The sequence below is a fragment of the Sceloporus occidentalis genome, unplaced genomic scaffold, assembly GCF_023333645.1.
Source record: "Sceloporus occidentalis isolate IW3139 unplaced genomic scaffold, rSceOcc1.0.p SCAF_2, whole genome shotgun sequence".
Classification (NCBI taxonomy): Eukaryota; Metazoa; Chordata; class Lepidosauria; order Squamata; family Phrynosomatidae; genus Sceloporus; species Sceloporus occidentalis.
Genome location: NW_028316982.1, coordinates 74,328,455 through 74,400,543, shown reverse-complemented (window position 1 = coordinate 74,400,543; position 72,089 = coordinate 74,328,455). Strand labels below are relative to the sequence as shown.

Here is a 72,089-nt window from a genome sequence, read left to right as displayed (position 1 = left end):
TGCAAATGTGCACAATTTAATCAATGTGCACAATTTAAAATATGCACAAACATAAAAGACCAAACATGCAGTATCTGGATCTACTGGAGTAGATTCTGACATATTTATTTATTTATTTATTTTCCATGCTGTCTTTGTAATTTGAAAATACTTTATATTATTATTACAACTCAAAATATCTCTAAGACCTACATTGTTCAGAACATGTTTTCTGCTGGCTATAGCTGCAATATTGCAGTGTTGTTCCAATGGTGCAAAAGAAACAGCTGTAAAACTGAAATCCATGTAAATGTAGGTTTAGGAATTTAGGCCCAAACTGAGCAAAATGCAGTGTGCAACATAAACCTGATTCAGATCAGGATTCTAGTGGTGGTGGTGAGGCATTAAACCTTTGCTTCTCCACTGTGGTTCTGATTGAATTTGGTTTATGCAATGAATGAAACGATTCCATTTGCACCAAAGATTCTGTCTAATAATAATAGGTGAATAAGTAAATAAGAAATAAAAAAGGAGTAAAATCTGGAGTATAGTGAATAGGGATTTAGCACTTTGCCCCACTGTGATCATAATCTAGACCAGACTGGCACCAGCTAGGCACACTGGAGCTTCCTTTCATGTTCAAAGAAACATATGCAAACTAAGGAATTAGATAATAAAGAAAGAACTAAACAGGGAAGTTAGTTAGGACGTAAGAAGTTAATTATCACTTATTTCATTCTCACATGTGATCTATCTATCTATCTATCTATCTATCTATCTATCTATCTATCTATCTATCTATCTATCTATCTATCCTGGGCAAGATTATGAAACTTTTTCCTCATGCAATTTGCAATAATTTTTCATAGCTGGCAATTTTTTAAAGCGAAAATTTCTTTTATGCAAAAATAATGTTTTTTCACAGGAAACATATTTTGCATACTGTGTAGTGGTGATCATATTAAAATTTTGGGGTTTTCCCACAAAAACACACACTTAAATAGGGGGACAGATAAGAAAAGGATTCTTTCTTTCTTTCTTTCTCTAATTTTAATATCACTGAAGAATAAAATAATCTCACGGCACTTGGCCATTTTTCCAGTGTCAAGACATCCTTTCTTGTAGAGATTGAGAAAATTTGCAAATATTCTTCATATCCCTGCACCTAATACAAAACACACACACACACGGAGAGAGAGAGAGAGAGAGAGAGAGAGAGAGAGAGAGAGAGAGAGAGAGATTTTAAAAAGAAACAAAGAAAGGCCTCAATCTAGATAGAGATTTGAGGGGAATTAGAAGCCTCTATCCAGTTTGCTAGATTATATATTCCACATCAATCCAGATAATGTACTTCACATCAACTATTTTTAAAAATAAAAACCATTCATGCAAATTGTAATTGTGTGAACTATATCTTGTCTAATGTGACCCTCAACCTAACTACAGCTATTGATGGGGAGTGCTTAAGTGACCCTTCACTACCTTAACAAATTTTCATGGGTTCATTAGTTACATCTTGACTAATCCCTGCAATATTAGAATAACCATTTGTCACTTACTGCTATTACATTACGTTTGCACAAGCTGTCATTTGAAAAATGATTTACTTGATGTGTCTATGTAAAATTAGATTGAATCATATAGTCTAAAACCTTGGAGGCTACAAAGCCAAGAGTCTGTTGGTCTGCAGCACTGAGCTGAAATGGAGCCCCTGTGATCACCTGCCATTTGGCAATAATGACACTTTCTGCTGGAGTAAAGTGTTTCTCATATTTCATGTGGCAATAAATATTGAATTTCGGAGTGCAATCAAACCTCAGGTTGCAGGTGAATGTAAAAAGTTTGCTGCCAGTAGCACATGCCAAAGCCCTTTGTACTCTTTTGATGCTGTTCGGTGTGTTTGCAAATGTTGTTGCTCTTTCTCTATCCCAGTGGGGTTTGATCTACTGCAGGATTTTCAAGGTTCAAGACATGTTAATAATGCTCTCCCTGTTTTCAAACAAAACAAAAGGTCCTGAAAACAAAAGTGATAAAGGGAATTTTTCAGCCCCAGTGTTGCCTCAGATACTTTGGAGGCTAGGCATGGGCAGGATAGTGTTAGTCATGAGGCTAGTTGATCCATTGACTTTTGCAGCTATGGTCCTTAGTTCGAGTTGGTTCTGGGGCAATATCTAGAATACCCACACCAGACTGAGGATGTATCTTTAGACCAAGTATTTTCCTTTCATAATCCTCTTCACAGATATGCTGGATGTGGTTGCAGGCTATCACAAAATCACTTTTTCTACTATGTTCAGCAGGCTGACTAACCTATGCACAGTGCAAAAAACCCCACATATATCACCCATCCAGAGGATGTGTCTTTCAATGATCTACACCTGCTTTTCCTGTCTGTTGCCTGGGCACAAAGCATTGATGGAAAAGAATTTACTGGGATTGAAATTCTTAACAAAAGTGCTGTCACACATCACACACCCTGCCTCTGAAATCCATCCATCGGTAGGATCTGCAATATGTTTTGAACAAATGAAGTACACAGAAAAATGTGGAGTTCAGCCATATAACCATTATATTTCAAGAAACTATGAACATCAAGTTAGTTCCCTTGCATGTCATAACACCCTGATTTATGAAGCAATCTGGCAATCTCAAAAGCTCGAATGCAGTTTTTCCCCTTTTGGTTAACCTAATAAAATTATCAAACTAATATGGGTCTTGCATTATTATTATAATCAACACTGTTACTTCTGCTTTTTACATACACCTATGTCTGCATTTAAATATGTAAATAAGCTAAAACACATATAGTTAAAAACACACACACAAACATGGGAGATTATCAGACTGGGGACGGGATGGGGTTGGGAGCAAAGCATCCTTGTCCTGATCAGGTGAAAGCGTTTCAGAGACGTCACACTTATCCTGTCTCTGAAGTGGAATTGTATCAACGCAAACTCCCACTAATACAAAATGCCAGAACAATTCCACTTCAATGACTGGACAATGACAGGATAAGCATAACGTCATCTGAAAGCCTTTCATGTGATCACCATCAATTGCACTTTCCAGATGGGACAATGTCAAGGTAAGCTTGACGTCAGTTGAAAGTCCTTCCTGAGATCACATGGGAAGGATGGGACAAGGACAGGAAAAGGACAGGACATCCCCTCTCTGATAATCTCCATGGTTTAGTCAGTGGAAAGAGGGAGAAATAAAATGTGTATGTTGAAATGCATTCAATACATTTTTTAAAAAAGTAAAATGTGTGTGTGCATGTGTGCGTGCATAAATTTTTTTGCAAGAAGAAAAATAACCAAGTCTCACAACTAAGATGGCTTGATGGCCATCTGTCGGGGATGATTTGATTGAGAGTTCTTGCATGGCAGGGGTTGAACTGGATGGCCCTTGTGGTCTCTTCCAGCTCTATCATTCTATGATTCTAAGGACAATATGAACATTCAAGTGAGATTTGGAGAAATGCAACAAAATTGACATTTTACACCACTTACATACCTTCCTCTAGATGGTGTGCACATATATGATCTTAAAGTTACTTGTTGACTTATGATGACACCATGGATTTCATAGGGTTTTCTTAGGCAAGGAATAATCAGAGGTGGCTTTTCCAGTTCCTTCTTCTGAAATATAGCCAACAACTACCTGGCAATCATTGGCAGCCTCCCACTCAAGTGCTGACCCTGCTTAGCTTTGAAGATCAGATGGAATTTGGTGCTTTTAGGGTATTTCGGCCTCCTCTCTTTATGGTGCTTTGCCCTAACTCCAACCTAATGCTAGCAGAATGGAAATCCTTCAATTGGGCTGGATTACACCTTCTTTCATTTTTTTTTCCTTTTTGTTAGAAGCACTTACCTAACTGGTTATGCAAGATGTTTGTCAACCAGATGGACCTGTTTCCACTACTAGGGCTTTCCAAAAATGCTTGCACAATAAAAATAATGTGTTCAATAATATCCTTGCACTAGTTCTGAAAATGTGAAACCAACTTTGCACTAGAACAGTGGTGTAAGGATATAAACCTGTATCTTTAAAAAAAGACTTTAAATGGACAATTGTTCAAATAGATAAATTATCTGATAAAGTCCTCTAATAAAACAGGATTTTGTACAAATAATAATAATAATAATAATAATAATAATAATAATAATAATAATTCAAAGGTACCGTGTTGGCTGGGCTCCTCTCAACAAGGATTACTATCATCTTCATTCCTTGTGGCTATAGTTACCAGTATATTTCAGTCACAGTGGGCACATGGATCAGGATGGAATTCATGCTTTTCTCTTGAATTTATTAAGTTTTTAGTGTCATGGAATACTTAGTAGAAATGGCAAAATGTGACAAGTACTGTGCTCCGATTACTGAAGGAATGAATTGGTCTCCCATATTTTTTCCAGAATGGGTTCCCATGCACCATGAAAATATATATGAGAACAGATTATGATGTTTGTTCTTAGATAGAAAACAGCCATGTAACATGGAGTAACACCATCAGAATCGATAGTGCTCCTTTGAATTTACTCCTGCACCTGCTGGGAGACAATGTTCTCATGTTTTTGCTCTATAAGACTGTACAGATGGGCTAATTGAAGCTTTACTCAGTCTACTTAATTGGACGAAATGCCCTCAAAGCTGTCAATAAGTGGTGTGTTCACAGTGAGGTAATTAATAACGCCATTTCCTTCTGGTAGACATATTATTACCTATTATTTCTTGAACCACGACATTGATGTCTTTATTCCGAGAGGTAATTGCAGGTTTCTGGAAAGGGTTATGGCTTACCCACCAATTCACTAAAAATGACATCATCCTTGAAAATTAAAACTGCCCAAATCTGTTATTTTTGAATTAATAATAAGGCTAGCTTTTGAATAGCAAATATGTCCTCTACTGAAAGAAGCTTTTGTGTATATACATGTTTACTTTACACAGAGGATAACTACAGCTTTTGATGGAAGACCATTTTGGACCTTAGACAGTAGTTTTGAATTGGTTTAGTAGAAGGTTTCTACACTGCTGCCTTACTGACCTTTCCTGTGACTGCTGTGCTACGATGCAGTGCCTGTGCTAGGAAAATTCTTTGGATTGTTTTCTCCAAGATTACACAATTCAGAAAAAGCAAAATGAAATGCACAAAACTGGAAAACATTGTGTTGTGGTATTTCCTTTTCTTTCTCCTTTTCTGTAATCATGGTTATGAGAATAATCCCCTAAAGAGGACACAAGGGCTAACATCTTACAATAGTAGTGCAATTTTGTGCTCTAAAGTTCCAAACTCGAAGCTGATTTTGTCATTTTACAGTGCAATCATGTAAACATCTACTCATCTACTCTACCCCATTAAGTTTGATAGAACTGATTTCCAAGTAAAAGAGTATAGTATTGCAGCCTCAGAATACTCCAGATGGCCTTGGCATTCCACACGGCACTAGAGGCTACATGTGCAAATCTTGCTAGACACACAAATTGTGTCTTGGATGTGCAAAGAGAGCAAGTTAAAGAAAATACCTTTCTCCAGATTATGTATGAACAGCCTGCAACTTTATTATTATTCTGACATTCTCAACTGCCATTATTGGAAGTATCTATCTAGCCCTTGTGGCATCATGAATTTGTCTGGAAGAGCAGGTTTAGAATTGGGAGAAGGAGGATTGGAGATAAGAGGAAGAAATGTCAACAGTTCAAGATATGCAGATGACATCATACCACTAGCAGAAAGCATCATAGACTTGGAAGAATTACCAAAGAACATCAAAGAAGAAAGTGAAAAGGCAGTCCTACTCCTAAAAATAAAGAAAAAATAATAATGACCATGGACATTTTACATAAATTTAATCTAGATAATGAGGAAATCAAAATAGTTAAAGTTTTCCCATACTATGGGTCAAACATTGATCAGAATGGAAATTGCAGTCAAGAAATCAGAAGAAGACTAGGAATGGAAACGGCAGCTAGACAAAATCCTAAAGTGCAAAGATATACAGCTGAACTCTAAAGTCAGAATTGTCCATGCTATCCACTTCCCATCACTATGTATGGATGTGAGCGCTGGACAGTGAAGGAAGCCGATAGGGGAAAATAATAAACTCATGGTTCAAGCAGAAATCTGAGTATCCAGAACACAAATGACAGGTTTCCATAAAAGGGAGCAATGGCAACTAAAATAGTGTCAGTGTGCTATAAGTGTGCATAGTGAGTACACCCATAGAAAACTGTTGAGTGCTCAGTCCTTCTGCCTCTGTTAATATATACTTATACTTAAAAACCTTAATACAGTTAGACAACATTAGCTGAACCATATTCAGTTATAGGAAGTAATACTGCTTATTCTGCACTGGCCAGTCACTACCTAGAGAATTGGGCCACTATCTATGTTTTGGAAGGTTTTTCAACAGAGAGAAGCATCCCTGGGGAAGTATGACTAAGGGTGTATTCACACTGCAGAAATAAGGCAGTTTGACACCATTTTAACTTCCAGGGCTCAATGCTATTGAATTCTAGGTTTTGTAGTTAGTCTTCCCTGTCAGAGAGCTCTGGTGCCCCCACCAAACTAAAAACCCCAGAATTCCATAGCATTGGGCCATGGAAGTTAAAGTGGTACCATACTGCTTTATTTTGCATTGTTGTACAGCCTGGATTGGTGAGGCATCAGGAAACCAAATGGGTAGGTATGAAAGCTGGATCTGTTTAGAAAAAAAAAAACAAAATGAAAAATATAGAAGAGACCTTCAAACAGCTTCATGGCTCGCCTGAAAAGATTGGAGCAGACTTGTTCTCTGTCGCTTTAGATGGCAGGACTAAACCAATGTGTGCAAATTTCAGGAAAGCTGATTCTGGCTGAACATTAGAAGAAACATCTGAAGAGCTTTTGGACAGCAGGAGCATCAAAAATGATAGGTTCAGACTCATTGGAAGAAATTAAGCAAAAACTGAACAGGTAATATCTTAGAGCTGCTATAGCACTGAAGCATTGGAGCATATAGGATCATACATTGCAGATCCTGCACTAAAAACATAACAACTTCCAAGGTATATCCCAGCTCTATGTTTCTTTCATCAGTTCAATGCAGTTTTATTGCCAAGCATTCCTAAATACTACAAAGCGTATTTTCAGTATAGTATTTTCACATTTTAATATGATTCGATACAGATCTGGATGCAGTATGTGTTACCTAAATTCTAGCTAGCAGTGCTTTTGGACCCAAATATCAACTTAGGCTCAGGCACAAAATACTGGCAATTAGGATGAGATGCTAGATCAGTTCTCATGCAGCTATGCAAAAGTTTGTGGTGTGCCTAATTTGTTTGTTAAAGTGAGTGCCACTTTTTTTTTTTTTTTTTGCTGACATGTCTGTGTAGATGTGATGGGCAAATTATGAAACACTGTATTTTAGGAACCCCTGTTGTGCACAGAGGAACACTAGCTTGACCTGGCAGCATCTTCAAAGAGGTAATGGAATACTATAGCCCTTGAGGTAGAAAGAGCAATAGAGGATTTAGATCCATGATGTCTTTTCCTAAATCATAAAAATGTTTCTTCCATTACAGTGGAAGGTGCAGTACAGAGGTCCTCAAGAAGGCGAGTGAGTCAAGGCCAAAAGAAAGTACTTCAAGCTTTGATTATGTTAGAAAACAACACAACCATAGACAAATCTGTACCACATGCCACATCGCCAAAATGTAAGTCAACATATTACTAGGCAGCAATGCATAGCTGTAAAGGAAGGAAGAGGCATTGTCACATACAAGAGTGAATAATTTCAAGTTTCTTCCAGTGTATAGAGACTGCAAATGTTTCCCCCCAGTTTTTCTCTTATTTTTCTATTTTTGTGTACTTTTTGGGCTAATTAAAAAAAATATTGGGAGAAAGGGGGGTTATAAATTCAATAAATAAGTAAATGTGTGCAAAAACATTTGGTAAAGAAAATATTGGCTGGAATCCTGTGTCAGCTTATATTTAACTAAAAACTACTAAAACTACAAATCCCAGGATTCCACAGGATGTGGCCATGACAGTTAAAGTGGTGCCAAACTGCTTTATTTCTGCAGTGTCAATACACCATTGGTGCAATGGCTCCAGACTTGACAGAAGCATCATTCAACCATGATCAAGCAGCTTAGACCAGTAGATTAGGTTGGGGAGGGTAAATTATAATTGTGGTAATAGTGAAAATCATGACTAAGTTGTTATCATGAAAATATAACATAATTATAGTTTTTAGTTAAATATAAATATTCTTTGAATCCCTAGTCCTAGATGCCATGCTTAAAATGTACTGTTTTGGTGTCCATCCTTGATGGTGTTGGAAATATAGCCTTACAGATGTGGCCTTACAGTTTTTCTTGCAAGTTAATGTTTTAAAGCAGTGGCTCCCAAACTTTGGTCTTCATCAGTCAGCTTGACCAACAGTCAGGAATTTTGGAAGCTGAAGTCCCCAAAAAATCTGAAGAACCAAAGTTTGGGAACCACTGCTTTAAAGAAAAGCCGAGCAATTAGATTTTTACAGAATAGTAATCAGGGGCAAAGCCTGAGGTCAGTAGCAAAAAGCTGAGAAACCTAAGGCGGCTTCCTTTTCTTGTCAACCACTGTGGTCTTCTCTGTCATGATCAAAAAATGAAAGCACCTGTGTGATTTTTTATTCCCTACCCAAGCAAAATTTCTTTGAAACTCTGAAAATGAATCAGAGTTTATTCATTATGCTGTTACTCTTTGCACTGAATTACCCAAAAATATATAAGCAATGGGGTGATAAGCATATGATCAAGTCAGTTACATGGGTCATTTGGTGCTGAACAACACAGTGTTTCCTCCATATATAGTTGTATGCAAACCAAAACTATAGGAAATTCCTTTGTTCTAAAGGCTTCTAAATATTAAGATAGTGATGGTATGTAGTCAAAGTCTTTCCATGCCTTAGAATCATACAATCATAGAGTTGGAAGAGACCACAAGGACCATCCAATCCAACTCACTGCCATACACGAACTCAAAGCATTCCCGACAGATGGCCATCCAGCCTCTGCTTAAAGATCTCCAAGGAAGGCGACTCCACCACTCTCTGAGGGAGTGTGTTCCACTATCAAACTGCTCTCACTGTCAGGAAATTCCTCCTAATGTTGAAGCAGAATCTCTGTTCCTGAACCTTGCATCCATTGTTCCATGTCCTATTCTCTGGAGCAGCAGAAAACAAGCTTGCTCCATCCTCAATATGACATCTCTTCAAATATTTAAACAAGGCTACCATATCACCTCTTAACCTTCTCTTCTCCAGGCTAAATATACCCACCTCCCTAAGTCTCTCCTCATAGGGCATGCTTTCCAGACCATTCACCATTTTGGTCACCTTCTCTGGACAGACTCCAGCTTCTCAACATCCTTTCTGAATTGTGGTGCCCAGAACTGGACACAGTATTCTAGGGGAGGCCTGACCTAGGCAGAATAGAGTGGCACTATTACTTCCTTTGATCTAGGTACTATATTTCTATTGATGCAGCGTAGGATCACATTGGCCTTTTCAGCTGCTGCATCATGTTCAACTTGTGGTCTACTAGGACTCCTAGATCTCTTTCATACTTAGTTTCGTTCAACCAGGTGTCCCCCCATGCTCTAGCTATGCATTTCATGTTTTTGCCCTAAGTGCAGTACCTTACATTTCTCTGTGTTGAAATTAATTTTGTTAGCTCTGGCCCAGCTTTCTGATCTATTAAGGCCATTTTGAATTTTGATCCTGTCCTCTGGGATATTAGCTATTCCTCCTAATTTGATCTGCATATTTGATAAGCATGCCCCCTATTCTTTCATCCAAGTCATTGGCGCAGTATAGACCACCATTAAGCGGCATACCAGACAGCCCCTTTCTCCCATGGCTCTGGCTGTCAGGGTGTTCAAGGGCATGAAGCCCTTTTCCATGCCAGGGAGAAGCGGCATTTTGCCGCTTTTCCGTGACCCGGAAAAACTCCAGATTGGGGGCGCAGGGCTGTTGGTGAGGTTGCCCTGGCCCCAATCCGGAGCGAAAAGGTGCGGGTGCAGGTGCACCATTGATAAAGATGTTGAATAGCATTGGGCCCAGGACAGAACCCTGTGGCACCTGTGCCTTCCTTCCCCCAATCTAAAACTATAGCTTTGGCCACCATTTCACATACTGTGGTAGATTAATGTGGTAAAATTCTGGACTGTACAACTAATGATTGCATAAGAGGGAAGATTTTCCATCTAGAGCTTGGTTTTTAAACAGTAGTGCATTTTGTGTGTGTTTAAAAACATTGACTGGAATTCACAATAGCAATTATGAATGTGTAACCCAGAACCAGCATTCATAACTGTAGGGATCGTAAAAGTCCCCCATTCCTGACTTACTAGGCAGCTGCTGCAACAAACAACAGAGATTTGTTTTCATGTTGATCAAGATGTAGCAGACTGATGTTCTCACCCTGTTCCCATGAGTGATCTCTAGTACAAGGAGGAATTCCCAAAAGAATCTTGATTCAAGCTGGTGTAGGGAGTGGAAATGTCAGTCTGCTGTGTCCCAGTTGATAGGAGACCAGACTTCTGCTCATAGAAACTGCTGTATATTAAGTCAGGAAGGGGAGACTTTTACAATCCCTACATATTCTCTACATTATTGAATATGTAAGGATCATGAATACAAATCAGTTATGAATTCACAGTTGCTAAGGTAGTTTTGGAAGGTAGTTATCCTTGTTGTTGGTACTGTTGATGTTGTGGGCTTTCAAGTTGTTCTGACTTATGGTGATCCAAAGGTGACCCTATTATGAGGTTTTCTTGGCAAGAGGTTGTTACAGACCTGATCTAGAATACTGGCCATTAACTCTTATAATTTTAGCCAATGGGGAGGCGGGGGTGAATTTTTTATATTTCACAGGAGAGACTGAAATAAGAAAAGATTTATCTTTCTAGCCCTAGTATTCAAACTGAACCTCACAGAGACGGACAACAGATAGAATAGGAGAGGTATTCATGAATGCATGGATTCAGCATAGCTGAGCCTGCACATTTTGAGAGAGCATGTGTTGGGTTTCTGAGGCTAAAAACCCTAATTATTACAACCTGCTAACTCTCCCACTTGCAGCAAGAGATTTGATTTTAAGGCTCAAAACTTCCTCTTTCCTGTTTTGAAATTTGATCTTTCTACCTTGTCTTTGTTTGATCACCGTCAACTTCCATGAAATTTCCAGAATGTTTCTGACAGATAAGGTAAGGAGCTATGCTGGTTTGATCAAAGTAAAACACTTCTCAAGAGAAAATTAAAATATTACCTTATAAAAGCTACCAGATCAAAGCTAAACTCCTTGCAAAACCTCAGGCCATTTGTAGGTTAGCTAAATAGACACATTTTCCTTAAAAATATGCCTTTTAAAATTTGATTTATTTTACTTGGATGCATTTTTATTATTAGATACAATCTTACATTAATATTCTTATCTACCTCAAAAAATGTCTGTGGAAAAGGTGGGATATAAATTTAGTAATGAATGAATGAATGAGTAGATTGGTAGCGTTTCAGAGGCAGACTTTAGTATTAAATCTATTGTTTAGGGCTTTAGTCTATTACTTAATTTTAAAATATAGCAATAACAAATGGCTTCATAGGATCTTCCCTGTCAGTATATGTTTAAAATCATCACCCGAATGAATGCAAATATTAAAACATATCCAATGTTATTCTTTAATTTACTTTCATCATGAGCTGGATAAGAAAGTAACCAAAAGGTCAAGGGGAGGGAGTCCGTGGAAGCAGAACCACCACTTCTTAAGACATTCCAGCTTTATGCTGGCCAGGATAGAAGTTTTGGTGGTGGTGGATGTTTTTCTTTTTCTTTTACAATTTTCTCCGTTCTTTTCTTTTATTTTAAAAATTAATTTAATGTCTCCTACCATTGTTTCCAAGGAGAGCTAGTGTGGTAAAATAGTTTGAGTGTTGGAGAACAGGCATGAAAACCCACTGGGTGACCTTGGGCAAGTCACACACTCTCAGCCTCAGAGGAAGACAAAGGCAAACTCCTCTGAATAAATCTTGCCAAGAAACCCCCATGATTTGGGTCGCCATAAGTCAGAAACAACTTTGAAGGCACACAACAACAGCTACAACTACAACAATGACAACCATTGGTTCCAATGAAATGGAGAATACCTATATCAGACAGCTCCCTCCCCCCCCCGGGGTGGTTGTCCACCATGAAATGCAAAGCTTCTGATGCAATCCTGAAACATTTCTGCTGGAGTAGTTTTCCACTGCCTTTAAGCCTTAAGGGAACAACCTCTTTCTCTGTAGAACAGGAGTTCACAATATCCTATTGTCCTTACAATATCATCTATAGTCTATAGGAGTACACCCTTGTGAACAAAATGGCTGGAGAATTTGTGGTTGAAAAATCACCTCCTTTTGAGACTGAGAACTCATTTTGAGGACACACTCCAACTGTTGTGCTGTTGATATCATCCACTTCTATCTCTACCATGGGTATCCTGAATCTTTGGCCAGAGACAGTAACAGATGGAATGGGAATTAACAATTTGTGGTTTAATCCAGACAAGATGGAGGTACTATTGGGCAATAGAAATGAATGTCTGGGACTGAAAATACAGTGCCTTCTGGTTGGTATGGCATGTCTTCTGAAGAGTTAAATTGACAGTCTGGGGATGCTTCTAGGCTCATTGCTTCTCAGTGAGGGTCAGATAGTTGCTAAGACCAGGTGAGTCATTCCCCAGCTTGGACTGGTACACCAGTTGTGTCCCTTTCTGGAGAATGCCAATGTAACCACAGGGATCTCTACTTTTCTGCAACATTGTGAGGCTTCTCAGGATGTGTTCTCAGAAATTTCAGTTAGTGCAAAATGTTGTGATCATTATACACACACACACACACACACACACACACACATATATATATAGGCTCACAGTTTGTTGATCATATTGCAGTGTTCTTATATCAGTTTTATTGGCTATCCTTTTATATCTGGGCACAATCCAAGCTACACTATAAAGCCCTAATCAGCTTGGGGACAGAATATTGGAAAGACCATTTCCCCCTATTTGAATCTTCCTGTAATTTGAGATCTTTTAGGGATCAGATGGCCTACACCCTGAGTAGGGAAGAATGAGGTGGGCCACAAACCACAAGTGGACTGATCTCATGATCTTTTACAAAATATTTTAAATATATTGGCTCTACAATATATTGTGTTGTTTAACACTTTAATTGCTTTTTTAATGTTTTGAAATTGTTTTAACATTTTACATTTAGGTAACCTTAGGGCCTCTGTTTAGGCCAGGAGATGAATCATATATTTAGAAATAAAATACATACATAAATAAATGCCTATGAGTCTCAGTAGTTGATTGCCCTGCATGAACACACTCTGATTTTGTGCTTCCAGCACAAAATAAGTAACTTCTTTCCCCAACTACAACTCCCATGAATCAGTTTTCAGAGCATAAATGTTCTTTGAAATTAAGGAAAACCTCTCCTCTCCTTATATTAGGCGGTTGTCATCTCCTTTAGTTTTTCCAGTGACTTCATGTGAAGTTTACCATGCAGCATTTAACTTCAACAAGCCAATAACTGCTGAATAAAGTTTGCAAATGGAGACAGGTTTCATCTTTTCTTTTTGGCCTGAACCTGGCTGATAAAAATCAGAAACTTGTCAGTCCTTCAGCTTTTTTTAAGAAATGGGAGGGAGTAGGGGAGAGAGAGACTAAATTTAGTCCTCTTTGCCTCTTGCTGGGTCTGCTGACCCTGAACCAAGTGACTGTAGACTGTGCTAACAAGAGACCCATTGTCCCTTTCATTAACCAAGCTCACTGAGCCAGGTAAATCTTTAAGCAAGATGAATGGGCAGTATTTTTAAAGAAGTAAAATAATTCACTAGAATTTTGGATGCATTTCTCTTTAATTAGATGAGCACAAAGTCAGAGGCCTTGTCAAACACCCAGCATTAGCTTCGTGATATCAGGTGGGGGAATGAAAGTGAAGGATCATAGATAGACAGGTGAAACTGGCCAAATAAGGGATGCCTTTCTGTTGCAGTCTTTCCTCCAGATGAAAAAGTCATTACCACAGTGATACCCTTAATTATACTGTCATTAGGATACTACTGCAGTGTGTGCAGCCCTGGCTCTTTTAGACAACATGATAGAACATAACACACAGGAATAAGTGGTGTTTTAACCCTTTGCTGGTAAGAAAAAAACAGTGAGCGGCTGTCCATTTTAAATTTGCATGATGTGAGATGTTCCTAAAACATTTTGCAGAATTTTTCTATTGCTGTTTTTTTTAATAGCTTGGTTGAATACAGCAAGTATTTTAAGGCAACAGAACTAGCATTTAATGCATCTGTAACATACCATTACACTGGGTCTCCTCACCTCTTGTTGTCTGTGTATCTATGGAATGCTCATGTACTGCACTTACAAGAAGTATATGGCTAAAAACTGCATTGCTCCATCCTTTCTATGAAGTATCTATGGATTGCTCATGTACAACACTTACAAGTATATGGCTAAACTATTAAATAACATGGCTCCATTCTTCCTGTGAAGTGGGAAGTATTTAGAAACTTCAGCTGGTTCAAATAGCTGCAGTAAGATTCAATGGGACTGGTTGTAAGAAGCAACACGACAGAACATAACTCCTTTGTAGCAACTGCTCCACTGGCTGCCAATCCATTTCCAGGCACAAAGTGATGGTTATGTCCTATAAAGCCCTATATGGCCCAGATCCACCTTATCTAAAGAACTGCATCAGCATAAATAAACCTGCCTTTTTCTTGAGATCTTCAAGGGCAGCCCTTCTCTCTGTTCCATCACCCTCACAGATAGCTCTGGTGCGAACACTGCAGAGGGTCTTCTTAGTGGTTTCTCCAGACTTTGGAGCTCCATTTGGAAAGGGTTTAGATTGGCCCCCTCTTTGCTGTTTTAGCTAAGGAGGTAGAAGACTTTTTTTTGTTTGTTTCAGCATGCTACTTTGAAGACTAGTTACTCAAGCAGAATGGGTCTTGCACAATGTCCTGTATTATCTATTTGCCTATGTTTTTGACTCATTTTAATTTTATTGCTAGTTTAATTGCACTTTTTCTTTTGTATAAGGTAAAGTTTTAGCTATGTTTGTTATAAATCTTGTAAGCTGCCTTGTGTTCCAGTCTTTGAAAATAAGTGGGATGTAAACAAATAATAATAATAATAATAATAATGATAGATAATTAGATGTGACTAACAATATATAAATCTGTACATGAAATGGGAAAATCGGATATGCACAACCTTACAAGTGTTCTGATTTGGGATACTAAATGCAATAAAAATGTATGTAAATATTGAATACAGTCGCACATACCCCTTACGTGGGGGATCTGTTTTGCCCCATGTAAGTGGAATTGAGCATATGCTCAAATCCCATTAAGAACAATGGGTTGCGCTCCTGCGGCATGCCATGTGCGCATGCCACAGGCAAGCACCCCATTGTTTCTATCGGGCTTGCCTTCCGTGTGAGCTCAAGTCCATGGAAGGCAAGCCCACGGAGGGGGCGGGCCAACTGTATTGACATTGAATCAATACTAATTGTAGAGAGTTGACGGGAAATCATTTGACTTGTTCATTAAATGTATAACCATATTATGAGCTTCACATGCCACCCAGACCTTTTGCTGCCCAAGGGGAAAAGGACAAGACCCAGCTCATGTGCAGAAATTGACTGAGACAGGAGGCCCCAAGCTAAGCAAGTCTTAAAGGTGGACTAGGTAAGACTTGCTCACCTACCATGTGATGTCTCAGGAGGATAATTTACTATGCCCCTTCAACTGAATTGACTCTACTGTAATGTTCCCCGTATACTCAGGTCCCCTGGTGAACATTTATTCACGTCAGCCAGGACTAGATTGGAAACTGTCATCCAGAGACAGGCATTCTGCAACCAAACCCAAATGTCTCATACATACAGTAGTGTAGTAAAATGGTGTCCCTTATATAAAATGTCAAAGTCAATATTTGCTTTTGGGAATTTGTGTGTGTGTGTGTATTCAAGATATTGGTCAATGAATTTATGGATGCCAAATTTATAGATACAGAGGGCTGATGAAACTTCCTAAAATGATAAAACAACAACACCCTCCAGCTGATGATGGAGGACTGATGGTCAAACAGATCAAGACTACATTTGCACTGCAGTTTGATACCCTTTTAACCTCCATGGTTCAATGCTATGGAATTCTGGGATTTGTTGCTTTTATTATATATTTATCCTTCTGTGTCAGAGAACTTTGGTGCCAAAACAAACTACAAATCCCCAGAACTCCATAGCTTTTTGCTGTGGCAGTTAAAGCAGGGTCAAACTGCATCATTTCTGCAGTGCAGATGCAGGCATAGTCTGGCTATTTAAAGAATCAGTTGATTCCTTGATTTGAGGATCAATGATCTGAAGAAAGCTGGACCATCAATATTCTCAGAAGCTTGGTCCTTTTCTATATCAAAGGTGAAGATTGGTTCTAATGCTCTTTGCCATGCTTGATTAAAACTGAATACATGGTTCAGTAATGATTATGTCAATGATGACAATGATAATATAGTGCAGCAATATTTATAAAGTACCTAACCCACTCACTCTGCACCAAAACTACATTCTGCACAAATGACAAGCCCTGCACAATGGGCTTTCTAATCTAATCTTGTTTTTCATTACTAAAAATAATATATACAGGGCACCATTGTTTGGTAACTTTGACCTATTTCAGATAATATGGAATAAAGCGGGGAATACTAACATTTACCTTGGGTAAAACCTGAGAGGTAAAAAGGTATTGCTACTCACCAACCTCTTCCCCCCAAATCTTGGAGCTCTTTTGCAATACAAGTTAATTAACTGGATTTAGATATTTGCAAGATGATATATTTAATGGGATTACGGCTCATATAATGTTCTCTGTGACTGATTTGGAATCTAAGCTCAAGGAACAGAATACTGGATTTCCAGCTCTTTGAGAGTTAATGTTGTGTTGAAGAAAAGTACAATTTGAAGCTCATTGTTCATGAATAGCTAAGTTATTCAAGTGAAATAGAGCTGGGCCTGTACAAGGGCGAAGCCAGGCAGATGCATGAACACAAGGGTACAGAGTCTAACATTCCTGCGGGAGCTCAAAGTACAGATATAACCACACCTGAACTTCTGGCAAGTTCAAGGCAGTTGTGTGTGTCATTAAAATATAATAAGCCATTATTCAGAGTCTGTCTCACAAGTACAATCAGTTCAGGGCTGTGGTTTACAAGTTAACAGATAAATATTCACTTGTTTAATGTGTTTCTACTATGAATCTGAACCCTTGCATAATCAAACCATAGTATTCCCCATTTCTAATATGGCTGTGAAAGCTGAACAGGAAAAAAAAAACTGACAGGAAGAAAATCAACTCATTTGAGATGTGGTATTGGAGATGATGATGCTTGGTAAAGTTGAGGGCAATAGGAATAGAGGTAGACTACATACAGATGGATAAATTCAGTCAGAGAAACCATGGCCATGAATCTACAAGAGCTGAGTAGATCAGCTGAAGACATGGTGACTAGGAAATCTCTCGTTCTTAGGGTTGCCATAGGTCAAAGGTGACATGAAGGCAGCAGGCCCCGCAGATCTGGAACAGCCTTCCGGAGGAGCTCCATCTCATGACCTCTTTGGAAACATTTAAAAAGAGATTAGAAACCATACTCTTTTGCCAAGCATTCCCCCCCGAGGAGTGATGACTACATGACCAATATGCCTGCCGACAATGATATTCTGTCTTACCCCTGGATGTTGGATGCTGTTGGATTGTTGTATTTTACTGATGTTGTATAGATGTACTATTTTGTGTTTTTATAGTGTATTGTATTGCATTGTATGTATTGATTTTAGTAGTCTGTAACCCCACTTCGATCCTTTGGGAGAGGCGGGGAAACACAAATAAATTTTATTATTATTATATTATTATAGCCATGTATTTTCTCTAATAGCCTAGCTTTCTCCTACTAAACTGCTTTTCTTCTTTCTTTCTTTCTTTCTTTCTTTCTTTCTTTCTTTTTTTTTAAAAAAAACTTGGTGCTATTCATGTATGTGTTATTGACCTAGCCTGATTTGAGTTTTATTCTGGGAAAAAGTGGAATATTACATTTGTTTTTAATAAATACCAGAAAAGAGAGAGAGAATACAAAAATTATTTTTTGGAGAAACAGTAGCCTTGCATTTTGATAGAGCTGCTGAGATTTGATATTACTTCTCTTTAAATGTTTTAAATGTGCTTTCTTTTTTTAAAGAGACATACAAACAGCCCCTTTCATTGAACTGTGAACAATCAATACAATCACAGGATATCTCTGTGTAAATACTTTTTCCTGGGATAGTGAACCCAATCATGACAATTCCTGAGAATGAGTTAAATGTACAGTCCAAACCAACACAATGGATCTGTGTGACAAAATTCAATCTGGAGGAATTTTTGAAGCTTTGAAAGCTAGTTTAAAATGTAATGTAACTAATGCTTTAATCTTGACTCCCAACAACTAGTTGTTCTTACTTTTTTGCACTTTAAAAAAATTACATTAAAAAGAGATCACAGTTACCTACAGAAAAATTAAAACACAAAATCAGGAGAAATAACCAAATTTAGTAATAAGTTTCTATAACAGTGGACTAAATGTCCAAATACACATCCATTTGTAAAGTCAATCTATTTGTTATTCTTTCAAATCTTACAAACATTGTCAGATCCATTGGGTTGCAGGTAGAGAAAATTTATCTTTCCAGTAAGGAAGTATTAATCTTTTAGCAGAACATGAAAAATCCACTGTTAAAATTGCAAAAAGTACCTCTTGCATCATGTGTTATTAAATGTAACCAAATTAGTTTCTTTTATTTATTTTTGAAAAACATAAACATAAGTTGCTGGCCTTCGGTACAAAACATACTCTTAATCCGTTTCCAGCTGTAATGTTGTTGCTTGAACAATCACTCCAGAGTATGAGGCAGCAGCATGAGCCGATGTTTGAACCATGTGGTATCCTTATTCCACCATTCAGTAGGCCATACCTCCATAACTAAAAGTTATTTGCTGTTTTTATCAAGTTACTTCCAAGCTCTGATAGATACCAAATTTTCATCATAAGGCCCTTTATAGGCACGAAACAAAATATTTCAGACAGGTTCAGTTTCATGATCTCAAAACAAAGAATTAGTACAGGTTAAAATAGTGTGGCTGGGTGTAGGTCTTCGATTTGCTTGGCAACCTATGGTGACACCATGAATTTCATAGGGGTATTTTAAGTGATAAGGAATACTCAGAAGTGCCTTGCCATGGCTTTCCTCTCTATATAGTCTAAATACCCGGTATTACTTGGTGATACTGCATCCAAGTAATAACAGATCTTACCCTACCTAGCTTCCAAGATCAAATGAGATCTTGTGCCATCATGATATTTAGACTTAGAATAAAGTGACTGCATGTAAAATATGAGAGCCAGCATGGTGTAGTGGTTTGTGTGTTGGAATAGGACCAGGGTTTGAATCCATTCTCAGCCATGGAAACCTGTTTGGTGACCTTGGGCAAGTCATACACTCTTAGGCTCAGAGGACAGTAGGGGCAAACAATTTCCTAATAAAACTTGCTGAGAAATCCATAAAGTGGAAATGTTTTGAAGCATACAACAACTCCAATATAAAATAGAGAGAAACTGCACCACTTAGCTATATAGCTAAATTGTAGCTTACTTGGACAACATGGGCAAAGTCAGCACAAGATCAGGTTTCGGTTCTTGTTTTCCACCAAAGTACATGAGCATACACAATTTTTATTCTTTTGGCCATGTTATTTGTGTAGTGATTCTCACAGTAAAAGTTCCATTGGAAAGTATTGTGTTTCAAGAGACAAGGAATGATAGGAAAAATCTGTCATAGTATTAGAGTGCTCATGGTTCATTCACACAACTAAGCCATCTGGGTGCAAATTTTGAATGAATGAGCTCTAACCAGATTATCTGACATCACCCCACTCTCTCTTGTCTTCAGTCCACACTACACAATTCCACATTATTTGTAAACTGGAAGTTTCACATTGTAGGAACCATGGAGATGTGTTTTGTTTTTTGCCAGACAGGAGCGTCAAACTATATGTTGACACAGGGAATTCTAGCCACATTTGTAATTAACACATGCAAATCTCTGAGAGAAGTTCTACAAACAAAACAGGGCAACAGATTTAATAAGTAAAAAGGCACAGTGCAGTGGCTTGAATTTCAAGAGTGAAGAACCAGGGAGGAGAAAATACAAGAATTCCATTCATTTTTGTTACATTGCCTATTGGAATAGAGTATTTACTTATGGTAACATTCACCATGAGATCCAGAGTGGTGCAGTTCTTTGAATGTTAAACTAGGGGTGAATCTACACTGTAGAAATGATGTAAAGACACCATTTAAGTGCTATAGCTCCATCCTATGGAATCCTGGGATTTGTAGTTTTGCAAGGTCTTTAGTTTTCTCTGCCAAACAGTTTCCAAGGGCAGCGCCATGTAGAGTGTGTTACAGTAGTCCAAACGGGATGTTTCCGGAGTGCCCGTGCAGGTGATATCCTTACAGTGTGCCTATGTAAAGAGGAGTAGCTGGACATGTCACTGCTGATCTCCATGTTTTCTGAGCACGTGGAGATAGCAATATTGGAGGGGTGGAATGCATGCCTTGCAAGGTGGTTTGGGTGTGTGTGTTTCTGGTTGTCCCATGGTTGGAACAGATTTACATCCTACACAATGACTGAAAAAGTGAGTTGCGGTGCTGCAAACTCAAACTTATGTCATTTTACCTTACTAATGGGATGCTGGCCATCGTCGTATGAAGGAGAGAGCAGGAAGAAGAAAATGGCTACAGGTTAGAGTGATGCAGCAAAACAGAGGATGTGGGAAAACCCTAACTAATATGAATTCACCATAAACACATGCTGTGACTAAACTTGTCTAGATTAACTGCAAACTAGTAATTAGTGAGCACAGCCATACAAAGATTGTATATTTTAATAATGACTTCAAATGCCAGCCACATGCTATGTACATGTTTTCCTATATTCCACAAGTGCACACAGAAAGAGAAACACTATTTTGCTATTTAAATACCCTGCTTTGTTTTGTTTTTCTTTTGGTTCTGGCTGGCGTAACACATTGAGTCAAAAAATGTTCCATGACACTTTGGGTGTAAATGCGGCAAAGCATTTGTCAACTGACTGGCTCTGTTTAAAAGAAAACTGAAATTTCTTCCACTGGAAGGTTTTGTGGACTCTCTGAAATATACCACAATATAAGAAGTGTATATTATATTTTGGCTAATTTTATTTTACTTGTATTCCATCTTGTGCATTCTGACTTTGGTTGGATGGAGGCCCACTTGGCTTCTACAAGCAACGGTCGCCCGCCTCGCCGGGCAGACCGTTTTGCTGCTAGACGCGGCTGGACTACAAGCCCCAGAGTGCTCTGGGACTTGCCCGGCTCCCTATTGGTGTGCGGGGGCGGAAGGGGCGGCCCTTCCTCTCCGCGACGCTCTGGGAGACGGTTTCGTTGGTGCGGGGCTTCCGGTCCTCCAAGGCTGCCCATTGGTGGGCTGGGCCTTGGAGGCGGGGCCCCGCACAGCACGCAGGGAGGGAGGGGCCTAGGCCTATATAAGGCCGTGTTGCTGGCCCCTTCCCTCAGTTGGTTGCTTGGCTTCGAGCAGAGCAGAGCCAAGCTGTGGAAGGGAGCAAGTCTTGGTGCTTTGCACCAGGCCTAGCTTGGGCCTATATACAACTGTTTTTGGCCTGATTGCTCTCTTCTGAGAGAACCACGGCAGGCCTAGCTTGGGCCTATATACAACTGTTTTGGCCCATTTTGTTTTGGTGGGAAAACCGCCATTTTGTTTATAATTTTGGCGGGAACCGCCATTTTCTATAGAGGGTGTTTAAAAAAGATTGCTTTCTGCCCCCCCCCCCTTTTTTTTTCCTCCCATTGGATTCTGGGCCATTTGCTTTCTGTGCCTTTGGCTTGTTTTTAGCTAATTCCAAGTGATTAATTAGCCCCGGCTGGGGTTCTTTATTGCTGGTTCCTGTCAGATAAGCATGATGCTTTGCCTTTTTGCTTTGAGGGAACAGTTTTTTACTATGCCACCTAAACGGCTGAGAAAGTCTGGTGGAAAGAATTTGAGGGCACTACAGGAACTTTCTGGTGCTCCTGGTGCCAGTCGGGCACTCAGTCAGTGAACCATGTCTGCGAGCTCCAGCAGTGGGACAGATGTTGGACAGCATGGTGATGATGGTCAATGTGATTCGGCTGAGGCACAACCTGTGATGTCTGTGGGTTTGTCAGCAGAGGCCATTTCCACCTTGTCTAGAAGCATTGCTGAGTTACTTCAACAAGCTGCTGGTGCTGGACATTTTAACAGCACTTCGACACCAGTTGTTCCTGCACCTCAGGCTTCTAGACGTCTGGGTTCTAGAGCAGCTCCATCGGCATCTTCGGCCAGTCAGACTACCGGTTCGGCGGTTCCAGGGTCTCGACACCATGACCATCATGTTTCCAGCTCTTCAAGTTCATCTAGCTTCAGCTCGTCGTCTACGTCGTCCGATGATGAGGATGCGACAGGAATGTCCTCAGCTGAGCGGTGCAAAGAAAAGAAAAGAAAGCGCAAGGCCAAGAAGAGACGTCGCAGAGCTTGGCGTGCTGGTGTTATACAGTCTTCTTCAGAAGGTGGTGATCATCTTGTTGTGCCGATGGGGAGGGATGGTTTTTGGGTCGAGCACGCCTTGGTACCTGGTTTGCCAAGGTGGGCCATCAAGAGGAGAGCTTGGCACCCAGGCTTGCAGGGTGTTTGGGTTGATCCGTTTGCGGTGGATTTTCCGGTTTGTTCCCCGGGGGAGCGCCCCCCTGGTGCTCACTTATCCAAGAAGGTGCATAAGAACATCTTGCGGGGTTGTTATGTACATGTTCTTACTCTTTTGCATCCAAAAGGAAAAGATGCTGTGGTGGTTACGTCTACAAGCAAGGGCCCACAGAAAGGAACATTTAAAAAAGACTCAAAGTTTCTTACTTGCTGGGACTACTATAATGCTGGACGATGTACTCGTTTGCAATGTAAATTCGATCATTGTTGTGCAAATTGTAGAAGGTCTCATCCTAGGTCATTGTGTTCTCGCCCAGTTCAAGCTTCTCAGCCCTTTCGAGGGGGGCGCCCTGCTGCAGCAACCACCGGCAAAAGTGACAGTGCTGGGGGTTCAGTTGCCGGCCACGCAGGGAGCCAAAAATGAGCAGGTTGCTTTTCCCCAGGTTTCCAATTTGGCTTTTACGCCTGTTAAACCTAGTGCCCTCATTCCTTTGTTGGCAGCATACCCTAACAAGCAAGCTGCTACTTATTTGGCCGAGGGTTTTTCGTTTGGCTTTAGGATCCCGGTTGCTGCCCCTTTGTCACACCAGTTCCCCAAGAATTTGTTGTCAGCTAGGTCCATGCCTGAGGTGCTCAGAACAAAAATTATTAAGGAAATCCAGGCTGGGCGTGTTGCAGGCCCGTTTTCAGACCCCCCTTTTGTTAATCTCCATTTTTCACCTCTTGGTGTAGTGCCTAAGAAAGCACCGGGTGAATTCAGAATTAGTCATCATCTTTCTCACCCTCCTGGTTCTTCTGTGAATTATGCTATCCCTGATGAGCTTTGCTCAGTAAACTATGCATCTTTCGACCATGCAGTTCGTTTGGTTAGGGCCTGCGGCACAGGTGCACTTATGGCCAAGTGCGATATTCAATCAGCATTTAGGCTTCTCCCGGTTCATCCGGATGAATTTCACTTAATGGGTTTTCAGTTTGAAGGTCAATTTTATTTTGACAAGGCTATGCTTATGGGTTGCTCAATTAGTTGTTCAGCCTTTGAGACCTTCAGTACCCCTTTTTGCAGTGAGAGTTAAAGCGCGGGGCGTCATCCCCTTTGGTAACTCACTATTTGGATGATTTCATGTTGGTTGGCCCTGCAAACTCCTTTAAGTGTTCGGATTTATTGAATTCCTTTTCTCCATTGGCTGTTGAAATTGGGGTTCCGCTAGCTGCTGACAAGACCAAAGGTCGCACAACATCTATGTCCTTTTTGGGTTTCCAGCTAGACTCTTTAAAAGGTTTTTTCATCCTTGCCCCAGGCTAAAATTGTGACCCTGTGTGAGCTGCTGGATCAGGCCTTGCAATCTTCCAAGCTTACTCTAAAGCAGGTTCAGTCACTATTAGGTCATCTCAATTTTGCTTGCAAGGTTGTGGCTCCTGGCAGGGCCTTTTGTGCCAGGCTAGCTAGGTCCTTGGCAGGCCCCAGGCAATTACATCATCATATTCGGATTACCAAGGACATTAAGGATGACCTTCGGATTTGACTCCAATTTTGAAAGGCTTTAATGGTTTTGCCATTTGGCTGAGGACCTGGTGCCTTAATGTTTCCTTACAGGTTCATTCAGATACAGCTGGCAGCATCGGCTTTGGTGTTTATTTCAGGGGACACTGGTGTGCAGAGCATTGGCCTGTTTCCTGGCAAGGGTCAGACATACTCAGGGACATGACTTTCTTGGAGCTATTCCCCATTGTTGTGGCTGTTCATATTTGGTGCACCGAATTGTCTAACAAAAAAGTTTGTTTTGGTGCGATAATCAAGCAGTTATGTCAATTATTAATAAGCAGACATATAAATCTATGAGGGTTATGGGTTTATTAAGGAAATTTGTTTTGTGTTGTTTGATAAACAATATTTCCTTTGTGGCACGTCATGTCCCAGGTTTGGATAACAGTATCGCTGATGCAATTTCTCGATTTCAGGTTCAGCGGTTTCGGCAGTTAGCCCCAGAGGCAGACATTCAGCCTACCCAATGTCCTGTTTCCATGTGGGAGGCTGGCTGTCGGAAATAATGGACGGTGTGCTGGGATCCATTGCTCCATCTACCCTTAAGACTTACAAACATACTTTGAGAAAGCTTTTGGATTATTTTAATGACTCTGGAATTCAGCATGTTTGGCCGTTGACCACTGAAGTGGTGTTGCGTTTTTTGGTGTGGCTACGCCACAAAAACATTGCCCCCAAGACTATGTCCATTCATTTGGCAGGCATTTCCTTTTTCTCAAAAGCTGGGGGATTTGTGGATCTTTGTACCTCCTTTTTGGTTAAAAGGGCTGTTGAAGGTTGGAAGCGTGCCTATGCTTCCAAAAAGGACACTAGACGCCCTATTTGTTTTCAACTGCTATGTAAGATTTGTGCAATTTTACCTGTTGTATGTTCTTCAAGTTATGAAGTTAAATTGTTTTGGGCTGCATTTTCAGTGGCCTTTTTTGGTGCATTTCGGTTGGGGGAAGTTGTTGCTGGGTCCAAGAGCGATTTGTCTGGTAGGGCTCTGTGTGCTTCTGACATTTCGTTTTTGAAGTACAGTGGTACCCCGGGTTACGAAATTAATTCGTTCCGCCGCCGCTTTCGTAACCCGGAAACTTTTGCTAGCCGAATAGCCCATAGGCGCTAATAGCGAAAGCCGCGATTTGGTGCGAAATAGCGCCGAAAAGCACCAAAAGTTTTTTCGTAACCCGAAAAAACTTTCGTAACGCGGAACAGTTTTTTAAAATATTTTTTTTTCGTAACCCGGAAATTTCGTAAGGCGGCGCATTCGTATCCCGGGGTACCACTGTATGGTGTTTCCTTAACCTTGCATCGCTCCAAGTGCGACCAGTTGGGGGTTGGTCAGACAGTGGTGCTGCGTCGCTTTCGGGGCTCACCTGTCCTGTTAAGGCTCTTCAAGCTTTTTGGGATGTTAGGCCTATGGCGGCCAATTTTCTTTTTGCACACGTTGATGGTTCCCCCCTTACTAGATATCAATTTGTTTCTGTGCTTAGAATGACCATTGCACGCTTGGGTCTCCCTGCAAAGGAGTTTGGAGGTCATTCTTTCCGCATTGGTGCGGCCACCGCTGCTTCCAGGGCAGGTTTGCCAGCGCAGGACATTAAAAACGTTGGGCATTAGAGATCTAAGGCCTTTGCTGGTTATGTTCGCCCACATTTGGATCAACGTGGGGGACATTAAATCGCTCTTGGCAGGGTTGGCGGTAGGCCTTCTGCATAGGCCTTTTGTGGCGGCAGCATAGGCCAGGATCTGCACGTTGTGGTACCAGGGCTATGGAGCTCTGGTTTGGGAGTCAATAGGTACCCGGGGGTGAATAGGGCAGGCGTTTGGCCATTGCGGGGGCCAGAACGCAGGAGCGCCTCCCGGTGACTAGGGGCTTTGTGAATTGGTGAACGCAAGACAAGGTTTGCGGTCAAGTTGTGTTCCTTAGCCCCTAGGTCATCCCAAGCACCGGGTGGGTGCCCGGTTTGGATAATCAGACTACATCGGGTGGTTTGATTGCACAGATCCTGACCTTATGCTTTGTGCCAACCCTACCAATTGTTTGCAAATAAAGTTGTGGCCTTACTTCCAACATGTTGTACTGTGGTTATTTGACAGCAACATCTGAAGCAAATAAACACTCCCTTGAACATTTTTATGTTTCAAAATACACTGAAATTCTCATTGGGTCAGAAAATATCCCACAGTTCACACAATACAAAGGGCATTTCAGACCTAACACATTAGGATTAATAATAATAAGCCGTCAGTTATCTTTATTAAAATTTACACACTTAGGCGGCACAACTGTTTTATTAAGATGCTGTCTATCAGTAATTAGAAGCAGAAATATCCAAATCATGCATGTACATTAATCATACTAAATATATAAATATTTTGATAATAGTAGTGAGCCAACATGGTGCAGTGATTTGAGTGTTGGACTACAACGCTAGAGATCTGGGTTCATTTCTCTGTTTGGCCATGCAAACCTACTGGGTGACGTTTGGTGAGTCACACACTGTCTGCCTCAGAAAAACCCATGATGGGTTCAACTTAGGGTTGGAAACAACTTGAAGGCACATAGCAACAACAACAACAAACCTGGTGAGTCTTTTTCCACACAGTTGGGCATAAATGGATGGGGGAAATCACTCATAACGTGCCACTGGCACATGTAGGCCAGGTAGAGGAAATGGTCCTCCAAGATTCTGGGTGGAAGTGGGAAGACACCTTCCAAATGTGGTTGTGCAAGTTGCTTGTAAGGGAAATCATGTGTCTGATAACACCCAGTTCAGTTTTCAGGCTTTTTTTTGTCTTTGTCAGACAATTTTGCCTAAATTAGAGGCGCGCGTGCACACACACATGCACACACACAGAGCAAAGCCTTTTCAGAGCCAGTTTTGTAGGAAATATATTTTTCAAATAATGAGTCTCAAAAGTCAGCTCCTTGTCCAGGTGAGCATGCACACGTTGACTCATTCAATGAGTCTGAAAAGCTCACATTCAGGATGCATTAATCTGAAAACAAGTGTACTTTTGTGTCTGGGGAGTATTATTTTCATTGCCATCAATTTAGTACATAGATAGACTGCGATTCTAGACTTGCTATCAGGTTGCCCTGAAGACTGGGACCCCTCACCAGGCCACTCTATTTAATTTAGACTAATCTACAGCTAAGTGAAACTTTGTAACCTCTCTGATTTCCTCCTATCATCTTGAACACTCTTATTTCCCCTTCCCCTAAATGACCTACTCTGAGGGATTTTTTGAAGGGCAGACATAGGGAAGAGAAGAGTGACTGCCAGGTAATATTAGGAGATATTTGGATCTACTGACAGCAATTTAGCTGAAGACAAAAATATTTAACTAGTTCATCCCTATTTATTCTAATAGCAGCAATCTGACTTTTCTTTATGCTTATACATTCTGCTCAGGGGTGGTGAGTTAGTTCTTACATGTCATGAGGATGGGCTAAGAAACTGTTAACAAACTATAAAATCAAGGACAAAGTAGACAGGTTTCTTTGCATGCATCTACACTATAGAAATAATGCAGTTTGATAATACGTTACTTGCAATGACTAGGCTACATCCTTCAGAAACTAGAAATTTGTATTTTATGAGGCACCAACACTCTTTGGCAGTGAAGGCCAAAGATGTTGTAAAACTACAAACCCCAGTATGCCATAGGATGGAGCTACAACACTTAAAATGGTATCAAACTGCATTGGTTCTACAGTGTAGATGTACCCTGTGATTGAAATCCTGCACACACAGAATCATAGAATCATAGAGTTGGAAGAGACCACAAGGGCCATTGAGTCCCCCTCCATGCAGGAAATCACAATCAAAACATCCTGAGTCTTGTTCCTGTTCAATGGATGCAAGCTCCAAGAAAAGAGATTCTACTTCAACATTAGGAGGAACTTCCTGACAATAAGGGCTGTTCGACAGTGGAACAAACTCCCTCGGAGTGTAGTGGAGTCTCCTTCCTTGGAGGTCTTTAAACAGAGGCTGGATGGCCATTTGTCAGGGATGCTTTGATTGTGATTTCTTGCACTTGCTTGGAAGTAAGAATTTAATAAATTACACCAATATCTCATAAATCTTTTTTACCTTACCATATATAGTTTGTCTAGTTAACTCAAAAGTGGCAAAACCAGAAAAACTCATTCAGAATGAAGGCACAGAAACTACCTTCATTTGGCATCCTTAACAACAGTGATATCAGTTCGGGAAGGTGAAAGTCCTATTACATTTTCAAGTAATGGCACCAAATCAACAATAGCTCACTTAGAAAATGGTTGCAAGCAGGTGTGAAAAATAAAAGCTTGAAAAATGGGTCCTGTTTTCCCCCCATTATTTTTTGTTCCACAGAAAGCTTGTTCTCTCTTTCTCATTGTGCCTGCCCCCAAAATGTTTGCCAGTAAAAATTTGGCAGTCCACAACTTCAGATTTTATCCTATCCTATTTGTTTTCTCATTTATAGCTGACAAGATGAAACGGCTTTGTAAAACCACTGTTTGAACTGGTAGTGACTAACATGATGAAGGAAAGAGCTTCCCCATCTTCCAGACCACCAAAGCCCAAGCTGTTGGTGAGAAGAATAGGTAAGTATGTGAGTGACACATGAACAGTGCAAGAGGTCATTTGGCATTTTTATTAAAACCGGCTATGCAATAGCCCTAAGCTCAGATACTCAATAACTATTACAGGTGTGAGAGAACCTGTGTTGATAACACTGATTTTAACACCACTTACCAGTTCACTTCAGTGCACTTATGGTACTTCACCAGTTTCTCGGCACCTTGTTGGCGTATGGCTTTGATGTTGTCAGTTCCAGTTTAGGATTCATTCTTTCAGCACATTCAAAAGAACAGGCTACTTTGATACTTTCCCCATTCATCTGAACAGGCCTTGCATAAGAGCAGATCTATCAAGGATTCAGTCCTCGGAAGTGATGAAGACATTTAAGAACTGAGATGTGGCTTTAAATATGCTTGGCAAGGAAGTGTTGCTCCTTTGTGTGTGTTTCCTTGCGGCTACAAATGCTATCTTGTTGCACTATACCAGATGCCTATGACTGTGTGAAATAAGATGGTGACAGATCTTTTCGGAAGACCTGTTACCCTTCAACAGATTGATGTCTGAGTCAGACTGTGAGCCAGTGTTGGCAGCTGAGCATGTGCAATAAAGCTTAAACTACTATTATCTCTGCACCACAATTAGTATTATGTTAGCAAATATTGTACATTTGCTATCGTTAGTCTTCTAATGCGCTGGAGGGGTGGGATGCGGAGGGAGAGGGTGAATATGTGATTTTTCAAATATCCTTCACTCTAAGCTTAATTTTATGGTATGACTGAATGAAAATTAAATTTTACCTAAGCACAGTAGGTAATGTAGGCAACCCGAACCAAAGGATTAGTTTAAAAGTATTTTAAAATATTATATGAAAGTTTTAATTACATGGGGAAAACATCATAAAACTGTCCAGTAATTACAGCATATTGATTCCATCCCCTCCCTTGAAATGCTAAGACCATTTCAACACAGGCAGAATCAATAAACATAATTAAAATATGAGCTCATCAAAACAGCAATTAAATGTACTTAACAGCTTTTGTGGCTTTTTCTCCATATGGTTACTGTGGGAGTGTGAATCTGGCTTGCTAGATAAATGTAACAAAATGAAGTGAAAGCCTAGGAAAAGATTACCGTGGTATCATAAGCAAAGGCAATAAAGTTTAGCTCTATAATAAGTTCCAACAAATCAAAAGTTGACAAAACAAGCAATGTATACAATTGTAAGAAAGAAAATGCTGTTGTATATTTCTATGGGATTAGCGCTATAATGGGCCTTAAAGAAGGCAAATCAAATCTCTCTCCCATCATACAAGGTCCTGGGGCATCACAACATATAGGCTGCTTTCTTCTCTTTTTAATCATGTCTGTGTTTAGGAATTACATTACACAAACCTGATATTTGCTAAGGCTGTAATCCTAAACACACCTGCTAGGGAAGAAATCTCTGTTAAACACAGTGGGGCTTACATTTATGCAAAGGTACAGAAAATTGCATTATTGATACATTATGGGTAACTTGCAGAGCAGCAAATGTGGTGCAGTGCTGGACTAGAATGCTAGGAGTCCAGAGTTCAAATTCTGTCTCAGCCTTGGAAACCTAGCAGGTGATCTTGGGCAAATCATACTCTGTCAGCCTCAATGGAAGGAAGTGGTATACCCCCTCTTTCCAAGAAAGTCCCGTGATAGTTTAGCCTTAGGATTGCCAAAAGTTGGAAATGACATGAAGGGATACAACAAGAATAACAACTTATAAATAATGATAGGATTAAATTGTTGATATGTTATCAATACCACCATTGTACTATGAGACTATTCAAGTCTTAAGATCTTCAAGGGAAGCCCTTTTCAACCTCATTATCTTCTCAGGCTCATTGAGGCCTTTTTGATGACTCTTTGTAGACATTGCAACTCCTTCCCTAAGGAAGCTGGGATGTCTCCCTCATTCCTTTTCTTCTGCTGGCAAATAAAAAGTTTACTATTTTATTTGACTTTTAGGAATTTAATGGTGTTCTGTGCTGTTTTGTTGATAAATTGTCTTTCAATGAATTTTAAATGGTTTTAACTATAGATTAAATGTGTCTCTCTGTGTGTAGCTAATGTTTTTCTATGTTTTTAATCTGCTACTTTTAATAATTTGTAAACTGCCTGGGAAAAGGCAGGATATGGCCATAATATGACAACATACTCAGAAAGCCTATGTCTGGGTGACCTGTGTTCCTGCTGCTCATTCTCTTGTCCATGTATCTACTGTTGATTCAGATCCCCTGCTCTGACTTCATATGGTGCTTTCTGTCTTTAAACCAGATGTGAAATGGAGCAGATTTCAATTAGAGCAGGGCTAGACTCCTGCCATTCTTCATACTTTTTGGACTCCAGTTCCCAGCAGACAAGGTAATGGTGTGTGAGAGAGTGGGGATAGTAGTTTATCAACATCTTGTGGGTCACATATTCCTGGTGATGTATCAAAGGATGCTTTCAATCAGAACACTGCAACATAGAGCAGATGCCCACTCTACTCAAGCTCCACTTGTTTTTTGTACAGTTTGAGTAATAGGTGGTTAGTACCTGCCCGTGCTTGTGTCTTTGTGTACTCTTGAGTATTCACCATTACCAAAATGACAGTTCTGAGGACCTCAGTCTGCCTCTTGACATGGAAATTCAGCAGCATTAGAAAACAGGACAAGGAAATACTATCAGTAACAGTACCCTATTCAAGGTTCCAAAGCAAGATGTGAGAAAGAGAACGTGATAGACTTGCTCCCGCCAATTGTCACACTGGCTGCAGGAAAAGCAATGGTTCTGAATCTGTCCCTTCTACAAGTGGAGTTCTCTAAATGAACCAGAACCTGGAAAGACTGTGTTTAGACTAGGGTTGCCGAGTTTATCAGACACTAATATGAAACAACTGGTGAGCTCAAGAATGACAATGAGACAAACTATCTATTTTTTGAGGCAAACCTATATAAAGTCTCATGAGAAGAGGGTCTCTTGCAAGAGTTCCATGTTCCTGAAAGATTAGAGCTTTCATGGGAACTCACACAAGAAGCCTTCCTCTCACAAGACTTGAAACAGGTCTCTCTCAATTGCAAGTTGAACTGAGAGCAGGAAGAGAGGGCACCAGTCAGGCTTTCAAGAGATGGACCTGAAGCCATTTTAATTTCCATCAAAGGCTCCAAGGTTGGTCAGCTATGAGCAAGGCTGGCACCTGCATTTAGAAAAGTGGCTTCCCTCCTCCACACCGGCTATTTTAAACCCCCTTTTTATGCCCTAATAAGGTTAAGATGATACAGTAAAAAGAATGTTGTGGAATTTTGAACTTTGAACTACAAAGGTCCCTCAGTGGCCTCCTGCCAGTTCAGTCTACTTCATAGGATTCTTGGGAAGCAATAATGGTACAGTCCTGTATATTTTGAATTCACTAGAAGAGGAGAGGGAAACAAATCTGATAAACACATGTTAGCACCTCCCTAACGAAATTGGAGTGCTTGGAGTGCACTCTTGTTAATCTTAGGGCCTATGAAATAATACAGTGAAAGAGCTAATTATTTATGAAGAGAAACCAACCCAATTTGAATGCAGAAAGCACCTCAGCTTGTAAAGCCAGACTGATCAGCTACACCCATCTTGCAGACTATGGGGCTGTACAGATCACTACTTTGTGCTGGCTTGTACGCACACTAGGGCTCATCTAGGGCTGAGCGTTCACATGCTCAAAACCCTTGTTTCACAGCCTGACCGCCATTATGGTGTGTGCCTGTCCACATGGCGTGCACCATGATGACATCTGTGAGGCTCAGTGCCCAAACAGCCGTTGTCATGGTGCATGGGCACACCTATGGTGCCCTTGCCAGGATGCTAAAAGAACCCATCCAGAAGCAGGTTCTTTTTTCTCCCTCTGGAGACCGCGGCGTGCGGTTGCTGTAGCCTCCTTCTGAGGCAAAAATGGGCAGTGTGGAGCCACCCATCTGTATAGGCCCTATGTTTCAAGAGTATATTTCACACCTGTGGGTATGTAATCTCTCACTTTGCCTGTGAGAGAGGGTTTGAGTTTCTGTCAAATGCTGAAGCCTGCATCTTTCCTAGGGACTAGATCCATCCCAAAGCAAGTCAGTGACTCAGCAGAAGCCCTTGCCCCTTAGGTCATGTGCTCAAGGAGAACACATGGCCAGAAACAGCCCCCCCAAGCCTTCCCCCCCAAAAAAAACCACACAGAGTCAGAGATGGTCTCCCAAACACAGTGCACCTTCTGCTCTCTCCTGAGAGATGAAGCTCCAAAGACTGGCACTCAGAGACTCATGTGACAAAAGTAAAAGAATCAAAGTTAAGGAGAACAAGCTGTCCAGAGATTCCTCACCTGGTACCCCAGGCAAACAGTTCTTAGCCACATTGCGGACATGGCTTTCATTTTCAATAACACTTGTGTTGTACTGTATGATTCCATTCATGATCCCTGTCATTTATGGTGACCTCATAAATTTAATAGCATTTTCTTAGGCAAGGAATGCTCAGAGGTGGTTTTGCCAGTTCGTTTAGCTGACATATAGCCTATAGCACCTCGTATTTGTTGGCAGTCTTCCCATCCAAGTATTAACCAAGACTGAGCCTGCTTAGCTTTCACAAACTAACAGGATCTTGTATCTTTAGGGTATTTAAGCCAGTTTAGCTTTACCTTGTTATAATTCATGTCTGAGCCTCCTGGGGTCCCATTCAAGAGGAAGGTAGAATATTAAACAAATAAATAACAGAACAGTCCCATTTCACTTAATTTCTCCTGTTCATGTCCCTGCTCTTTGGTCAGACTTTTAAACCAGAGCCTAAAAGTGCAGTCTCTTCTATCTTCTCTGCATAAGAGTAGGGGAAACTGAACAGCATCCAAGTTCATTTCTGACTTGGATCCCAAGCACATCACTTTGTCCTGAGCCAAACAGCAGTGCCCAGGTCACTTTTGTCTCCTTCTGTCACAAGTATTCTGAGACCTCAAAAGAGGCCTTGTGTGTTCTGAAGGTAAGCAAAGCCAGAGGCCTTGGACATAGAGGAAAGGAAACCTACAGCATGAGCACTAACGCTACAGGCTCCTCCAGCTGGTCTTGATGCACTAGCTTCTTGGCTCTTTCTAACCATTCCCTCTATTGTTTATTATGATGGTGCTGTCATGATGGAATATACAATATTAAATTCTAAACCTAGCTTGCTACAGTGGCCACATATTTTACCATGTTGTTTTACAGGAGGCAAAATGTCTGGCAATTATATCTGCTTTTTAAAGCAGAAAATTGATTTGAAGAGTGCCAAAATCCAAAACAGACGATGAATGACCAAAATATATCTAGTAATAATAAACTTTTAAATTTTATTTTGATTATTTGAAATTAGGATGCAGATAGAGTTCCACAATTTGAGTAACAACAGCTTTAAAAAAAAGTACTAGAAGCAGGAGGGGGAGAGAAAGAATCATCCACTGTATTTCATAGGAAACAGCCCATTTATTCTTAAATTTTACAGAGACTTGGCAGTTTCTGGATGACTCAGCAATTAGATTGTCTGAAAACCTTTAAACCAAAATGGCAGAAGTAACTATATCATTAATTCAGAAGATGTTTAGCTGGTCTGCTTTTGTAACATCTGAACACTGAAGCTGTGATATTTGGGGGGGGGGGGGGCTTTCCAAGAAAAGACAAAATTCAATAGGAGAGAGAGTGTATATATTCAGTTCAATAGTAGAGAGACTGATAGTGAAGCCTGTGGATCATTGTGCCAACAATGGATTAATGGAAATTGTTAAAAACATGCTGGTGGTTTTTTTGTTGTTTGATTGCCAGAACACCAGAAAGAGTACTTAGCACTGTCTTTAAAAGGTGAAAATGCAACTATGTGAATTTGCATAGCAGATCCCACATTAAAAAATATCACATTTTTCTATGTAATCAGTTAAAGGCATGGCTTTCAGAATGAAGCCATAAGCAATCAGGCTTTGCAATAAGCCTGTAGGAACCAGTTCCAAGCCATCTAATTTTATTTAGATGAACAAATAGGGAACAAATGTTACTACAGTCGGTCCTTCTTATACACGGATTTTTTATACATGGATTCAAACATCCACGGTTTGAAAATGTTAAAAAAAAGTATAAATTTCAAATATCAAACCTTGATTTTCCATTTTTTTAAGGGATACCATTTTGCTATGTTATTATATTTAATGGGACTTGAGCATCCACTGATTTTGTTATCCACGGGGGATCTTGGAACCAAATCCCAGCATATAACAAGGGTCCACTGTATCTCATAAAGCTTAGGCACACATATATGCTTTAATACCACTAGATTCAATGAATCTGCTATAGTAAGAGTGACCTGAAAAATTATTTTAATCCCATATTTTTTCAATTTATTACTCAAGGCAGCTTACAATTAAAACAAAATACATACCAAACTCCTTTCTAACTATTTAGAAATTAGATGTGTATCAAATGCTATTTCCCTCCGTAAATCTCGTATGGGGCAATTCTGTACACAGCTGCTCAGAATTTAGGGGAATTTCCCTCCAGGTAAGTGTACCAGGGTTTGATTCCCTGTCAGACATGAAACCCACTGGGTGACCTTGAGGAAATCATATACTCTCAGCCTTGGGGGGGGGGGGGGCGGTCAGCCTTGGGGAGGAAGTCAATGAATAAATCTTGCCAAGAAAATCTCATGGTAGGTTTGCCTTAGGGTTTCCATAAGTTGGAAATGACAAAAAGTCACACAACACATACACATGTACAGGATAAAGGTTTGTATTTCATAACAGCACTTAACATCCTTACTGTCCTTTTTTGTTTCTTCCTAAAAGCAGAACTGAAACAGAATTCATGAGAAAAATTCAAGCAACAAAAAACTGTGCAAGGAAAACTGCATGAAAGTCAAAACTTGAATTTAGGGATATGAGATTCGTGTGTATTCTCAGCTGTAGGGGTAGAAATCGATGTGGGGTGTATGTGAGTGTTTGTGTATGAACAGCTACTGAATGTCACTGCCTCTGAAACACTGAATAGTTTAGATGAATCATCAGTTCAGTGATAAAGAATAATATTTCACTTATGGTTCACATTACACAATACAAAAATGTAAATGTCCATTTCCAGTTTAGACAGTTGATGCTTAACAAAATGGTTTCTGATGATAGTGCTTTATTTCATTTCAGAAATGCCAGCCTTATGAGAGAGCCAGCATAGTGTAGGAGTTTGAGTATTGCACTCTTCCTCTGGAGACCAGGGTTTGAATTCCTGCTCAGCCATGGAAACCCACTGAGGGCTTTTCAGACCAGACATTAAGGCTGGCCTGGGGTGGAGTCAGGGCATCACGTCCACATGATGCATGCCCTGATTCCACCCCCCAGGGCGCTGTGATGCCACATACTTCTCCACACAGCGCGCACTATCACAGTGTTCCTCTAGTGCTGCATCCATACAATGCAGCACCCAAGGACTGCCATATAGCCACACTGCCTCAGCTATTATGCCCTGGAAAGGCCAGATTGGGGTTGCAGTGTGAAACTGCTGTGGTCCCGATCTGGCTGAAGAAGGGGCGGCTGGAAGCTGCTCCTTTGGGGCTGTTTGTACAATCTCTGAGTGATTTTGGGCAAGTCACATTATCTCATCCTCAGATGAAGGAAAAGTCAACCCACTCTGAACAAATCTTAGCAATAAACTTCTGTGGTAAGATCACTTTGGGGTTGCTATAAATTTGAAATGACTTGAAGGTACACAATATAGATACCTGGGGTTATAAACAATGATGAAAAAATTCTGCTTTGCCCCCAAATTTCCTGGTCTGCAGTGATGTCCTTAAGAGCACACACACTGAGGTGAGATAAGCATAATCAGCCACATATATGTATCACCCTGGCAAACTCACTTCAGTACAAGGGGGACAATCCACATCTCTAGTTCTTCACATTACCTTGGCCACATGGCTGTGTTTTGCACCAATTTTTTAAATATGTATTTCTGCTTTAAGTGTAAGGAGCCAGTTGCCTTTCTTGTCCCACATATCTGCATTCAATGAATGATGATCATCAGGTCATGATCAGGGGACCCAGGTCACTGTCCACCAATCTTCCCACCAAAAACAACTCCCCTTGGTTGCACAGCGATACAGCCTCAGAGGGCCAGCCATGCAAATGATTATCCACACTTTACAGGAAAGTGCGGAGTAAAAGTCAAGCTTTTAAAAATTGGATTAAAGCCCTCAGGCATCAAAAAGAACTGCATTCTAAATGAATAATCAAAAATGTTGAGTGTCTTGCTCACAGCAACTACAAGTATGATTTTTTTCAGCAGTATAGATAATATTTCAGTCTGGTTACATATTTCACCATGGTCATAATTCAGGATCAATATGAAGCAGATTGTTCTACCTTAAATGGACATTATAAAAATAAGAAGGAGACAAAACCTCTCACTTATTTTTTGGGAACAGATTTCAGTTGCAATCCTATATCTAATTATTTAAGAGTAAATCAGTGGGATCTTATTTTTGAATAGACACATAGATGATTGTACTGCTGAGTTCTTTTCAGACAACAAATAGACATTAGCTCAGGGTGAACAAAGAAGACCACTTTCTCTTGGGGATTAACATGGCACACATTGACTGATAGTTACTGTTCCAGCTGTTGCTACAGGTTAAGAAAAAAAATTCTCAAATGGTTCTGTAACCATATGTAAAGCTGATCATCTGAAAAATAAAACTGCAAGGAGCCAGTTAAAGTAGACTGTTTTAAAGATGTAAGAAGGCAAAATGAGACTAGCAGTTAAGGTTCAATTAAGAAATTAATCAACCATCTTGCAGAAGAGCTGCCATATCAGTTTCCATATGTAAACCCATAGCTTACTGTAAGCAATGGGAATTGGTTTAAGACCTAAATATAGGTTGGAGGAGCCAAGAATAAAAGGGATGAATCAACCACTGGATAGAAACAATTGGCTGAAATGCAGCCAAAACCAAACTACTGGCTTAATCAATGACATCCGTACCAAACAGAGACTTCACATTGAAGCTGTAAGAGCCTGACATTGCAGCCGAAGAATGAATCCTTTCAGCAATAAGCCAAAAATGCTAATTAGCCTGAGAGACCTGGCAGTATATGAAAATTATTACTCATAGATAATTTCTTTCATTTCTGCCCCACCAATTGTCTTAAGCATTCAGAGGGTCTGAAGCAAAAGTTTATTTTTGTTCTGTCATTTTCTTCCCTCCCTCTCCCTTCTCTCACCAACCTCAAAAGACTAATTATCAAAGTATTAAACATGTTTCTAAAATACGACTGAACCCATCATCATACGCAAATGTGCTGAAGAATGTACCCCATTATTTGAAATGACAGGATGTATATAAAGCCCATATGTTTTCAAAAGGGTTTCTGTCAGTATTAATCAAAACGTTGGCAAATTTATGAACACACTGAACAGCATGCCTGCCATATGGGTAATCTCTCTCCTTTAATATTGGGAATTTGAATTAATAATAAACATTGTAGAGCAACCTCAAATGAGACAGAACCAATAATGTGAAAGCCAGAAAAAATAAAGTAACTTATGAACTTGATTTTGCAACGTTTGCTCTTAGTCTTCCCTCAGATGATCTCTCCTAGTAATTCTGGATGCTTAGTCGTAACAGTGGGATGGGGCAGACCTGGCTTTACTATCACATGCTATCAAGTGTGGAAACAAGGCTGCCAATATGACTGTTTTGAACATGGCTGACACCAATGTCCAACATCCTTGGACAGCTCTCTTGGCCTCAGGACCCTGGCAGGACTTGCTGCTGTGATCCTCTATTATTTTTCTGGTCTCGCAGATTTGAGATCTATATGGCTTGGGCCCAGAGTACTCTAAAAGCCTGTGGCAGGTTATAGACCGCCAAAAGTTACGTATTGAATACGTATTAGGGTTAGGAAGGGGCGGTGCTTCCGCACCCTCTAACCCTAATACGTATTCAATACGTACAATATGGCGGTGGCTGTTCCACACGGCCGCCGCCATATTGACGTAACGGATGCTCTGCGTCCGCACGTGGCGCACCGGAAGTGACGCCGCGAGTGCGCCCTTTGGCACTTGCGGTGCCTCTTCCGGGGCCTGAGAAGGAGTGCGATTTCCGCGCTCCTTCCTCTGAGCGTCTGGGAGCCCCGCAGTGTGGCAGCTGCGGCTCCCAGACACCGCAAGCAGCGGCGGCGGGACAGCGCTGCTTCTCGGCGGTATGTAAACCGCCCATATTTCTTCATATGAATCTTCTTATCTTAGTCTTCATGGGAGGGCTTTCTCTTGGGCCCACCAACCTCATAGGTTCAACTGGTGAGAACAGGGGAGAAAGCCTTTGCATTGACTTGTCTTTAGGCTATGCAGCTCCCTCCCAAGGGAGGCCTCATCCACTCCCTCTCTGCTTTCTTTTCGATAGCTTTCTGTTTAAACAGCTTTTAAGTGGTTGGACTTTTTTTAATGCCGTACTCTCTATTTTTCCTACACTTTGAATGTTTTTTTAAATTAAAGTTTTGATTGAGTTGCTGTTTATTTATTTATTTTCATTTTTGTATTATATATTGTCATAGCCATATTATTTTTTACCTTATATTTTAAATATACATTGCCTTGGGTTCCATAGTGGCAGAAATCAATCAATCAATCAATCAATCAATTAAAATGATGTGAAATGAAATGGTGTGGGATGAAACTGTTGGTAAAACAGGTACCATATGATGCATTCCTAGCCAGCAGAAATAGGATGCACAGGGTGGAGTTTTTTTTACCTGTTTGTTTTTTGCAACCAGGCCTTGGAAACAGAAGTTTGGAAGCCATTGTCAATCATTTTATATTATTGTCAATATGCAATGGCTAAGGATGGATGAATCTTCTTGTTTTGCTTTCTCCCATACTCACATTTTAAAGATCTCAGGTTATTTCTATTGGTTTTATAAAGAAAATCCCCATAAAATATTAGTAAGCTCTTACCAAAACTGAACCAAATCAAATTCTCAACCGTCTGTGCTGGCCATATGCAATAGATACAGCTATGTTGCTATTGTTCCTCCTTGTCATATAATTATTCGAATGAGGAGCCTATGGTGGGGGGAAAGAAAGCGGCCCTAATTTAACATCACAGATAGAATTAAATATTCAAGGAGTCAAAGTCAGACTTTCTAAAGCTAAGTAATCAAAGACTCTTTCATGTTTGGGTGAATCAGGTAGGTTTACTTTCCTCTGCTTCTGAACTGTTTGATTCTCAAATACTTTCTGAGGTATTTATGAATAAATTTAGGAATTTTGGGAAGTTATTTGGGAGAAAACAAAATCCTTGTTCTTCTAGCAACAAAACTAGCAAATATAATGCATATTTCTGTGCACGTTCTGTGCTTCCCTAAAGGTCAGCCCATAGTGTATACTCATGAACCACAAGTGATTCTTATGGCAGCTTTTCTCCCAACCATGTGTATTCCATCATAGGAATAGGCTGTTGTAAATCCCTAAATGATTTGCCTTAATATCTAGTACCGTGTTTTCAGAACGCATGGGTGGGCCTGTCTCTTTTTGTTAAAACGATTCCACGAAGCTGTGTTATCCTATTTGAAATAGTAACCCTATTCCAGAAAGAAGCAGACTTCAATTGAGATTAGATATTATAATCAGATATGATCAGTGCAAAATGATATTGTGTGAAGTTTAAAAACTTGGAGCTGTGTGTGGAACAATCCACAATAGACCACATGGTTACATCATATCTGAATTAAATTATATGCACTTCATTTATAGTACAATTAACAAGTGGGGAACACTGGGAAGCTATTGATTTGGAACAACATAGGTTTCTCCTATTACTATTCCATAAATATTCATTTGGTTATTTATTTATTTATTAAAATATTTATACCCTGATCGATATCAAGAGATACCAAAGTGGCCTACAAATAGTATTAAAACAGAAAGATAAGCCGTCAGTTACCTCCTCTTCATGAGGAGAATGAGATGATGGCACTGAAGTGGAGGCAGACACACTGAGCTCTTTGAGTGCCACCTTGTTGTTCTCACGAGGAAAACAAGGTGATGGCACTGAGAAGGGAAGGCCTGACCAGGTGTCACCCTTCTTCTGGCATGTCACCTGGTGTGGTCCGTACCCTAATAACGCCACTGTGACTCCTGGACAATTAGGCTTAATAGTACAAATATATATTTTTACATTATCTTTAAATTCTATGGGGATGTTTTTCAGGCTGTGTTTTGGCACAGTGGTTGGTTTGTTGTTCTTCTTTTGCTTTACTCAGATTTCAGGAGTTCGTGGTCTGGGCCATAATCTGCTCCTGGTCTTGTTTTTGCAGAGAGAATGGAGCTTCTCCAACTTCTGCTTCTGCTTAAGTGGTTGATTTGATTTCCTTATTGGCCATCAGGTGATGTCTATGTATACCAGTGGTGGTGAACCTATGGCATGTGTGCCATCTCTGTCACAGGGAACTCTCTCTGCCAGCACATGCGCCTGTTCCTCCTCTTCCCCTGGTGCCTTTAACTGGCTTCCTGAAGCCAGTTAAAGGCAGAGGAGAGTGGGGAGAAGAAAGAGCAGGTCTGCACCTGTTTCTTCCCCCTCCTCTTGTACCTTTAATTAGCTTCCAAAACTAGTTAAAGGCACGGTAGGGTGAGGGAAGGAGTGGGGGCAGGGTTGCCCTTCCCATCTTTTGAGGCAGAGAAAGCATGATTTGTGTGTGTGTTCAAGTAATTTCCGACTTATGGCGACCCAAAAGTGAAAATATCATGGAATTTTCTTGGCAAGTTTCGTCGAGGGGTGGTGGTTGCTATTGCTAGCCTGAGGCTGAGAGAGTGGGCCTTGGGTTTGCGTGTGTGTGTCATGTGTTTGTGCACGCCTTCAAGTTGTTCCTGGCTACCCTAAGGAGAACCTATCATTCGGCAAGCTTCGTCAGAGAAGGGATTTCCATTGCCATCCTATGAGGCTGGGAAAGCGTGACTTGTGTGTATGGTGCCTTCAAGTCCTTTCCAGCTTATGGCATCTCTAAGGTGAAACTATCATGGAGTTTTCTTGGCAAGTTTCATCAGAGGGGTGTTTGCGATTGCTAGCCTGAGGCTGAGAAGGTGTGCCATGTGTGTGTGTTTGTGTGTGCTTCAAGCCGTTCCTGGTGACCCTAAGGTGAAACTATCATGGGGCAAGCATCATCAGAGGGGGATTTCCATTGCCGTCCTGTGAAGCTGAGAGTCCTGCCCCTCAGATGTCCTGCCCCCTGGAAGGCAGAAGTTCTGCCCCAACCTCCAGAAGTCCCCTGGTATGGGAACGCCACTGAGGCCCTGTACAGACCAGCACTTTGTGTTGGCCTGTGGGTGGAGTCAGGGCCCAGCGTGGCTATGGTGTGCTTTGGAGGGCACAGAAAGGTGCCACTTTTTGTGGCTCCTTTTTGCGCCCTCCAGAGGCCAGATCAGGGCCGCAACATGAGGTTGCCGCAGCCTCAATGTGGCCAGAAAAGGGGCAGCCTGTCAGTCCTTAAATAGTTCACCATCACTGATATATACAGTCATCTCTTTGGTTTTGTGATGATCAAACTGTTGGTCTGCCAATAGTAGACGACGAAGAAGGAGAAGGAGGTCCTTTTATCATGTGTAGAGAAAAGGTTTCAACATTTTAACGGCTTGCTGAGCCACAGCTGGTGAATTTTTAGCCCCCCACATGTTGGACTGAAATTCATATTATCTAGTGGTGTGGGGTTATTAGAGGTGTGGGCCATCAATAGCTGTAAGGCCACACATTCCCCATTCCTGAAAAAGGCATGACCTACAGTGTTCACATACACCTATGCATGGTGTCAACCTCAGATCTAGAAGTCAGTTCACAGTTGTAGACTTCTGAAAGCTCCTGTGACCTACCCATTCATTTCAGCTGTGGACATCTATAGTACTGAACCCCATCTCATGGGTGTATTCCATATGGAGAGCGAGGGACACAGTCATGTCCAGTAAGAGCACCTTCATTCTAGTAAGAATTCAAATTTAATCATACATTTTATCCCATATGCCAAACTTGGGTCTATTTCACATCTTGAATAAGTCGTTATTGCCCTGGCGGCACAGTGGTTAAATGTCTGTACTGCAACCACTCACTCAAAAGCATAAGGTTGCGAGTTCAATCCCAGCTAAGGAGGTTCAAGCTTGACTAGGCTTGCATCCTTCCTAGGTCACTAAAATGAGTACCCAGATTGTTGGGGGCAATTAGCTTATACACATTGTAAACCGCTTAGAAACTGTTAGTTCAGTATGAAGTGGCATATAAATGAAGCTGTTTGTTTATTGGGACCTCCACCACACTTTGGATAATACAACATTTTCTGCCTGGGAATGAGTTCTGACTGGCAGTAGTGATAATAAAGTCAAGAAGTTCTGAAAGAAAGGACAGAAACTAAGGCTGTGTGGTGAAAAAATAAGGAAAAGAAAGATACTAGTCAATAATGTCTTGCAGGGTTTGAGGGGAAGGAAAGAGATACTCTTATTTTTCATTATTTCTACAAAATTGCATAGTATGTCCTAGTATTTTATACTGTTGCTGCCCCACAATAGTGTTTTTAATTATCTGAGGGTTTCCAATATTCTGAAGGGGAAACATGGTAAGTCATGGGTTGAGTATCCAACGTCTACTTTGGACAGCCTTTAGAGACAGATTTGAGCCTGAGATTTCCAAAGGTTTACAGTGAACACCTGTGAGTGCAGCCCTCTCCCACAACAATTAATAAATCAGCCAAGCCCTCTCCTTATAAAGACCCACTCTTTGATGTGCATGTCTTCTAAGGCTAATGCTTGTGCCTTTCATCTTGATTCAGCTGTTGTATAATAGATGACCCATCTGAAAAGATAATGCTGGTTGCATGGAACATGGTATGTGAACTTAACGCTGCTGGAATGCCAACCAGACTGGCCACGTTAACAATGAAAGCTAGGCTCCTTCTGGAGAAATATGATGTTGATTTTGACCTTAGAAGGAATCATTCCTGCTTAGTGCAGTGATGATGGCAAATATATGGAATTGATTAAATGAATAAATAACCCTATTGTTTAGTTTTGCATGAAAATATGTGGCACCTAGGTCAGAGCTAATCCTTAATTTTTTCCCCTATGCATAATAGATTCCAAAGTGTAAACATAACCACTAGCATGAACCAAACTAGATGCTCTGTGTCAACAGTCAAAGGTGTGATTGTGAACTTGGAAATAATGTTTGTGAATATCTTCAGACTACATTATGCTAGAGTTTTCAAGTTGATAATAAGAGCTGTTTGTAAGACTGCCAGGCCTGTTATTTTAAAGGATCTGGAATAAATGCACTTATTTCCTTCTTTCAGTGTTCTTTAACTCATCTTTTTTTGGTTAATTTTACAAAATTTCGATTTTGCATTAGGACAAATCTCAAGTAAACAAGATGAACTAATCCTTTGCTTTGCCTGTTTCCCCTATGGCAATTATCCTCATTAGCAAGAGCAAAAGATAGGATACCTGGTAGAGTGAACTGCTGCTAAAGTACCATGTAAACATTTGTCTTGAGGAAAGAGAAATGACAGATTGCCCCAACATATATTTGTACAGTCTGCTCTCCCCATATGCAGGGGATCCATTCTGGACCCACCCACCCCCCGTGTATGGGGAAAAGAGCATATGCTCAAGCCCCATAGAAAATAATGGGGTGCGTGCTCGTGGCAGTGCAGGTACATGCCCCGTTACTTCTGCCGGGGCTTGACTTCCACGTAAGCTCAAAGCTGCAGAAGGCAAACCCTATGGGGAGGGATGACTGTATGATCTATAGTAAAAGTGGTCATGCTCTGAAGGCAGAGGGCCATTTTCATGTCCTTCTGACTCTTGGTGAACTACACTGTCATCATTTTGCCAACCTGGAAGTGACATTTCAGGATCCAGAAGTCATTTCCAGGAGGTTCTTGTGCTGTTATGAGATGAACCTCCTCAAACAGTGTTTTAAAGGGGAAAAGCATCTCAGTGTTATATTTTGGGCTGAAAAAATGGGTGGATGGTCAATCAAAAATGGGAGAATCAGGGTTACTAAGGCCTGGAACAGACCACCACTTTAAGATGGTCTGGCGCCAAAATTAGGGCTCTGGAGTGTGGAGTATCCACACACTCCTGAGCCCTAGCAGGTGGAGGCGGTGGCACCAACATGGCGGTCTCCAGTCCACACGAGGGCCACCATGATGATTCAAGCATGGCGCAGCATCCGTATGTCACAGTGCCACGCTTGCATCATCAACATGCCACAGTGTGCCAATTGCACACTCACGGTGTCCACCGCAGGAACCAAAAAGAACCCGCTTTTAGCGGGTTCTTTTTGGTGCTGCGGTGTCCCTCAGGGGTAAAAATGGGTGATTCCAGCCCGCCCTTTCAGGGTGGTCTGTTGAGCCCCAAAGGTTGATGTGATTCAGGGGCCCATGGGGATGTTTGATTTCCCCCCACCTTTATCTGACAGCAGATGGGACATTTGGACCAAAAAGGGGGATGCTTTCCAATGCTATTTCAGGGCAAGCACTGGGGCATCTTCCCCCTGCTCAGTCCATGAGCCACCACTGTCTAAAGATATATAGTCAAGATATTTACAACTAGTTTAATGGTCATTTCTTCATCCTGGGAGACTCTGATGATTGTAGTTCTGTGGGTAGAGGGGTACATAACAGAATGTACTTCATCAAGCTACAGTTCCACCCCACCCCCCAGAAAGCTATGTCTAGGATGATATACAACTAGAGGTATTTTTGTAGTGGAGACCATACAGTGGAGACTCATTCAGATTTGCATGATGAGACTCATTACTCTGTTCTTATACCTTCTTGCTGTAAAATATAGCCCAGCTTGCTTAATTTGTGTCTATAGATATTCTTTAGTCTGTGATCCTGAAATAACTGAATCAAGATGTAGAATTTATTATTGGCCACAAAACCATTTTTCTAAGAATTTCTTCTTTTCCATTTTTGTTAAAAAGCAACTGTAAGGCTGTGAATGTAACAGTGAAAGTATTACATTCATGTCCAGTGCCAAGTAGTAGCCATTTGAAAGGAATGCTGGATAAGCAGGATTCCTAGCAAAGATAGGAGCTTTGATATACTCCTGAACTAAGTGCCATACTTTTGCTGAAAACGTACAAAATGATTAAGTAATATTGACAGCTTCCTGTAACAACATATGAGTTATGGAAAATCCAGCTTTTCCTATGCAAAACTTGGATTACTTTGGCACCCAAATTCAATCATGTTTTTGTGTAGCACTAGGCACATACAGTATATTGTGCTCATAGTTCTGATACTTCTTTAAGGCTGGAAATATTGATCTCATCAATGCCCAGTCAAATGCCAAATAATTGAAATCCTGTCACCATACCTGAATGGGGGACAGTGGTGGCAGGAGCCAAATTTCATCTCTGCGCCAAGACCACCCATGTGCTGCAGTGCCCTTATATTTGACATGAATAATATCTGGAAATTTCCAAACATCACTTCAGAGTTATTTTTCTGGGTTTGGGGGAGGCATTTCCTGGTTACTTATTGGTTTAGAATGGTGCAAATTTCAAATCTACTAGTCCTGGAGGCCCCAACAATGGCAACTGACATTGTTGGGGCCCCCAGGACTAGTAAACCCTCCATTTAAAAAAATAGGACTAAAGGCTTTGGAGATAGAGACTTGTGGAGATGAAGAAAGGAGTTGGAACATCCTGCAGTCTGCACTTTCCCTACTTCTGACATTCTGGAAGACAGAAAGGCAATTTACACTTTCTGTCTTCCAGAAGGCAATTCCTTTTAATCAATTTTAAAAATCATTTTAATTAATTAAAAATTGGAATAAATATATTTTATAACTTATAGCACCACAACTGTATTTAGTCTTTTATAGTCCCAGATTTATATTTTGCCTTTCTTTTCTTCTGAAACAGACAACAGGGAAAAACTAAGCAAGATTTTAAATGTGTTTCTTTGCATTTTCTCTGCAGAGTTGGTTTTTCTTTTTAAAATCCAAATTGTATCAGCTTTGCATTGGGGAGGAGAGACTGATAATTGAACTGGAGCAGACATGATGAGACAACCAGATGCAGCTTCTTCCTCCATCACAGTTTCAGAAGAGAGATTTTCTCAAGACTGCAGTCTACATACCTATTGTAATCCCATAATGATCTGCCTAGCTCCCTATCCTCCTGCTGCCAACTAATGCAGTGGCCATTTAAATAAAAATCTGAATGCTAAATGTAAGCATGATGTAAGCCTGCATTTAACACATTTAAGATCATGGCTGGCATCCTGTTCAGTATTTATGAGACTGTAAGCCAATTTTAATAATCTCATAACTCTTGTGATTCACATTTATGGTCATTAAAGGCTGAATTTGACTCGAGAAACCTATGTTTTAAATGAAGCAACACCCCAACCAAAGATGTTTTTTGTGGGCTGGATTGCTGGAAAGTTATTATATCTCCTAGTTGTGAGGCACATTGAGACAAGCAGATGCAGCTGGACCCTGAGATGTCTCTCCAGTTGTCCATATGAAACTTCTGCCCCTTATCCCAATACTTCTCCCATCAGACTTCTCAATCACATGGATATCAACAAAGCTGCGGGCTTCCCCTTATCCCCACCTCTGCCAATGTAAGGGTCTTTTGTCTCACACTTGTGGCCGTCAACTGTGGAGACCTACTAGATTCCCTCAAGGTTTCTGCATCCTTACATGTGTCACACTCCTAGAGGACAAAAGCACATGAGACACTAAAACAATACAGTACTTTATTAACAGCAGTTGAACAAAACAAATTAGATTAATAATACATTTAAACAAACATTGCACTCACACCCTTCTCCCCCAAAATTACTAACTCACAACTCTTTAAATCCAACCTGACTGAACCTAACCCTAACCTTAATCCTGACACATTTGTCCCATGCACTACTCAGTAGTCCCCCAACTGTGCCCTTTAAGAGATTTTGGACTTCATCTCCCAGAAGCCTCAGCCATGTTGGTCAATAGTCTGGGATTCTGGGAGATGAGGTCCAAAAAATCCCTTAAAGAGCACAGTTTGGGGACCACTGATACAGGACTCTCCCAACTAATTTAACTATACCAGTTGTCAACCTTATCCAAATCCCTTCAAACATTCCACCAGTCACCTCTTGCTCTCAGCATTCCATTCACTCTCCCTCTCCCACCTGCTCCTTACTTTCCTACCATAATAGCTAATACTTAAAGCATTTTAAGGGATCTTCTCCTCCTTTATTTCCTCCCTCCAGTCCATCTGCCTTGGTCCAGGCCTCAGAGGGAGAGAAGAATGCTGGACCTGATCTCCTCCCCTCCCCTCCACCATTCCCTTCTCCTTTTGTATCATGTCTTTTTAGATTGTAAGCCTGAGGGCAGGGAATCGTCTATTATCCCCTCTGTTGTAAACCGCTTGGATTCCCAGTGATTGGGCAGTATATAAATAAATCCTATTATTATTATTATTATTATTATTATTATTATTTTCCATAAAAAGTCTTTCACATCATAGCCTGTTTCAAAACACCCTATGACTGGCATCATCATTTCTAAGGACTCCAAACCTTGGAAACCCTTCAGTGGGGCTCTGCTTGGCTTAATAGGTAAGTGTTTGCAGAATGGCATGAATAAAAGTAGTTATCATAATATGTCTCTCTCATTGTAGCTATGTTTGACAATGCAAGAGCTCAGTAAATGTATAGTTTAACTTTGAACTACTAATGTATTGAGGGGGCGGGGGAGAGATAAGCAACTGTCGAATCCCAGGGCCTCATTTTTCTTAATGTATCAGAGGGGCATGAACCAAGTGGGGCATGGGACAGAGGGCAGGTTTCTCATCCCTTCTTCACTTTCAGCCCACTGATACAATGCCTGTTTCTAGAGCCTTACATCTGGAGGAAAGAGAAGCTGTGAAGTGAAGTTGTTCCTGATGTTTGCAGAATTTTATTCTCTCTGCCCTTCCACATGCCCCAGCAAATGTAAGATCTAGTAATGAAAGTAAATGTAATGTTTTGCAAAACCTACAAAGTCAACTGATTCATGCATATTTTAACAGTATAATAATGCCACTTAGCTCACATCATTTATTTTAAATGATGTATAGGTCATTTTTATTCAAACAGTTTTGAATTTTAACAGTGTCAGAAATTCACTGGAACTCCTATTATAATCTGTCTTTAGAACAGAAGAATTGCTGTGCTAGATGACACTAAATGTCCATCTAATTTGTTATTCTACCTTTAGCAGAAGAGGATCATCTTGAGGGATTGCCAGCTCCTGTTGTTTATCTCAGTATATGAAAATCTTGGCGTTTATGCAGTTTCTGATCCTGATTCACGTAGGATAGAAGAGATTTTTTTTTTCAGGTTTGTAATTCTCAACATCCATTTTGTACTTCCTAAGACTCTTAAGAACAAAATGCAACCTCCTTCCCAATCTCAGACATTATTGAGCTTTACTGTGCATTTTGAAGTAATAAGATGCAAAATCATGCATACATTTAAAATGTAAAAATGGTTAAAAAGTGTAATTTGAAAAATACACAAAACTATATTTTAGTTAATCAGCTTTATCACACAAACCTTAGTCTTGCCACATCTATTTTTTTTTAAATTAATAAAAAACCATATAAGATTTGGAGCTACAGTAGAGTCTTGATTATCCGTCCTTCAGTCATCTAACATTCCAGATTATCTGACATCACGGCAGCTTGGGGGCGTGGCTGTAGGCATTTCTGTGCTCCCAGACATGCCCCAAAACATGCCCCCAAACAAAACATGTTGTTACTGTAACATTACTGCAACATTACTTTTACTATTACTGCAATAAAACTTCAATATGTTTGCAATTTATAGTGATTTCAAGGTTTTTCTTGGGCCCTCTGGATTATACGACATTTTTGGCTATCCGACTATCGGATAATCGAGACTCTACTGTTATATTATCACACCTATCTTCAACAGTACAACAAGGGCTGTCAATAGTCCTGCACTCTCTCTTCTGCTTTCCCCCTTCCTGTCCTATGCCTTACCCAACTTGCCTTTTTTTTCTTTTAAATTTTGTAATGCAAGAAAGAAAAAAAGAGGAAGGAAGGAAGGAAGGAAGGAAGGAAGGAAGGAAGGAAGGCTGGGGAATAGTGAAGGGATGGATAGAGGGAGAAAGGAGGAGTCTGACACTACATGATGTTCAATATCTGGACTGCTGTGGACTGTCACTTATCACACTTGTGACATAATGGGGTAGCAGCACAACTGGCTCCTTCAAAGGCACAGCAGCAATGAGTCAGGGGCAACAGCATTTGATAGGTACTCCCAAAGGTACTATTCTCTTGGTACAACTGCGGCTTAAACCCTGCATCTGATAAAGGCTAATGTGTATAAAAATACAGTAATACTGACCTCACATTTTGTATTGTATGAACCAGGCCTGTAAGGATATAGCTCTGTCCCAAGTTAGTGGTATTTTCACTGCTCATGCACCACTGGGTTATCATTGTGGTACCATTGGCAAGGGCAACTGCACTGGTCACTCAGAGATGTAAATGGGGCACTCTTAAAGCCACAACAATTAGGGTAGCTAATACTCAGCAAAATAGATCAATGGTCAGAATCAGTATAAAGCAGCTTGATGAAGTCAGAGTTAACCCAAACTATACATCATGTCAATGTTCATAATTATCTGGTTCAAAATATAGATTTGTCTAGCTTGTCATGTTTGGTTATACTGTGAGTCAAATGCCTTATTTCCAACAATTACTCTTCTCGCTCTGATTGCAAAATAAAATTTTGCACTTTCTGCATTGAGGTGGGTAAAGAGGTCTCAGTTGTGTATATTCACTGGAATTTTCCCACTTTTGAACACAGGGAAATTCTCATTGATTACTGTAAAATGATGTGAATAGCAAAGACAGCTGCATTTTATATGCATGATCACCACCTCTTCAGTCTCTTTATTTTCAGCTCCTTTCTCTGAATCTAAATTAGAGGTTCTTAAAATGATGTTCCATGGGCTATTTGGTCTCCATCAAGGTGATGAACTTATTGTCTCCATCAAGATGATGAACTGAGCATGTAAAATATGATTTCTTTCCTGAAAACTGTGTTTAAGTTATTTCCAATGTTTTTAAAAGCCTTTTCTAGGTGGAAGGTGATCCATAACTTTCATCAGAATATTGCTGGGACCCACTATGTAACTAGGAAGCCTTGTGGTGACTATTATCTCTATGTGATACTTTATCTACACATGTTTCTTTCTTTACCTCTATCGGTTTCTTGAAGAGACAGACAGACTATTTTTAAATGGTTGAAAAATCTTTCTTAAGTCTCAGAAAACACCAAGGAAGAAAATGTGGGATGACAAGAATCATAGTTTAGGATTTGCTCTGCAAAAAACACATTTTTGTGTTTGCACAGAATTTTCTGCAAAGAAAGAAGGTTTTTTTTTTTTAAATGTTTACAAAATATTGTTTCCTGCACAGAAAATGCTGTGTTCTGTGCAAAAATACCATCACTGAATTTTGTAGGGAATAAGTCCCAAAGTGTGAATAGTCTTTGAAAACTGCACTGTTTTCAAAGATTTTCACTCAATGGGAAGAAATCTGTTTGCATTACTTTCAGAATCAAATTAATGAGGACCAACAGCCCTAGTGTGTTGCTGCCACATATTAAGTCTAGAGTACTTTCTTGTTCTCAACTATGCTTTGTTTTGTTTTGGAATGGCCGAGCAGCTGAATTTACAAGCAGCTCTCCACTGAAGCTAATATCATAAAGCTCATATATCCTGCACCATCATTTCAAATGTACCGAACATTATGATCCAGAAGAAAAAAAACCCAGATGAGCCTTCCTGAATGTTCATGAAAAGAGCCTCTGATGGCCTTGGCACTTATAATAAATTACTTTTGAGTTGTGAGATCTCAACTTTATATTACCTCAGGGAGAATTCCTCAGCACTTATTTATTGAAGTGCCTACTTTTCTAATACCTCTAATCTCCACTGTCACCAATTAGTTATCCCTTTATTCATCCTTTACCAATGAATGACTTGGCTTAAGTGATGGGACAGACAAAGCAGGAAGTTCAAATTGAAATTTACACATAAGATTATTTAATATATCAGATAATATCATGATTATTTTGCAGGTTAAATATTAAAGGAAAAGGTCTGATAGTTGCATTAAAACATCACCATTACTTTAAAGAAGTATTCTTGTATTGGTTATCTTTCATATCTCAATCTAAGCCTATTGCCTTACTCACTTCTTTTTTTTTGCCGAATATTTGGCCCAATATCTTCCCTCCTCTAGTCAGGCACATCATGGTTATGATAACAGCTCAGAATCCATCTTGTCAGTCACTCATTTTAAAGATACAACGTAGATCTGTCTTCCACTTTCTTCTCCCAAAAGACTCACAGTGTCTGGGGCCAGTCTCTGAAAATCTGTTTTTAGCTTTTCCTCTCTGTGCAGGCTTTCTCAGTTCCAGCTTTCTGTGACTTCTTCTCTGTTGTCCTGCCTTCTGGCTTAGTCCTTTCATGGTCAACCACTTGGCATCTAGTTTCCTGGGAGTAAGATTCATTGATCTCACATTCACTTGCTTCTGACTGAAAAACATACAGACGGCAAAACATACAGTCAGTGGTGTATCCAAGAATACCCTCCACCTCCATATGTCTCTTTTGATTGCTGATGATGTTTGTGCCCCCCTACTGGACTTACTATACTGCTATTGAAGACCTCTATGTAGCCATTTCATATCTGGTGGAGGAAGTGTGTGTCTCAGAAGCACCTGGCTATGTCCCCATTGCCAGATGCAAAATGATTACATCAGACACTGAAGTCCACCAGAGAACTCCTATGGACACCAGAAGTTCATGTAAGCACTTCATGTTGGGTTATGAGAGCAGGGCTAGATGCTTCTGAGATCCCCTCTGTTTGCCATCAGGCACATAAAGGCCAGGAAGGGCCTTCGGTGGCTTTACAGTAGGCCCAAAAGTTGTAAACAGTTCAAAATAGCGTTGTTGCAACCCTGAGCTATGCAGGACTATGGCGAATGAGCTGTAATTATTGCTCTTCCATCAGATGAAATTAAATCGTTAGTCTTTAACTGGAAGCACAAATATATGTGCAAAGAATTATTAGCATTTAAACTGTTAGAGTGAAATATTATCCCCATCAGAGTAGGAAAAGAATTACCATCTTCTGCTGCATTATTTACTTCATTATCCCACTTCCCATGTACATTGGCGGGTTACAGACTGCCCATTTGGGGCGGGCTGTACCCGCCCCTTTCCCCGGTGTATCGGGGCCTCAGCTGCCAGAACGGCAGCCGCTGAGGCCCCGATCCGCCGCTTTTCAGGCTGCGAGGAAGCAGCAAAATGCCGCTTCCCCGCAGTCTGAAAAGGGGTGTCCTTGGGGCTTCAAGCCCCAAGGACACCCCGCGGTGGCGGGGAGAAGGAGAAAGGGGCCGCTTGGCCCCTTTCTCCCTTGCTTCGCTGGGCGCAGCTGTCTGAAGGCTGCGCCCAGCGACGCAAAGCGGCGCCGCAAACCAGGAAGGAGCTCCGAAACGGAGTTCCTTCCTGGTCCGCGCAAAGGGCACACTAAGCACCCTGGCGTGGACCGACGACGTCACGTCCGCGCCACCCCGTATAGAGGCGGCGCGGTCGTGATGTTGTCATGGCGGCCCCCATGTAGAAGGGGAGCCGCCATTTTGTACGGACTCAGTCCGTACCAGGGTTAGGGGTGTGTGGAAGCACCGCACTTTCCTAATCCTAGTACGGACTGACTCTGTACTTTCATGGCGGTGTGTAACCCGCCTATGTCTCCCAAATAATATTCTTAGAAACATGGAAAAGCACCTCATTCCTCTGCAATTGTTGTTAACTGTCTTCAAGTAGATCTTTACCTGTGGTGACCCTATGCATCAGACATCTCCAAGAGACTATATCCTTAATAGCTCCTCTCAGGGGCCATGGCTTCCTTGATTGAATCTATCCATGGAGTAAAGTCTTCCCTTTTTCCCTACTCCTTTCTACCTTATCAAGCATTATTGGCTTTTCTAGCCAGTCATGCCTTCTCATGATGTGGCTAAAGTAGGACAGTCTCATGATTCTGGCTTCTAGAGGGTGATCAGGCTTGCTTTGTTCTAGGATTGTTAGCAGTCCATGGTATCTGCAGAGCTCTTCCCCAGTAGATTTAAGTGGATTTTCTTCCTATCAGCTTTCTTCACTGTCCAGCTCTTACAATCATAATACTAATAATGCTGTAATAATGCTGTACTAGAGTGTTTATCTATTCATTTGGTAGGTGGCATGGTTGCTTGTATTCTGAAAATAAAAATAAAAACAAAAACACCAGGTTACAAGATCACTCCACATCTTTCCCCTCCAGTAGGCTGCTACATTCTGACCATTTTATTCTCTTCAGCCTCATCTTTTAAAGTGGCTTTTAACAGTGTAGTGAACTGCTTTTGAATACCCTTTTATAAATGTCTTTGTAATGGATGTTTTAAATTATAATTGAAGTTATAATTTAATTACATTTTATGTCAATCTTTTATATGCTTTTATTAATCTATATTATATTTGTCTTAATTTTGTAAGCCAACTTGAATCTTGGTTTCAGAGGAGAAGCTGGGATATTAAATAAATAAATTACCTTCTAACCGATCAGAAATTACAACTTAGTAGTTACATAACAGAAAACCCTCACAGGTTGGACAGTTATCTTCTTAGTAACTGTTAACGGCTTAGCTTTTTCCTAGGTTTATAGTAATGAATGTCCAGCTGGAAGGGAAACAGTTTGGGAGAGGAGGAATCAACTAGAAGTGGTGCCTCAGCAGAAATGATGCCTCTATATCAGTGATGGCAAACCTATGGCATGCATGCCAGAGGTGGCACTCAGAGCCCTCTCTGTGGGCACATGTGCCATTGTCCCTGCACATAGTTTGCCAGAGTTTACTAGAAAGCCAGAGGGACGTGGCACTTTGCAATAAAAAAGTGGATTTTGGGTTGTAGTTTGGGCACTTGGCCTCTAAAACCTTCACCATCACTGCTCTATGTGGTATCAAACTGCTTTATTTCTTTATTTCTGTATATGTATGCATAAGGTTTTAGCAACTATGCCCTGATTTCAAATCCCATTTAACGTATTTATTACATGAGATTACAATTATATAGAAGCAAGTGCTTTTACATATTAAGGCTATAAGGTCAAGGTTTCCCCTTTGACAAATTTGTATAGTTGTGTTATGGCTTTTTATGGGGCTATTTATTTATGTTATGAGAAGAAGAAAGTGGTCCCCCACAATGATCACAAAAGAAATGTTGGGATAATTCCCCTCTGCCCATATACACACATTACTTTGAGACATGGTAGCCCCTGGTATACTGTACTGTTTCCACTGATATGCTATACAGTTTGCATGTCCATGAAATCGAGAATATTTGCAAATTTTCTCATGCTGATTGAGGAAGGGTATTTCAATATGTCAGCAAGAAAGAAATGACTACTCCAGTGGTTCTCAAACTGTGGAGTGTGACCCTTGGAGAGCCATGATAGTTGCTCAAAGTGGGAGTACAAGAAATTGCTCAAGTGCTGGTGATGGCAATAGTAGTAGTGGCAATGGCTTATCCTCTTCACCTCCTCTTTCTCTCTGTCTCCTTTCCTGCAAACAATTCTTGCCCATAACTCTCTTTCCTGCCTTGGCACCACAATGCCTCTGCCTTGCTCCCATGCCATCACTCATCTCTGTCACCTCCACTGCCAGTCTGCAAGCCTTCCTCCCAACACCTCTTAGGACAATGATACTGCTGTAAAAATCTCCCCCAGTATCATTGTTCTAGGAGGCAGAGGGTGAAAGGCTTGTAGACCAGTAGCAGAGGTGATGGATCTGTGATGGCAATGGCCTGGGAGTGAGATGGAGGTGTTGTGGTTCCAAGGTGGGAAAAGGGGGTATGGGTATCTCTTCTCTGAATTTCCTCCCTGCATTGTTTGTTCCTGTTCAGTCAATGTAGAAGTGTTATTATAAAACAAATAGTATTTGAAAAGGTAGTGCAAAAAAGAGAAGAAAACAAATATGATTTTTCTGCCAGCTGTGGCAATAGTGAGAAGGAACCTATGGCCTTTACCACCACATAGAGTGTGATAGATAGATAGATAGATAGATAGATAGATAGATAGATAGATAGATAGATAGGTTGGATGAAATTACTTGTCTCTAGGTTCACAAAAACTATCATCTCTTGAATGTCCACAGTGTGTAATTATAAACTCCTAAAATAAAATATGAATATACATAAATGTATAAATGAAAATACACACACTACAACTCTGGACACCAGGGTTTGAATCCTCATTCCTCCATGGAAATCCACTGGGTGACTTTGGGCAAGTCACACTCTCTCAGCCATAGAGGATAGCAATGGCAATGACAAACCTCCTCTGAACAAATCTTTCCCCATAATAGATTTGTCTTAGGGCCACCATAAGTTGTAAATGATTTGAAGGCACACAACAACAATACTACATTTAGTGGGGGAGGGGAAGGTTGTGTGTGATGTCTGCATATAATTGTGAAGTGGGACACAAAGGTAAAAAGTTTGAGAACCATTGGTCTTCTGCAATAAAATTTTTCACATTTCAGATGGGGGGGGATTTTACAGAGGGGTTTCCCTCATAAAATATGTTTTGTATGATATACAGTTGCCAAGATGCTGCATCAGAGACACTGTGACAGGCAGCTGCAGGGCAGCACCCCAGCTAATGGAAGAGGGTTGGACACGTTGTTGCTCACTACCCCTCATTCTCCAGCAACTTGGAAGCAGCCATGTGGGAAGAGGCTGCATAGATTACAAGGTAGGTTTTATGGGATCTTTGGTCATTGCAATGCTTTACAATGACTGTAAAATGAATTACAATGCTATAAATCTGACTTACACCATCATAATTGAATACGGACGCTTTTGATATTTTCTTCTGTGTGAGAGACCAAAACAGGCAAATATTTCTATCTCTATCATAGAATAGTTTTTTGCTGTTCCATCCTGCTGATTCAATTTAGGCTGTATCTGCACTGCAGAGATAATGCAACTCTGATACCATGACAAACTACAAATCCCAGAATTCCATAGAATTGAGGCATGGCAATTAAAGCAGTATCAAAGTGCATTATTTTGCAGTGCAGATGCAGCCTTAAATCCATAACGAGAAATTACAAAGTTAATTCTGCTACAAACCACAGATATCAGCACAAACATCTCCTCCAACACTCATACTATCTGTGGAGAAAGATAGCACAGAAGACTGGTTGGTGTGGTGGTCCTTATAAACTCTAGTATGTGTCAGAATCCAGTAGAATCTGTCATGACTTTGAGAATGTATTTCTATGTTGGCTTTGTAATAGAATGATAATTGAGTTGGAGTTATGTTCAACGTATGTGCATCAATATATATCATAATTTAGTCTACATGTATAATGGTATGTGAACACTGATACAGTCAGTGATCAAAAAGAATGTCAATAGGCTCTAGTTGGAGATACTGCCTGGTTAAAATATGCACATATGTGTGGAGGAGTATTTTTCTCAAGCCAGCCTTGTGGGAAAAGAAAAGCCAGGCATGAACGAAAGATAGTAAAGAGGGATGGCTGGGCCTAAAATGGATACTAATTGGGTATGTTATGAAATGGAAACAAATCTGGGGAAAGTCCATGAAACTAGAGGATATGGTGTGGGTCACAATGGGATGGAGACTGGGGATGGGGGCAGTTCTACCTGTAAACTTCATTTGTTATTGAATAACAGTCTTACTTGGGAACACAGAAGACAGGATTATTGAATTTTGAAAAGGTTCAGGGTCTGAGAGTGCGCTGCTATGGGATTTATGTAGACTGAAAAGTCCTGCCAATATGTACGTGACCAGCTCATGGGTGATTGGGCTGTAATTGTGGTAAAAAGATGGCTAAAGCCACCCTGCATTTCTGTGTCTTTGTATAACCAAAGCACAGATGGACAACAAACAAGATAAATCTATACCATATACTTGCTTGATGATCAAAGGTAACTAGCTAGACATCCCCCCCCCCCCAATGTGGTTGTTTGCATTAGATATGCAAATCTCCTTTCTTGCTAAAGCCATTCCCGAATACATTTTCAAGGCCATTGATGTTCTTTCCTTCACTTAAATATAGATCAGAAATACTGACAAATATTTTCATTCAAAGAGTTTGATCATTTCTAGATTACTCTTCATGCCAGTAATTAACCTCAGCCAATACCCTCCCGTCACACTTTCAAATGCACTTCCTAGCCGAACATAAAGTTTCATAAATATGTACTAAGTAACCTTAAAGCCCTTTATGAATAATTATGAGTTTTTTAGTTTTTGTGAATCTGCATATTAATTCTACTCCATAAATAATACATGAAGCCAAATCCAGCTTGCTTGGTATCTGGGGATAGAGGAAGCTAAGGGAGGGATAATTATCAGTTTAATGTGGGAAAATACTTAACCTACAAGATTATCTGGAAAACTGATGACACTCTAAGTTTGTTCTCTTTACATTTATCCATACATTTGTATATATAAATACCACAACATGAGCACCCACCCTGAACCTTTAGTTAATAATATAAAATTTTCTTTTTATATGGGTTCCTGATGTTCTCCGTAATGAGCAAATTGCCCTAGTTTTTCTGTGCTGGAGTTGAGCACAATATAGTTCCATGCTTGTATCAATGTACATTTTCCCAAAGGCCACCAATTAATGAGAGACTGCTGAATGAAATGGCTTCACTATTGCCTTCTGTGGGACATTATGGATTTAAAAGATAAGAGAAAGTGCTGCAAGTCCAGAAAACAATTTCATTGCATTAATCCCTTGAGTGCCTTGCGAGAATCTGTCCATGTCCAGAAGAGGTGGAGTCATGTAACCCCTTTTGTGCACTACCGTGCATCATTTTTTAAACAGCAGCAACAAAAATGTAATGCAGCAGACTAACCCTTTGCATGCCATGCTCTTCGCCCCTGATGTACAACCTAGAAATGGAATGGGAATGATAAATGGCTAGGTAAAGGTACAGTGACACTCTGTTTATGTAAGCTGACAATAATAGGAAATTTAAGTGTTTTATAGTACTAGCTTTAGGCAACTGAAAAGATGTACATTTCAAAATCTTGTACAACAGAGGGAAGAAATATGGAGTTTTAAAAGTAATTTCTTACAGGTGTAAATGGGAAGAAATATACACATAACCACAATGCAAGAACATAGTCAAAGCTCTTGTTTTTTAAACTGTTTCTCTGAAGGCTTAGGAGTGACATGTCAATTACTTAGAATTCATGGGTTTCTCTCACTCTCTCTCTCTTTCTCAAAGGACTACAGCAATGAAGAAGAAATGCTTCTGTCTGAGAGGGATTTCATTTTCCTCTGAAGAATATGATCCTGCTTGCTGCTGATTGAAGTCATTTTGGTAACCAAAAGCTTACTGTCTGGTGCAGTGCATGTTGGGTCTTTCCTTCTTTGCTTTTATAGAGTAATAAGAGTATCTGGTTCTCTTCTATACTGGAGAGAGGGATTTTTTTTCTCATTCCGTCAAGGTATGGTTGACAGAACACTCTGCCATGTGTCTACTCAAGCTCTATCAGGCTTACTCCCATGGCCTGTCCAATGGCTGGTCTAGAAATCTGCAAGATGATTATCAGCCCTGCAGACAAGATAACCGAATGCTGCTAGTCAAAAATAATTTTAGTGTATGAGGATACCATATTAGTTATTAAAGGAATACAGGGAGAATTTGAATTATGGAAATGCATAGTGAGATATTAATTTGGAAAGCTACATGCTGTGCTACATTTTCAATTATGTTATGGCTTACCAGTCCCTTTCCCAAACTTCAACCAACATTGTTCCCACATCTAGTACGTTGTAGGAGATATTTGATATTTAGAGGATGATTGGAAAGCTCTTGACTTTGAAAAAGTTCAGGGACCCACATTGGAGCCAGGATGATAGTTTTGAGCAGAAAAGCCATGCAATAACACCTATGTGCCGCCCGAATGAAGACTGAATTTGGCAGTGGTAAGACACTTTATCTAGCTATGCAATAATTAGTATCACACAAAATATTTTAAAAAGCCAAAAAGCCTGCTTGATTTCCTTTAGTTTGTGTCCCTCCCGCTTTTTCTCAATGTCATTTAGGAGGGTTTCGATGACCCTTGCTGCCTCTTGGGCTCACAAATGCTTCTTTCTCCTGTGTGGCTCTGGAGAGGCATTTAGCTTTTCCTTCCATTTAAAAAAAAAATCTATCAAAGATTGCCACGTTCTCTGGGTGTGTACAAAACATGAATAATTTTAAACATGGTTAGCAGAAATATGCCCACTCCAAATTGTTGTTTATTTCATTTGCATTAAAATTAATCATGGTTTAGGATTTAGATGCTAAATAGTGTAAAACAGTAGTTAGTCTAAAATTAAAGCAGAAACTTCTGATTTCCTTGATTTCCTGCCAGTCTGGAAGAAGGCTAGGCTCATTCTCATAACAATCATAGTTATGCTCAAATGCAGCAACTGTTATTTTTCTTGTCTATGATAATAACTCTCTTATTTGTGATTTTAATAACTCTGTAGTAGTTATTTAAATCCTAAAAGTGAAACAGGAAGTATTTCTTCTATTAAATAACATGCTATTTCATCTATTGTTGCTTGGTTTTGCAAAAGGGTTACTACCCTCCCTCTCCCTTTCAGTGGCATCTCCATTCCTGGTGTCTACTGGTGTGGGGAGCTGCGGAAACCAGAAGGGCCAGCTTGGGCCACTCCTTCACTGCTGAGGCAGAGGTATTCTTGTGAGGCTCCCCACCACTGCAGCAAAGCTGAGAGAGGCACAGCAGGAGAAAGGCCCAGGCAGGTGTCACCCCTCTTATTGAGTGTCACCCAGTCTGGGCTGCACCCCCTAGTGACACCACTGCTACTTTCCTTGTGATGATTTTGCTTGATTGCTTACAGAGCATTCCTTTAGCCCTACTCAGAAGTAAGTCCTATTGTGTTCAGCAGGACTTCCTTCCAGGCAGAGCTTGGAATAAATTCATTTAATAAATGACTTGTTACACATAATTGTTATAATTTTAAACAGTGATTTCAAAAGCTGTTATTTTAATTATTTTAATGTTAATGATGTTAACTGTCTAAGTAACAATTAACATGCCAGATTAATTTAATTTGTTGCTTTTTGAAGATAATTTAGAGTGGGTTCTACATGTCTGGTAATTTTCTTGTTTTTCTAATTCAAAAGCAATATGTCACTGAAGTGTTATTAAAAAATAAAGTAACAATTATTTTAAAAATTATGCCAATGAATTAATTTTCAAATTAATGCTAATGAGTCCCAAGCTCTGCTCACAGGTACATTATATAAGACTGCAGCCTTAAATTAGCAGGTAAAAATACAGAGTTCAAATGAGATGACATTTTCCTTGTGGGTATGTTAGCTACTATTTTAACTGCTGTTTGGGGGAATCCTCTGACTATTACAGTGCTGAATGAAGTAGTGGATTACAGCCAAATCACCTCCAAAACCCACTTAATGGTAAGCAGCCACTGGGATCGTTAGGGTCCATTCCTTTGTCAGTTGAAAAGTGGCTGCTTGACATTCCCACCTCGTCCCATGAGTGATCTCTGGTACAACAGGCAGAAAAAGGGCCCCTGTTTTAAATCCCTCCTTGCATAAGGTGGGTGATAACATCAGACAGCCACTTCTCAATTGACAGGGGAATGGATCCCCGTCCATCCCAGTGGCTGCTTACTGGTAAGTGGAGTTTGAGGACTTTTCACGGTCCCTACATAGTTCCTAAACAAGGGCTAACATAGGGTTTGTAAATGTGTAATAGTTACAAATGTGTAACTCTAGGTTAGGTGTTCATAACTCCTCAACAATGTTCTGGAGATTGTTTTTTTAGAAATCTGGTGTCTGTTAGAAGGGAACAGTATGAGTCTAGATGGACAATACTTCAACATGACAGAAGGCAACTCTCTATATTCCTGATGGCACATGTTTATTGGCATATTATTAACTTTCTTGAAATTTTGTAAGATATTCATAGAATCATAGAATCATAGACTTGGAACAGACCGCACGGGCCATCCAGTCCAACCCCCTGCCATGCAGGAAATCTCAGTCAAAGCATCCCCGACAGATGGCCATCCAGCTTCTGCTTAAAGACCTCCAAGGAAGGAGACTCCACTACGCTACAAGGAAGTGTGTTCCACTGTCAAACAGCCCTTACAGTCAGGAAGTTCCTCCTAATGTTGAGGTGGAATCTCTTTTCCTGTAGCTTGCATTCATTGTTCTGGGTCCTGTTCTCTGGAGCAGCAGAAAACAAGCTAGCTCCCTCCTCAATATGACATCCCTTCAAATATTTAAACAGGGCTATCATATTACCTCTTAACCTTCTTTTCTCCAAGCTAAACATCCCCAGCTCCCTAAGTCGTAACTCATAGGACATGGTTTCCAGACCCTTCACCATTTTAGTCGCCCTCCTTTGGACACATTCCAGTTTCTCATTGTCCTTTTAAAATTATGGTGCCCAGAACTGGACACAATATTCCAGGTTGGGCCTGACCAAAGCAGAATAGAGTGGCACTATTACTTCTCTTGATCTAGACACTATACTTTTATTGATACAACCTAAAATTGCATTGGTCTTTTTAGCTGCCGCATCACACTGTTCACTCATGTTCAACTTGTGGTCTACTTGGACTCCTAGATCCCTTTCGCATGTAGTCTTGTTCAGCCAGGTGTCCCCCATCCTATATCTGTGCATTTTATTTTTCTGCCCTAAGTGCAGTACCTTACATTTCTCCGTGTTGAATTTCATTTTGTTAGATTTGTCCCAGCTATCTAGTCTATTCAGGCCATTTTGAATTTTGACCCTGTCCTCTGGAGTATTAGCTATTCCTCCTAATTTGGTGTCATCTGCAAATGTGATGAGTATGCCCTCAATTCTGTCATCCAGGTCATTGATAAAGATGTTGAATAACACTGGCCCCAGGACAGAGCCCTGTGGGACCCCACTGGTCACTTCTCTCCAGGATGAAAGGGAGCCATTGCTGAGCACCCTTTGGGTTCGGCCAGTCAACCAGTTATAAATCCATGTAACAGTTACTTTGTCTAGCCCACATTTTACAGGCTTGTTTGCAAGAATATCATGGGGAACCCTGTCAAAGGCCTTACTGAAATCAAGATATACTATATCCACAGCATTCCCTTCATCTAACAAGCTGGTAATTTTATTGAAGGAAGAGATCAAATTTGTCTGGCATGACTTGTTTCTCTGAAACCCCTGTTGACTTTTTGTGATTATGGAATTGCCATCTAGATGTTCACAGACTCTCTGTTTAATGATCTGCTCTAGAATCTTTCCTGGTATTGATGCCATACTAACTGGATGATAATTGTTGGGATCCTCTTTTTTTCCCTTTTTGAAGATGGGGACAACGTTTGCCCTCCTCCAGTCTGCTTGGACTTCTCCTGTTCTCCAGGAGTTCTCAAAGATTATTGCCAATGGCTCCGATATTACATTTGCCAGTTCTTTTAATACCCTTGGATGTAGTTCATCTGGTCCTGGAGACTTAGGCCTGTTACAAACTGCCAAAATAAAGCTGCTTCGGGTCTCTTTGGAGGGATGCTGTTTAAATGGTGCATGCATCCTAAGAATCTGGAAGCTGCACCAAAGCTGCACTCCAGTGCTTAGGAATGGAGTGTGGCTTTGGCGCGACCTCCGGACTCTTAGGACCCATGCATCATTTAAATAGCATACCTTCAAAGAGACCCGAAGCAGCTTTATTTTGGCAGTCTGTAACAGGCCCCTAATTTATTTAGATTAACCAGATATTCCTGTACTATCTCTTTACTTATTCTGTGTTGAAATTCCCCTATTCTCTCCTCTGCTCCATTTTCCTCAGGTTGAGCACCCTTTGCCTTTTCTGAGAAGACTGAGGCAAAGAAGGTGTTGAGTAATTCTGCCTTTTCTCTGTCTTCTGTTAGCATTTTGCCATCTTCTCCATGTAGTGGCCCTACCATTTCCTTCTTCTTCCCTTTGCTGCGGACATATCCAAAAAAGCCCTTTTTATTGTTTTTAACCACTCTAGCAAGTATTGTATATTGTATAAATATATTAAAAACAACTGCATAGATTGAACAATTTAGATCTAAATGTGTTAATGAATTATAATACAAATGGTTGAGATTGGAAACATTGATTGAGAATAAATCACTCCACCAGGAAGCATGTCAAAAATATGCAGCAGGAAAAAAAAGTGTCATAGAGCATAACTAGTGTCATAGATGAGATTTTGGGTGGACATTGGACAAAAAGAGTTCAAAGCTACAGAAGAGCTTCCAATCTATTTCATATTTGGAAACCAATATGCTTAAGAGATCTGAGAATTGTTGTAATGGAATTAAACAGAATCAAAACACATGCAAGAAAACTTCAGTTGAGAGAATACATTTCAGTAACACCATAATTTTCCAGCCTTTTCTTACAAATGTTGGCACTTGCTTATGTAAATTGTGTAAATTGTATGTTTGTGAGTCCATAAGTTTTGATTTCTAAAAAAATTATGCATAGTGCATAATGCGCATTCGGCACTTTTAAAATTATGAGCTGGTTTGCTCACAGAAGGCATTTGGTGTTTCTCAGAATGTGTCATTTGTCGTCAGAAGTTATCATACTACAAGGATAATATTCAGCATGTGCACCAGAACAACTTTTGGCCTTCCAGATAATGTTGGACTAAAGGGACCAGCATCAGCCCTAGGAAGTGTACCCAATGGTGGAAAGTGATTGGAGTTGAAGTCTAATAATATTTTCTGTGGTACAATTTATCCACCACTGTGCAATAAAAAGTACATTGTAAGGAGGAAGCAGGAAGTTAAGCAGTAAGAAATGTCTAGATTCTTTTTTTCTTTTCTCCTCCTCTTCTTCTTCTTTTGGTAGTAGGAATGAATGCATAATAAATATCACCTGTTACTGATAATGGCTGGAACTGATGAAATGCTTTCATATATCCCACCATTTGTTGTTTTAAATTTTGGCTGGCCTCCTAAATAATTATTAAGTGGGCATTTATTATAATATACATTGCTTTTAAACATAGGGAAGCAGTTCAAAGTTATCAACATGCAAAGAAGATATTCATGGGTCTAAACTATAGAGGGAGGGGGGAAAGTGTTGTCCCTTGAAATGAGAATTCTGAGCTCTCCATGATGTTTTCCTTCAGTTTCCAAATTTCTAGCATTACAGAGAGTGTGAACACTGAAAATCATTCATACCTAGAACTACAGGAATGACTCAGTTAATGAAGTGGCCCAGTTAATGAAGCAGATGTGGTCCTGGGCTTTACTTCTTTAAGAGAAGTTTTGATATCAGAGGTAGAAATAATGTGGGAAGAAGAAAAAGAAGTGCACAAAAAAGATGAGCAGTTCAAGTTTCAGCAAACTTTTTATTCAAAGCTAACATTATGCACAGGTCTGCAAAACCTTGCATATATAAACAAAATATTTGAATTTTCTAGAGCCCACTAGAGACCCAGGACTTTAACCCCCCTCCCCACTTTCTTTCAAAAACTTCCACTTTTCTCATGATTTCCATTTTGGTGGCCAAACTTATAGATCTATGTTTTTTTCCCCCAACATGACATGGTAACTGATGAGGCAGGCTAATTCTGTTCCCCCTTTTCTTTGTGTTTTGCTCTTCACACATGCTCAGTAAGGGATTTTGGTTTACTTTGTCTGTTGTCCATAAGCACATGCATGTGCACACACACACACACACACACACAGGTGTATGCATATGTGTGCACGCACACGCACATGCCCATGCCCACACACGTGCCCACACACACGCGCGCGCATGCACGCACACACACACACGTCTTGTACATAAGCACATACAATGGCTTCTTGGCACACTACACATATTGTAACACTGGTTAACATCCCAGCCTCATGAGGGTGTTATTGGTCAGTTTGTCACATCTTTTTGGTTCTCAACCTGTACACACCACATTCTAAAAAACCCTTTACATTCATATCATCCTCCATCTACCCTGGCCTTAGGCAACATCTTTCCACATGCGTTTGAAATCAAATTTGTCACCTCACCACCATACCCACACGTTTTGCATTTCTATAGCTATTCTTATAGTCTGATTCTAAAGGTCTTTCCTAAGCACTAGTTCACTCCATGCATCAGAGCAAGTAGACTAAGGGGCAAACCAGACGGCCTGATAGAGCAGGATCCTGGCGCCCCTTTCAGCACCAAATCAGGGCAGCAGCAACCGCACACCACGGCCCCTATCCAGCAGTTTGCCACTCTAAAAAGAACAGGCAAGATGCCACTCCTTTTTAGAGCACCAGTTCTTTGGCACAATGCATCTAAATGCTGCACCAAAGAAACAGCTTGATGCAGCTGGTCCTGCACCATGATGCTGAGATCAGAGAGGAGTGGGGTTGCTGCGCCCCCACTCCAGCCCAATGTTGGCGTTTAGTGCTGGTCTGCTTAGCCCCTAAGTTTATGAACATTTACATTACATCTTCCTTCACTCAATTAGTCACAAAGGTAGTACAAGATCCTTCTGCATACTGATATTCCACACTAACATGGCTATGACCCTGAATTCTATAAGCACACACCTCTGCAGTAGGAGCATCTACAATGGAATCCCATTCTTACCCAGGTCAAGCTTTAATGTTTACTGCAGACATGCTGCCGCAACCCAACACTGGAGATCTTTCTTTCACCAGCTCTCCCAGTACCAATGCTTCAAAAAAGCTCTAGCTAGAAAGAGGACAAGAAGGGGGTTGGGCAGGGCTCCCGTAAAGAGACTGTCTTAAAAAGAGTTGTAGATGGCTTTGTCAACTGAGGTATGCTTGTATTACATTTGCTTTGTTTTGCATTCCCTTTGTAACTTTGCCTCCCCCTTTTCTTTGGATTTTAAGCAGTTTTAATCTAAATGTTTAAATGAAATTTTAAGTTACTGCAATGCAAGAAATGTGGTGGAAGGAAAATTACATTGTTGGGCATGTCATTTCCCCCCTCCCCATTGCTACACCCATGGAGAAACTGTTTGCCACCATTTCATTATTAGTAAATCCGGAGTTTCAACTTATCATTTGAAAAAATGTTCTGATCCTTGTGCTCCACAGAACTGAAAAGCTCTGTTTAAAATAAGATTTTTTAAAAATCCTAAACGACTTCCATTTTGGTAGACCCTATTTATCCATCAAAATGTGAAAGCTGATTCATAGAAGGTACTGTTCTTTAGTCTAAATTGCTGGATAAAACATGTTCAGATCAAACCTTGCCTAAATTTGGAGGAAACCCTTTACAGCCCAGCTGCCCAGACAGCAGCTAGAGACCCTCATTAGGTGTCATTTGCATCCCATTAACCACAGAGCTGTGGGTCATTCACTGCCTGTCAAGCAGACAAGCCATTCCTTTTGTGTTAATTAGTAGAGAAATAAGGAGTTAATGAAGATCTTATGATCTGTGATGATTCATCTTTGTTGTTTCAAATGAATCCCTGCTCTCTAAACACTCTGGTGAGCTCCTACATGTTGAATAATAGAGAACCAGTTGGAAGAGAGCTCACTGAGGCCTTTAGACTGGTGGTCTCCAGGGACATTTTGCATGGTGGGCTTTGTTAGCTGAAGATTAGAAGGAGTTAATTGCTTCAAGATGGCTAGCAGATTAGGTTACAGGGTGTGTAGTATCTGTGTAAGCATATGTCAGGTCTCGTTAAAAGATAGGATATGCTTATTTTAATAAAATCATAAAGGGAAGAATTAATTTGTCATTATGCTAGAAATCTTATTTATCAACCTTATTTGAAAATGTGCAGCTATATGAAGCACTTGGATTTTAAAATCTGTGGATCCCTTTTTAAATTAGGCTGTGATATTACTATCGTGAGCAGGACTAGTATTCTGTCTTTGTAGACCTGTATATGCAGGGTTGCCTCCCCTTTCCATATGTTACTTAGGTGGAGAATGACACATATTTAATATGTCTTTGCATTTGTGGCTCACCATAACACATGCTTTTAATTGTGTTAACTATCAGTAGATCTCAGCATTTTTAAGAAAATAGGACAGAGTTCCAAACCTCCGGATGTAACCTGAACTATCATAACCAGAAGCTGCAAACAGCTGTGGAAGTGTGTTTACAAAATAAACGATGGCATCGAACTAAACATTTCAGACCCCAAGGGTAAAGATCAGCCTTAATTTGGTCCCTAATGGGAGAAAAGTCGATTAGTTGATGATCCCTGGATGATTTCTTCTAATTTTTTCCCTAAAAAGCCAGATGCATATTTTGCCATGATTTTCTATGGAAATGAATCTTAAACAAGTTAATTCAGTATGTAATGCAATAGCAATTGACAGACTTTTTGGAAGCCACTCCAGAACAAGAGCCTAAAATGGATAAATATACTGTGAACATGAAAATACTGGATCTTCCATAAGGGTTCACCATGTTTTTGCCGCTGAAGAGAATGATATACTATTTTCCCTCTTATGCTATTTATGAGAGTGCCAGCATGACGTAGTAGTTTGCGTGTTGGATTATGACTCTGGACACCAGGGTTTTTCTACCCAGCTCAGCCATGAATCCCAATGAGTGACCTTAGGTAAGGCACACTCTCTCGGCCTCAGAGAAGGCAGTGGAAAATCTCCTCTGAAAAAATCTTGCAAAGAAAATCCTATGTTAGGTTTGTCAAGGCACACAACAAGAACAAGCTATTAATGAGTCCCAGGTTTCCAAGCTATGTGACTCATCACAACTTTAAAGAAATAGTCATTCTCTTTCCACATTGGCAAAGAATAGCATAAATGCTGTTCAATTCTTATCCTCCATGTATAGAACAAATGTGTTGTGGAGAAGAGGAATCATCTCTGTTACACCAGCCACATGAAGGTATTCTGTACTTCTTTTTTTCTAAATACCCATGTGTCTGTTGGACACTTGAAAAAAAATCACTGAAATATTTGTCCACTGCATCACATGTTGCCATGAGTTAAAGCTATGTGCCTCTATAGCTAGCTATAAAGCAATCTATAGTAGAGTCTGGAGAAGTTGCTTTTGGGGACTACAGCTCCTCAAACCCTCCAACCATTGATAATAAAGCTGGGGATATTCTGAGAATTATAGTGCAAAAAAGTAACCTTTCAGATCCATAGTCACTATTTCCAAGGAGTTTTCTTCTTGTGAATAACAGATAGTTGTCCTCAAATCTGATGGTCTAATTTTAATAATCCAGTTTCACCACAATACCACGAGCAACCCTGAGATTATTGATGGATTTTTTCACCATCACATCATTTCATATTTCTGAACATTTATCTAAAAACTACATGTATTAGGACTGTTCCCATAAGGCAAGTCCAATGATTTTTGATGGATTCCACTAAAATATCTGGACATATATTTAAAGGTACCAAATTGTCAGTTATCTACAGCCCTGCCCTGTGCATGTGACTTTCCCAAGATCACCCAGTGGGTTTCATAGCAGAACTGAGAATTGAACCATGGTCTCCAGAGTCATAATCCAATGTTCAAACTACTACACTACACTCATCCATTTTAGGCGTGGTACAGACCATGCAAATGTGCCATGCTGGCACCGATTTTAGGGTTAGGACCATGCGGCAACTGCATGGTCCCTAACCCTAGCATGGCACGGTGGCATAACAATGGCAGCATCCTGTGTACATGGGTACTGCCATTGTGATGTAAGCACTGCATGGTGCTTACGTCGCAAATGGGCCATTGGCGAACTCGTGACATCCAACCTGCGGCACAAAAAGAACCCATTTTTTCTGGGTTCTTTTTCCTCCAGAGGGAAGCAACATGGTTTGGCAGATGCTGCTTCCCTCTGGAGGGAATTAGGCCGCTGGCAGGCCACCCCTTTGGGGCAGTCTGTCCCACACCTTAGGCTCTTGTTCTGGAGTGGCTTCCACAAAGTCTGTCAATTGCTATTGCATTACATACTGAATGCATTACATAGTGAATTGTTATTGCATTACATATTAAAACACAGATAAAAAATTAACTATTTCGAAGAGACAGATGTTATCTATTGAACCATGAAAACAGCACATGAGAATAAACCACTGTCCAAGAACAAAGTGCAGTTGGGATATCCCTTAAAAACCTCAGGTTCATTTGACTCTGCATTACATCAGTCATGCAGTGGAAATGACAGGGACTGAAAGTGGGATCTTCTCCTTGCTAAGCTTGTACTTTGTAGCCCCTTTCTGTGGGTGTTTCCTTACCACACAGTTATAGCAGTTAGATTCCACTTTAAGTGCCATGATTCCATTCTGGAAATTGTAGTATCGCCAATTACTCAGAATTTTCTATCAGAGGGCTCTGGTGCTTCACCAAACTACAAATGCCAGGATTCTGTAGGGTAGAGCCATGACAGTTAAAGTGGTATCAAATTGCTATGAGTTTGCAATGTGGATAACGTCCTTTAGAAAATGTGTCAACTGCCTGATTCCTTTTGGTGTGGACAGCAGATCTAGGCAATCATTTCTTTGTATTTTCTTTGAATGTGGACAACAATCCCAGGTAAATTGCATCTAGTACATACTATTCCACACCAGTGACACTTTTAATTTTGATTGCGCTGGATGAAGGGAGGCATTACTTTTCTGAGGTACTGAATGGGGGGAGGGGGGAGAGAACACATGTGCACATGACTCTTGGATTTCTTCAGAGAGAAATGCAAGAAAGAGCAATGTAATTGGAGTCCAGACTGAAGAATTAGAAGAAAACACTGAGAAAACAACATCAGATTGCAAACCCAGTCTATCCTTCAAAAAGAAGCTACTGCCGACTGACTCACAGAAGCACAAACCTTTCCACCAGTCACCAAAGTCTATTTTCCCCAGGTTTCCTCAGCAGTAGCAGCACTTAGAAAGATTTTCCTATAACATCAGTAGTGAAAAAGCTGCCATTTGAGCATAGGGAAGGAGAGATACAGAAAGGGTGGGTAGGGGATATAAGCAGAAGTAATTTATTCGGGATCTTTGAGAGGATAATAGCCAATTATTTGTTTATAACACTGGTTAAATTTTCATTAGGCAGATTAATGGAATATCATGTACTGTCAACATTGGACTGAGGGGTGGTCTGTAAGAGATAAACGGGCAAACAGTCGATGTGTCTCCCTGAGTAAATTAGTTTTTGCTTTCCTGTTTTTCATATGAAAATGGAAAAGGTGGACAAGGTGGTGCATTTTAAAACAGGTCTCAAGATGGGCCAAATCAGTTAAATATGAAAGCAATCCTGGTAATAAATACATTATAATAACCTAGCATCCTGCCTATAATTTTGATTTCATGAAAGTCAGGGATAATGTCAGTTTTTAACCTGCTCTCTTAATATATATTTCCTCTTCCTGAACCTAGGCGTCTCTTGCTGTGAGGTGAAAGCATATTACTTTTTCACCCCCTGATTTGTCTGTGTAATCTGTTCAGCATTACAGCTGGTAAGTGCTAGAGGCTCACAGCTCTTTCTTGTGAATTCAGGTATTATCATATGCTGGATGGCATGAGCCATTTCCTCTAAGTAGTGTATTATCAGCATCAGAACTCCCCCCCTGAGCAGTTCGAGTTGCCTATCACACTGTTTTGAAGTTGGAACGTATGGGGACTACTTAACATTTGTGGATGAGATTTTCAAAGCACCTTAAAGAGTTTAGGCACCTTACTCCCATAGGCTTCCCTCCAAATCTCCATCCAATTTATATCACAATAAAAAGAGACTGTTGTGGTGACTGGTGCATAGAGACATCTATGCAGCAAGTGCTATAAAATATGTCAACCTTAGAAATTGCAAAATACAGAATGCCTGGATTTTTCTGCAGCATTACCCCTTTATAACTGAAAGGCAAAATGAGTAACTTTTTTTTAAAAAAAAAGTGAGACTATTTCAGCTTCAATCTAATGCTCTGGGGATATAAATGGTTTGTTGTTGTTGTTGCTGCTGTTGCTGCTGTTACATTTGTTCCTAGAATAACTCCACACAACTT

General features: G+C 40.4%; 2 long non-coding RNA genes across 2 annotated transcripts; both read left to right on the top strand.

Annotated features, from left to right (window-relative positions):
• The first annotated feature begins 26,762 nt into the window (after positions 1-26,762).
• LOC149318548 (uncharacterized) lies at positions 26,763-38,686 on the top strand. Its single transcript, XR_016279816.1, has 4 exons — positions 26,763-26,984; positions 28,869-28,989; positions 31,271-31,357; positions 35,799-38,686. It is a non-coding gene; the product is annotated as an uncharacterized LOC149318548 (long non-coding RNA).
• Positions 38,687-48,471: 9,785 nt separating this feature from the next.
• LOC149318547 (uncharacterized) lies at positions 48,472-49,332 on the top strand. Its single transcript, XR_016279815.1, has 3 exons — positions 48,472-48,599; positions 48,878-48,974; positions 49,240-49,332. It is a non-coding gene; the product is annotated as an uncharacterized LOC149318547 (long non-coding RNA).
• Positions 49,333-72,089: the final 22,757 nt, after the last annotated feature.